The 72,089-nt window shown below is 37.5% G+C and overlaps 3 protein-coding genes and 1 non-coding gene across 4 annotated transcripts; all 4 read right to left on the bottom strand.

Annotated features, from left to right (window-relative positions):
- Positions 1-20,940: 20,940 nt before the first annotated feature.
- Positions 20,941-33,287, bottom strand: LOC145767252 (uncharacterized). Its single transcript, XM_082579041.1, has 7 exons — positions 33,010-33,287; positions 26,740-26,967; positions 25,470-25,607; positions 24,401-24,538; positions 23,689-23,792; positions 22,180-22,333; positions 20,941-21,582 (listed from the first exon to the last, which is right to left on the bottom strand). The coding sequence occupies exons 1-7, from the start codon at positions 33,244-33,246 to the stop codon at positions 21,412-21,414; spliced, it is 1,170 nt and encodes a 389-aa protein (XP_082435167.1). The 5' UTR covers positions 33,247-33,287; the 3' UTR covers positions 20,941-21,411.
- Positions 33,288-34,782: 1,495 nt separating this feature from the next.
- Positions 34,783-43,237, bottom strand: LOC145767069 (uncharacterized). Its single transcript, XM_082578814.1, has 6 exons — positions 43,030-43,237; positions 38,321-38,427; positions 38,144-38,192; positions 37,767-37,853; positions 35,652-35,806; positions 34,783-35,310 (listed from the first exon to the last, which is right to left on the bottom strand). Exons 2-6 carry the CDS (start codon positions 38,387-38,389, stop codon positions 35,131-35,133), a joined length of 540 nt encoding a protein of 179 aa, XP_082434940.1. The 5' UTR covers positions 38,390-38,427; positions 43,030-43,237; the 3' UTR covers positions 34,783-35,130.
- A 1,203-nt stretch (positions 43,238-44,440) lies between these two features.
- Positions 44,441-51,757, bottom strand: LOC145765889 (uncharacterized). Its single transcript, XM_082577555.1, has 5 exons — positions 51,656-51,757; positions 51,095-51,143; positions 49,361-49,465; positions 46,222-46,454; positions 44,441-44,969 (listed from the first exon to the last, which is right to left on the bottom strand). Exons 1-5 carry the CDS (start codon positions 51,725-51,727, stop codon positions 44,871-44,873), a joined length of 558 nt encoding a protein of 185 aa, XP_082433681.1. The 5' UTR covers positions 51,728-51,757; the 3' UTR covers positions 44,441-44,870.
- On the bottom strand, positions 48,527-48,633 carry LOC145767721 (U6 spliceosomal RNA). Its single transcript, XR_014288872.1, has one exon. It is a non-coding gene; the product is annotated as a U6 spliceosomal RNA (small nuclear RNA).
- Positions 51,758-72,089: the final 20,332 nt, after the last annotated feature.

Genomic DNA, 72,089 nt, shown 5'->3' with positions numbered 1-72,089 from the left:
GAACGAGCATTCAAAATGTGGCAATGAATGAAACTCATTTGCCGTTGTTAAACTTGCTACCTTGCAATTTTTCAATAACTGTGCGTGAATCAACCAAACTTTTTTTTAATGTTGAAAAAACATTTAAAAAATTTGTCAATTTAAAATGTTTGTCATATCCAGGCTTAGGCTGCACCTGGTGGTTGAAGATTTAGATTAAGTGGACGGGAAGGGAAGGAAGCCAATCTTCATGTCCACCTTCAAGCATGCCTTTAAGTGTCCTGCCAAAGACACAGCTGCATGCTCTTGAGCGGTGTCGAACCGGCGCCCTTTCGATTGCCGTTTCAGGGCTCTCACCACTCGGCTATGCAGCCGACAAAATTTAACATGATTGCTACAGTCTCCAGTCAACAAATCAGTTATGTTTTTTTGCATTGATTCAACGTTTGTAGAGGTTAAATCAATATTAAGAGGACTGGTTTGTTGGTTAGATGTTGGGACGTCCAGACAGCAAATCAACAATTTTTTTTTACATTGATGCAACGTCTGTAGACGGGGAATTAATGTAGAGTTTAGGTTTTGTCATGAAACACCTGATTTGTTCAATATTGCTTTTGTACGAAATCGTCGTAAAGTCAATTCTTTGTAACTTGTCCAATTTTAGTATTCCTGACAGAGTGTTGTCCTATGGATCACTGACAAAGCTTAACAGACCGAAATAACAGTCCAATAACTATCGTAGTAAACTGCCGATATAAGCACATATTAATATTGCCAATATTGTTAATTTTGAAACACTTGTAAACGGCCATTACTCATTCTAGTTTGAAAGCAACTGACAACCAATTACTGCCATGTAAATGACAATTTTTAGTTTGAGGGTTTGCTAATTGAAAGACAATTCGTGACCCAAAAGGCTTCACGCCCTTTAAATCAACCCAAGTGTCTCAAAAAGACAAAAACATCAATTAAAAAATCGTGAGAAAAAACTTCCAATAGAAGACGCAAAGCACGAATAATTTTTTTACGGTTTGCGAAGTGGTTTAGAAATAAAGAAAGCTGTTTTTCAATTATCATTTGAAAAAAACAAGAAGCAACACATACAGCAAAAGAGTCTAAGTATTGCCATATACAGTAAGTCTAACTCTATTCGATGCTTTCGCAAAGCATATCACTAGAATTGTAAAATTAGATTATTATTTTTGGCACTAATTTGACACTATGGAAAGTGTCTTGCGAGAAGACACTTTCCTGAAAGAAAGAAACAATCGTGATAATATCTATCAACCTAATCCGGCTTCCGTGCATTCTATTGCACATATTGGCCAACTGTAGGCCCATTGCACATAGCCTATGCAGCAATACGGTTAACAGGAATTTCCGTGATATGGTAATTTGTCTAAAGGGAATGCAATCAACCTATTGGATTGAGATGAGCGCTGCATTACCAGGATGTAGTTACAAAAACGTGTTAAATTTTATTCTTAGTCGGCAGATTACCTTTTCATTAATACCACATTGTTTAACGTTAGTGTAATAAAAAACATCCAGTAAAAACTGTGCTCTACAGTGTCCTTAAAAAACAGAATTATTATCGTCTATTTTTAACGCATGTTATGTCAAATATATAACAACCTATCATACAACTATCAGCTCATAAACAGTAAAAATTCCAAACACGGATTTGTTATTATTTCCATGTCTTCAAGTGTTCAGCAAAATAGTAATCAGGGTTTTTCCACTGCTGGTCGAAATTCTTCTACAGTATATATGTTTTAATGCTTTCACACAAACAATAATATAGATTCTAATCTTAGAAAAAAAATCATTAGCTGATTTCTTCAAACAGTAATGTCATGATATTTGACGATTTTTACAAAATTTCAACAATATAAAATTGTTTAGGTTTGCGACAATGAGCTAGTTTTATTAAAGCATTGTCGGCTATTGGTGATCCCAGCGAGATAAAGCCTATGTCCAAAAAAGCAGGAAAATATTTTCGGAAACAAGTCCTCGATAGCCTATTCAGAGGAATACGGGGCCGAAACGGCCTCGACCTATTATCAAACTCCGTAAGAACCGGTGGTGGCTCGCTTTGGCCCTGTTGGATATAAATTGTGACAGAATTTTAATGTAGGGCCAAACAATAATCAAGGTTTATGGTTACGCAAGCAAGTAAAAAGCGGAACTGAAATGATTTTTTTTCAATGTAGTGTTTGTTTTTTTCGAACACCATCTTGAATTTACAAGTAATGATTTTCTTCTGGTGCAATTTCAAGTCACGGGTTTCTTCCAACTTGTTTTTTTTGATAAAAGAGTAATTATTAGGTGTCATCAATTTTTAGAAACGAATCTTCTCGAAAGTTTCATGCATCAGATACATCAGTTATTGAAAGGACTAAATTGAAATGTTTCCATGACTGCCAGTTCTCACGTGACCAGTTCGCTGAATGGTTTGGTCAGCTCCAATCATTTCTTGAAAATATTTTCGACTTTTTACAAAGAAAATCTAATGTACGAAGCGTTTTAGCGTACCTTAAAAGTGATGCTAATTATACACATTAGTTACTGGAAATGTAATAAATCTCGTACATGGAAATAACTAATCGCAAAGATGAAATTTGAACTTAAAACACAGTAGGCCTACAGCTTTTACAGTTAGGCCTACTTATAGACTGTGTACCTTGCACAAGGTATCCGATAGAATAAGTTTGTTGTTGTTTGGTAAACGAAACGACTTTAAGCTTAAACAGATTTGATGTACTGTAATGTGATTTCATAGTTGCATATTCTCGTGGGGTAAACCTTAATAAGAGTAGGATACGTCTAATCGTAGGGTAAACGTTCAAAGTGGTTAGTCTGTGGATGCAACCCTGAACCCGCCTCCACGGCTGCGAAAGAATGTGATAAGCCTCAAGAATGTCGGGCTCTTCAGGAATGTTCATGGTCATTGATAAACAGGAGTGACGCAACTTTAAAACAGGAACGGTGACGCAATACCAAAACAACACAACACAACAGGTAGCCTAACTAGTGACCAACAACAAGAAAAAAACGTCATATTTGGATAGTCTACGTCACCGAAAGTTGATGTAACGAAGAGAAATGAAACACATTTACTCAGACAACAAATCAGTCCTCTTTTACATTGATTCAACGTTTACAAACGTTGCACGAATGTGGATTGTACCTAGGCATGTACACACAGTTAAACATTACTGAGATAAAAGGATGGATGATCACAAGTTAAAAATAAACTTTACTTGTAATTTTTTTTAAAAGGTAGGGAAATTTGCCTCATTTTTCGGCGGGTAACAAGTTGGGCAATACCAACGTAAGAAATCACAGTTTTCTTTTGACATGAAGCAAATTTTGAAAAATGGACAAGATTCTTACATTTGAACCATGCGTACAAACAAGCTGTTTTATTTTTGTGGTCAGATAAAAACTTTGGCTGCTGTGTGCAGGAACTTACCTTAAGAATTTTTATGCTTATCCACAAAAGAAATCCACTTGCCTGATTGTTGAAAAATCTCTAATATCGTTGATTAAATGTCGGTGCATCAAGATTGAAAAGTCAATTTTTCAAATTCCTTGCTTTTAGGGTGAGACCGTAAAACAAAATCGAAGAGGGAAACTCGGATGGATTAGAGATAGACATATCTTCAGGATCGGAGGAAAAGCCGGACTGAAAGAGTACTAAGTTTACTCCAACACTGGTGACTGGTGGAACATTTAAGGTTTGATGCCCCAACAGCGGAGCCTTTAAGCGGCCGATTAAGCTAATCGTTTGATGTTAATCGAGTATCAGCTTGGGAGAAGCTCATGGGTGGATCAGTAATCTGAGCATCTAGTCTTTGAATTAAGGTTGGTGCACAAAAAAAATGCCGTTGGCAAATTTAATTTTCAATTATGTTTGTAGAAATTGAATGTTACATTAAACTACAAGTGAAACAATTGCTTTGCAAGTAAAAAATGTATTTTTGATAAATTTTACTCTACCTTGATAAAGCAAAAACAACTGTGGTCAAAAGATACATCAAGCAACATAATCTTCACCTATTTTGTTTTTTGCTATCTAAGCAGCAAACCTGGTTATTACGTTACGGAGCAAAGGATTTTATATATAGTAGCCTACTTTTCCACCTTGATTGAACTTTTTTGATGTATAAACACGTCGAAACTATGCAATTATTGCAATGGCTGTTGGAATCAAAATATTTTGAAGATTCCACAAAAAGAAACTACTTTGGGTTTGTTTCAACAGAATTTTTTTAACCACAATAGTTTTTCATATTAGAATTAAGTTTAATGCATGAACAGTCTCATTATGTATTTAGAATTAAGTTTGTTAGTAAAAAAAATGTTATGTTTCGAACCGTCTTTCACAGCGGAAATTGTCATTTCAATTCGCTTTGCTCCAACAAAATATTTATTTTATTTGGACAGTATCACAGTTAGCAAATCAGTCCTTTTTCAACGTCTTCGAACGGTGACGCGATGTAAACTGATTTGCTGGCTGGTGCAGAGGCGGTGTCACTGCCAGAATGTTACGTTATTAGTAAATGTTTTCAAACAACATCATGAAAAAACGACGCAAGTGGTTGTTGTCTAACCTTTTCATGCAAATGTCAGTCGATAAATCCCTAAAGCCCTTCTACATCCCACATACATCTACTACACTAATTGCTGTGGTAATAACACATCAGGGGATAATTTCATCAAAAGTGACTTTCTATATTTTCAATCGTTTTAAAATCCAAAGACTATTTCATTACCCTGTTAGTATCCAGTTCTTAAATTCTTCAGTTTTGTGTTCGTTTTACGTCTAATGATGGTTTTGAAGTAATTATATGACAAAAAGTTACTTGTTTGAAGTCGTGTTAAGTAACATGAGTGGAATTTACAAAGTAAGCCCAAAGGACAAAATTTGTAGTAAAGAGATAAGTGTGTCACACTTTCAACAACTTACTAGTATCAAAGCAACGACAAAAATATGAAAATAAGTTGAGTAATATTTTTAACTCAGATGTAATTTTCATGCTTTGCTGCTTGTACTAAAGATTTCATAAAACGAGCCATGTCCAAAACACGACACCACAGCCAGTGTAGAAGCATCTTATTATATCAAGTGGTTTCTTAATCTATATTTAAATGAACTGTTCAACATATTTTCTCCCTTATTACACTTTCATAAAATATAAATCAGCTGGACTGTGGCGACTGTGGTTATGTCGTATGTTCAATGCGCGTTGTCAGAAAATATGTTGCAAACTCTTTTTCACCAGAAATTGCCATGTTTTTGTGTGTGTAAAGTGTTCATTCCTGTTTGCGGTTTCAAATTGGCAATTTCTTTTCACTTTGCTGTAAAGTGCTCAAGGCTTTTCTTCTACCTTACAGTGCAAAATGGATTAAATTTGCTAGTTTTTGTGAGAAATGTCTTGGAAGAAAGGGTACACATCCTTTCACAAAGTGTAGGCTTTGACAGTTTTTATCGTGAGCGATAATAATTGCTATTTATAAAAACAAACTGCTGTGTTTAATTTGTGGCAAAAATATGCTTTCCAAGTTTCATGACAAAGATTTATTTTAGCTATACGTTTGGAAATTAGCATTGTCATTTTAATTAACCGAGTTGTTTTTAATTTGCTTCACAGGTTCTACGCAATGGTCATTTCAATCTGACTTCTCAACTCTCAGAAGAATTGAAGCCACTTCCTTTAGTTCAATTCGCTTGCTGTCAATCAAGTTTATAATATTTTGCCACGTTGTTTCGATGTCCTTACTTAGCACCAATCTGTTTTGAATTGGACATTGCATAATTTGTCAACAGTATGCTGTTCGAAGATTTTTTCTCTTTGGAACTGATACAAGTCTGAAAAAACCTCATGTCGAATTCAAATTTCCCTCCTGCACTGCTGCTGAGGTTTGAAAGATGCAAAACAACAGGATGCATCACAACTCACACTTGTTCTGCAAATCACAACGCAAGCACAGACCTCCGACGTTTACTCTTTACATGGTTTTACAACTTCCATCATGAAAGATTCTACAAAAGATCAATCAGTTAGATATAGCTATAAAAAAAAAGTAACAAAATCTTACTAAGATTGCTTCCGTTTCATCTACCAAATCCGTCTTTGTTACATTAATTCAGGGTCTGCAGACGTTGAATCAATATGAAAAGGATGAATTATGTGGACTAGATCTGAGCTATGAAGCTGAAGACCGGAAGAAAAATGATTTCTCATGGATTTGTATGAACTCTATCATCGTCCATTTCAAAATCGACAACAAGCTGTTAGTTTAACGTCTAAACATGTCGAAATAGGGTAAACTTTACGACACATTTTTGTTGTTACGCCTCCCACCATGAAAACACTTAGAAAATCTGTGTTTGGGTTGACTTGGCTTACAATGATTTCAAACGGTGAAAACCAAATGAATGAGTTAACTCATTAATCACAACTTTAAAGTAAATGATTTCGGATTTGTTGCAACCTGCGTTCAGCTTGGTGCAGGTTGAACATGTAAGCTTGTGAGCTTGCGGACGTTAATCTCAAAAAAATGTAAATCTCAACAAATATGGCTTTTGACTGATCTTCGTTTTTGTAAAGTTGTTTGCGTGGGTGTAAACTTGCTATAAAACCTCAATGCAATAAGATGCAAAGCGCTGAAGTTTGAACAGGCTTTATTATTTTTGCCTTGTAGCTTTGTTCCTTTCTCAAAGATACAGGCAATGATAAGCATTTGACTGCGTTACCAGTCTGGTCATTTGTATCCATTACTTCAGTTCCAAACGCTGGTATTGGCACTACAATCTTATCTTTTTAAGATTATTTACTAGTAATTGCATATAAATCGGTTCCGCTTCAATAACAGATTTTTTAGCTTATTCAAATAGACTTAGTCTGGTATTTTTTTCTTTACTCTACAAATGACCGTAGATCTATCAATGGACGCCATTTTCTTGATTGCATTCACACTCCCTTCCTAAAATTACGTTTTTTAGTAACTACGTGGTGCAATATATGATGGTTTTGAAACTTCTCTCCAGAGTTACATTCAAATAGTCTTCAAGAGCCTGGATTTTTTTGTGACAGTCAGATTTAAAAATGCACAAATTACTACATTGCACATTTGGAGTAACATTAAAAAAAACTTGGTCTCCTCAGCACTCTAGCCGGTAACTGCCATCTGAATAACCTTTGTGGAAAAATATTATTAACTAGTTGGTTTTTTCTTGCAAAGTAATAATATTCAGTCAAGATGCCTTGAAGGCCAATCGTTCTTTGAACTATCTTTTTCGATTTATTTAAAAAAGTGTTATCTTCATCATGATGGTTGCATCTTCTATGACCACGAAGAGGATAAGATCTGCTTGCTTTCCAACGATGATACAATTTATTGCTTTTCAAACGTGTCGCATGGTCTTCATGAATTGAATGACGAAACAATGACGAAACAATAACGAAACGAAACAAAACAATGACCCAAAACGTTCTGACTTTGTCATCTAGTTTAAACCACTGTCAACAAACTAACTTCACCTCGAAGGAGCAACGGGTCAAAACCTTTAGCTTAGTGTAGAAATCGTCAACAAACCCTTAACGTTGGGGCAAGTCAAGCAAACCACAATTCATGTGAAGCAAAAACGCAAACAAACTCGCACTTTTTTGAATATCCTTTGAGTGCAAAATGGACCTAAATTTAGCCTGCGTTGCTAAAATCAGATGAAGTTCAATTGAAGAAGAAACATCAGCATATTCTAACGAGAACATGCAACGTGCGCAAACCTACAGCGCTTTCCTTCTTGGGTATTTTTGATTCAAAAGGTCACTTTCCACCCTTCTGATGCGATTGTTTTAACTTGAGCAAACAAAAACAATTAGATTTTTGAATTTAAATTTAGTTCAGAAAAGCTTAATAGACTATTTGATTATTCAGTTTCGATTAGTTTAATTTCCCGAAGGGAATTCTTTTGGGGAAATACAATAGCAAAAGCAAATCAAGGAAATTTCCCGTATGCAATTTGGTTTTAAAAATATCAGTGTTTTTTTTTAATGAGTCAAAGCTCTTTTGTAAAAGATCACAATACTTGACGTCCAAACAAGTTCTTCTGGTAGCTATATCAATGTCGTAGCCAGCCCAAAATTTTGAGAGAGCCCAAATGTTTGGACTAATACTTTTTTGGGGCACCGTTTATTCAAGCACATTATGGCGAAAAATGCTGAATTGACAAACTAATATAGTGTGCATTTTAAAAGATTATAAACAGACATAACTCAGCAGCAACACTATATTTAACATTATAAAAACAAAAAACAAAAAGCGAACGTTTTCGGCTAGTCATATAGCCCTTTTCAAGCCTATAAAAAAATACATTTTTAAAAGAAATGCTAAAGAATCTTATAGTAACACAGCAAAAATATGGTCAAATCTAAACATTTGAGAAACTGCCTCGCTCACACAAAATGATAACTGAAAATTACACAGCTGCTGAGTTATGTCTGTTTATGGTTTAAAAGAGTTACCTCTCTGCCCAAATTGTATTTTAAAAGATCAGTCATCAACTTTTATCCTCATAAAACCCTCTTATCCGAACCTTTTATTTTATTTTATTTTTTATCTAAATCAATTTTGAGAATATCAATATTGTGTCATTAGGCTTGTAGTCTACAAGTTACTTGGATTTCCCGGCAATTTTTGAGCAAAATGCTTTTTAAAATCTTTGTCTCTAGTATCAATGCAAAGTCGAAAGTAGGCTATTGTGCACTAGTAGGCTATTGCTAAAACATAATAGCTTTCAGCACAAATATCTGAAAGTAGTATTGGACATAAGTGTTATAGTAGCAAAAGCTAGAGACAATTTCGTGAGCAAAAACATTCAAAAAATTTGCATTACGACATTTTGAGACGAATTCAGTATTCACCAAAGATGCTAATGCATACTGGTTTTTGTTTTTATGATATCTGTCTGCCGGCGGTTGCCACAACTTACAAAAATATCAATCACACATTGTTTTAACGTTGCCAGCCGTTAAAAAAGTTACAATTAACATAATTCTTGATCGTTTTGCGCCAGTCAGACATTTCTTTTTGGTAGGGCAACAGAAAGGTCTTGAGGACAATAATATTTTCAAAACTTGGACCACTTCATCGGCGCGTTATGCAAAGACAATGCAGTCGTTCACACAATGCTATGTTTTTGCCAAATTTTGAGAAATCTTTTTGTCTTTACTCAGTGACCATCAACTGTAACGTCAAAATAATAGACCGTCGGCTGTAAGGGTGATTGACAGAAAAAGAATCGTATGGTAATACCATGGGCTCCGTTAGAGGGGGGCCGCGGGGGTGATTACCCCCCACCAATTGGAGTGGGGGGTAACTAATACAAAATTACCCCCCCACTAATGAAGAGATAAAAATTTCATTATTAATAGTTTTTCACTTTTGTGTTTTATTTTCATTTTTTATTTTGTTGCACAACTTTTGAGTATTTTGCTTGGAAACTCCAACTCGCAAGACAACGCCAAACTATGTATCCTGTCAAGAATATACGCATTGCAACGCGCTATGTGTGACGTCATAATTTTTCACTGCAACAAAGTGTTTAATTTCGCTTTTTTACCACTCACAAACGAAATCTACTACAGTTGCACTGTTTCAATGTCTTTCGGCGTTGAATCGTTGTAACTCGGCGGCCTTTTTCGCGGAGATAGCTTCTCTTCGCTTTTGCTTGAACCATCCGGGGCTTGATAGTTTTGCCATGCCATGCGATTTTGCTGATGGCGAGACGATGGGTGGCTTTTAAAATTGATTGCAAGGAATAGGTGAGTCAAGCAAAATTCTTACTTATTTTTAAATAATATTATTATTTGTAAAATCCATTTTTTGTTTACTGTTATTTCTTACACGGCGCAGATGGTAGGCCTCCCTGTAGTATCGATCAAGATGTCTCTCTATTTTCAGTTGTTATAAACGTTAATGCATTTTAGCTTTAATTTTATTTTTTTCTGAGTTGAATGTAGGCCTAGATTTGACCTTAACGCTTTTCACCTTTTAAACCTAACCTTTTATCGTCTGAAGTGCAAAATTTGGAGGACTTGACCCAAGGAAGAATACTGAGAAGGATTTTTGCGTACATCCCCTCTTCCAGTCAAAATTGTCTCAAAACTTCAAAAATGTGGTAAATGTTAAAGAGATTTTGCTCGCGATTTCAGATTCGTTGAGATAATTTTTCGATTTTAAATCGTGCTGAAAAGCAAAAATTTTGCGCCTTCGGCGCGAAAAGTGTCGTCTAAGACGCTGTATAAGAAACTGAAGCTTTCAGCAATGCAAAGGGGGTGTGGAGGCCACTTCCCATAAGTATATGTGATGCGATAATCCAATAAGCCCCCTGTCGATGTCAAAACATCATTCCCACCCTTGCTTAAATTACCCCCCCCCCCACTCTCAGGAAGTGTCCGGAGCCCCTGGGTAATACTAATATTGTTTCACTGTGCTTCAAAATTTTACTTGACAAAAAGAATTTCACTTCACTTCTTTGCGTATTGTTTCAAGTTCACCTCCAGTTTGCACGATAATGACTTAAGAAGCTGCTCCGAACTACAGCAGCTCCAGCTACCAACAAGTAGGTCTAAACTATGTATCAAGTTTACTTTAGAATCTAAGAAATGTTGTTCATGATAGGAGGAAATTCATAGCTTGGTGTTTTTAACCGTCACACTAAGTTGGAAAACGTGCAAAAACTACAATGCAAATCTCTTTCACAGATTCGGCGTTAATCTTCAAAGCTTTTGACATGTATTTCCGGAAATCATTTTTAACTTGGACTTGGCAGAAAAAAAACATGTTAAACTTTAGTTAAGTACATCTGCAATGCAATGTTCAATGTTGATGAATGAATTTAGAACAGTGTGAAAAACTGCCCCACCATACATTGGTGACGCTGCTTACCGAAATAAACCGACTTCAGTTTAATTACAGAATATTAGCTCAACTCTATTGTGCATTACTACAGAATCGATTACAACTCTTTTGTAAAGATATGACTAATCCTGAAGCTTTGTCTTGTAACAAAACCACACCGTTCTATTTTTTTCCTGCAAACCCGTGTAGGAAGTGCTGGGTTGATTGTTCGAAGTAAATTGAATCCGTGAGAACCAAAGTTTCATCGCTTTCTCCGCTTCATTGACCATTGAGTGTTATTGATTACGTCATGTGACGAACTACTTGAACATACGTCATAACTTCATTTGCAGCTGGATAGGTCAGTAGGGTATATCAGTGACATATTGCAGGTGATAACTTATAATACCTACCAACAAACATCCTGTCAAAATTCATCAGTCATTTCACTTATGATGCGCTATGAAATACCACATTACAATCATTACAGATACCTGAAAACAAGATAGGATATTCAAAAAACGGATGTAAGTCGTCACTTTTAATATTCGGAGTAGAATAAACCGCTTTGCTCTTTGTTAGAGTCATAAGTTATGACGTGTTTGGGTTACCTTTGCCTGCTGGTGCAATTAATTGTGTTCATCCTGTCCGCTCAACGTAAGTCATACGACGCAAAAAAAGAGGCTTAGTTAATGTGCAAAATTTGAGTTTTGTCATTCAACGGAAACGCAGCAAATTTCACTCCAAGTGAATGCTTCAGTTCAGATAGAGTGGTCAATTACTTCTTTTAATGTCAGGCACAAAAACGACTTGACTCTGAACTCTGTTTTCGAAAACCACCTAACAAAAGAATAATCAAAGTTCTTATTTGTCCATTTGCCGGTTTCAATTAATTTCTTCTTTGATGACGTCAGATGTATAAGCAGGTTCATTAACATATTGTGTGGTGATGTACGTCACAGCCGAAAAGTTTTGCGAGTTCATACCGGATAAAAAGAATTCAACTTGTCATTAGTTTATGTATTTGATTTGCATAGAAACATGTAGGTTAGTTTATCCGTATTCCAAATGCATCTTTTCAACAACAGAAGATGAATCTATCTACACTTTACAACTCCACATGCTAATTGTTTCAAACAGTCTTTACCGATTGAAACAAAAAACAGATAGCCTATACGCATATTGGATGTAGGCCTACTATGTAGTTGCAGGAATGTAATTGTTGATTGGTATATCAAAAAATACTACTTGATTTTTGTCTACCTGTCGCTTGTAGAATAATGTACTTTTATTCAAATACGAAACCAATAATTGCAAAGAAATTCCTCGAACGTTCTCCGAATTCAGGACCCATAGGAAACCTAAGTATGTAATAAAAGGACAGAGTAGAGTTCCATTTATTCACAAAACTATAAATGTTACATTTAAAATTTAACAGCACAAATCATTATTATCAGCTAAGGAATGCTCGAGAAAAAAATCGTCTAATCTGGTACCACACAGGCTTGGAAAACCATTGAAACTTTCGAAGGGTTAATCACAGACACTGAAAAATGTTGGAACAAGTCAATTGGCACGTGGGAACGTCAGGCTGTCTTCCGTGCAAGACAAATGACAAACATGCAAAGGCGTAAAGAAGATAGCAGAACATTCCCTTTGGCGAAATTCGGTTTACGCGCAAGGTTAGCAAAGCTTTAAATTGAACTAGAATTGCGCAATTCAAGATCTTGCACACGGCTTGTGTGTCATGCATATGACGACCTCCAAGCTTCAGGTTTTCCAATGTCGTACGTAAAATTATCGATGACATACGTTTTGCTCTGTTGATGCCAAACTGCATGTCAAGCCTGTCGCTACAAGACAAGTTGAAGAGTGATTGAGAGGTCCATAGAGAGTATAAACTGCATTTAGATATTTTATTACGGTAAAAGGACTAAAGTTTAACTTTAACACATAAAGTAGCCTATAATGTAGCCCAGTTGTCTGTGTTGTCCAGAAATTTGTTGTTCAGAATGTAGCCTACCATTGAATACTGCAATTCTTTCTTTTGGCAGGCTTATAAAATAATCTTAAACATTCACAATTGCAAACAAACATGGATAAACCCTTGGCTCTTTGCTTTGGTAAAGTTTTGTTTTAACTTTGTTGGGAAAATAAAACATTTGGCGTCAACCTAATTTTGTTCGGTCACAAGCTATTAGAGAATTTGTTCACAAATAAAAGTCAAGATTCCATTTCGAGTAGGTTCAAGCAGGTTTGAACAAATAGTTTAAAAATACTTTATAGCACTTGTGAATTTAGTCGTTTCGTCGGTCGGTGTGTTGTGCGAAGTACAGCGTGTGAACCGAATGATTCCACAAGTGTCAAACAAGTCAGGCTTGCATGAATGTTTTTCTAAACATTAACACACCATGTTTCTTGTCTTTTGATGAGCTCCAACTCTGAGCGTTGCGCGAGAAAGAAAAAAAAAACAAAAAAAACAAACAAAAAACAATACTTTTTAGGTCTGTAAAAGTTTGAGTTAATTTTCTGTAATTTAATTTTCTCGAAAATTATTCCCAACACATGGCAAATTAGTTTTTTTAATTGTGCTAGCGAAACTTATTAAATTACATCAATTTTTTTATATTGATTTAATAATTTTGTTGATCGATTAGTTTTTGTTGCCCAATTTCCCCATGACGGACCATGAACTGCAAGGATTGCGTAAGAAAAGTTTCCTTCTATTCCCACATAAAGGCTGCCAGTTCAAAAAGGTTCACATATCTCGTCCTTCAAAAACAATATATTTGTTGAATGGATTATGCTGTGACTTTGCTTTTCAATAGTTATCCATTTTGGTCTAGTTTTTACATAATTTTACGTTATTTTTTTTATCAGATTAAGTGAATTAATGTATAGGCCTACCTACAAAAAATACGATGTTTCGTGCAGCTCTTACTCATTTTGCTGCAATAATTTGTAAACGGTGCAAAGTTTAAAAATACAGCAAGGTAGGCTATAGTACAGCCATCTGTAAAGTGTGCACCCGTAAATGTGATACACCTGGCAAAATAGAATTATTTTGGCATACCAAGAAGCTTCTTTGTCATTCCTGGCTGCCTGGATAGGTTTTCAGCGACTGAAAATGGTTCGAGTTCTGCAACAATAAGGCTAGTGAAATTTGACACAACTGTTTACCTAGTGGCTAGTAATTTGGTATTGAAAACAAAACACAGAAACTCTACTCTGGGCATCTCAACGTGGCAGTACAGCACTTATTTCAAGAAGTATCTTTTGCGATGTCGTATAACTATAAGAACATGTAGGTGATTGAACGTTTTAAAGTTTCAAATTTTAGCTTATTGTCAAACGGTTTTCAATAACTTTTTGAACAATGAAACTAAGGAAACTATGAAACCCAAATTATTGATTAACCATAAAAACATTCAATCATTATTCAATCATTTTTAGCTTAGCCACTCCAAAAAATGATAGTCGAAGCAGAAAAACTGGTCATGATGATATGCTCTCACAGAAAAGAGGAAAAGATCGGAGTTCACGAGCGATTTGAAATTTCAGAACTACGTCTCGGAGAAACAAATTGAAACATTAAGCTGATATATTTCTAAAAGGCTTTTACGCTTTCAATACATTGTTTCAATGTCTGTCGGCAGTTAAAAGTGAAAGGAGTGTTTACCTTGCTCATATAAACTTTCTTTGTTGTGACGTCGGACAAGAAGAATAATCCAAAAATTTGCAATGACACATGCGACTTAAGCTACGGATCAAATGCTGGGAAATTTTGGAAAAAGTATCTTTGAAATGTGCAAGGCTTATTTGTGCTACTTTTTCTCGGATAGAGCTTCAACCACGACCGATAAATGACCTTTCCTGCTTATGAGCTGGAAAATTGGATAAATCCACGTGGAAAAACGTGGCCAACTTAGTTATTAGTTTTTCTTCCGACCAGATTCCAAAGTATGGTTAGTTATCTAAATTTATAAAAAAAATCCAAAAGTTAAAACTGCTTCTCTAGACTACTTTTATGAAATTCTTAGAATTTAACTCATAGACTTTTAGTAGTTTCGATGTTCATGTACTCACAGTCCAGATAGATGCAGATTTTTCTTATATTTCTCATGGCTTTAATGTTTCTTTACGGTATAACATGGTTCAAAGTCCACTGCTATAGTTCATTGCAACCGTTAAAAGTTAATCGTTTTTTATGTTTATCTTGAACTTGCCATTTGATAATAATTAACCTATGTCTAATTATAATTGAACAATCCGCCAGTGAATACGGTTTAGAATTGTTCTTTCCTCTTTTTAATTTGTCTGCTAAAATACAACAGTCTGATGTCTTTGTTAGCGCCAATTGATTTGCACACAAAGCATTCCAATCATTCACTGCAGACGTGTAGATAATGTTTTGTTACTTCGCAATGTAGATATTAATGACCTCTTTCTAGAACAGTGTTCCGTAAGCTAGTGCAATTTGTTATTTCCACAGCGAACTCGCAGCATCAGGCTAAAACAGGTCGTTAATATCTACATTGTGAAGTAGCCTAAGCAACGATCATGCTGCTAAAAGCGAAACTCAATCTATTGCAATATTTTGTTATCCAGTTATCAATTGCAAACGGCGATGGTGTATTTTCTGATGCATGCACCATACTAAAAATTCAAAGGAAATATTTTTCTTTTTATTCTCCTTGCAAAGTTTGAAATATAATCGTGATGTTTCGCTATCAAATTTTTACTGTGTTTTTATTGTGAGATTGCAAGGATTCCATGTGTCTACGGAGGAAGCTTCAAGCCAACCAAGAGGACTTAGCTTACATCAATTCGACGTTTACAAAGTGACGTTGAAATAATGTAAGGAAAAGCTGATTTACTGGCTGGGTTAGCTTTTTTAATTCATTTTTATACGAACTAACGTTACAAACACAAGGATTGAATGACACCCTTCGATGAGTGTCTGCCCTGGCGCAATTGTTCGCGCAATCACACGTGTGCTCAGTTCGTTCGATTGAAACGGATAATCTCGATTCCGTCTCCACTTCTTGTTGAATTGAACATCATGTAACAGCTAATAGAATATAAACCGGACATGAAATGGATTACACTATCATGGAGAGAATGGTTCAGCTCTGCGTCTTTTGTTCGGTAGGCTATTGACTTGAAAACCAAATTGAAATACGCAGAAAACATCTATTGTCGTTGAAGCACTCAAAATCTTTCGGGAGATGATTCTATTCCTTTCCAAGCTGTCTGTCAAAAACAAACAAAACTACTTTGCTTTACATTCAAGTTGCTCCGCTTTTTGACTCTAGCTAGTTGCTGCAAAAATCAAAAAGCTTTCAAATATTTTATGTGCCGTAAACATCAATGCGTTTTGGACGCCCGCTGGACCAGGTTGCTTGTAGCTGTAATTGTCGTTTTAGTTTATTTGAACAGAAAACAAAGATGTTCTTCTACATAAGAATATAGAATTCTTGGGTTTAAAAGTCCAGGCATTGGCTGCAAAAATATGCTTCATTTACGGTCGAGTGAACAGGGTTCCGCTTGATCGCGATGTCATGACGTCAGTGGTCACCTTTAGACGTCAGTAGTCAGCATTTGTCGAAATTGGTCAACAAAAGGTGACCACAGTGTACCATAATAAAAGTGTCAGATTTTGGTTTTATGTTTGAGCAAAGCAATTAATTATTGTGAGACACAATGTTTTTCTGCAGCCTACAATACAAAAATTGAAATTTAAAAGCATAAAAATCACTAAAACTTAGTAAATTTCACAAAGAAAGCTGATTAATTTTTTTTTTTGTTCACAACTAGCCGTTTTTATAATGAATGAGGCGCTTGATTTGTGCAAACGGAAGGTAAAAATCATTGTCATTAAACCAATTAGAGTTTTTCCACCAGGTCCACTCGACATTGACAGTGAGCTACTAACCAGGCATTGTAACAAAAAAGTGTTTGGAAATTAAAAATTTAGACTTAATTTTGCGTAGATTTTTTGTTTTAAGATATTAGTGCGAGATTAGTGAAGTAATGCCTCTGTTTACTAGATTATCGTTATCAAGGGATGATCTTATTTCAACCAATGACTAAATTGAGCGCCGAAAAGCGTGGTTAAGTAATCAGCCTTGGTATAAAACCAAATTTTACTTTTTCAAGCGTAGGCGTTTTTTATAATGGGCTTGTTGAGATTTCCAGTCGGAAAATCATAATCTGTTTTGACTGGTTAGATCCATTGAAGTTTAGTGAATGTAACTATTGTTTGGCACCACGTCTTATGAAGCAATGTTGTCATTTCCTTCTGGGTTGACAACAGTGATTTTCTCATTTTTTAGTGAAAGCTATCTTTTTTATAGTAAAAAATTACGCAACGGATGTGGTCTATGTGCAAAAGCAAATAACTTATTTTGACGACAGATCAACATAAAACGATCTTGATTCGACGTAAAGTAAAATAAATATCACTTTACACTTTCTTCTTCAGACATAACAAAGTGAACTGTGAGGTTCTTTTCACCAAATTATCGGTTTTTAACCAGTGATAACCAGGGTTCTATTACTTCAATCCGTCAGATTACAACCAATAAGCAACCAAAGAAGTTTCAAATAACAAGGTGTTGCCTTCCTGCTCCATTATCTTTGTCCAATGAACTTCATTAGACAACAAAATGATAACATAGCAATTTAAATTACCTCTTGAACATCTCAGAGTGGCAGACAACCGATACAATGTAATAGATTGAGTTTCGTCTTTAATGACATGATCGTAATTTATTCCACAAGTGTAGATAAAGCTATCAGTTTCAGTATAATGCTGCGGTTCGGTGTGGTGACAGCGGTTTATTATATTTAATAACAATATTTCTAAAAATTGTTTAACACAAAAATTTGTGACTAAAATAACTGCAAATTCTATTTATGTTATGATACGAGGAATAGTTTCTGATGACATCAGCAAGTTGCTTTTCTCTCATTCTATGTATAGCAACGCAGCCAACCTTTCAAACGTTTATTTTGATACCAAATCAAAACTGTTTGTTTATTTGGAGAAAAAATACACAAACGTTCATTGTAAAAGTCAGAGTTTGGTTAGCAATAATAAATATTGCACTGATTTCAACTCTTTCTCGTTATAAGTTGTCAATATTTATTGTGAAAATAGCAGGAGCTCGAAATTGCAAAATTGTAGTATATTAAGAAAATGTTATGAAAAAACACAATGATTGTAACACAATCGAAACAAGATTTTACCTTTTGAAATAACACAAGCGCTGAAATGTAAAATAAAGTCGATGTCAAATACGTTCTTTTGACGTAGTTTACACCAGGGCTCCCCAAACTATGGGTGGTGACCTCAAACCGGGTCGCGGATCGTAATATTAAGATCGCCTAACAAATTGAGAGTGGTCCTACAGCGGGTAGTTTACAACTTGCATGGTAAACCGCACACTAAGAAGTAGCATAGAAAATTATTTTCTTAAATGGGGGTTGCACGATAAAAAGGTTTGAGAAGCTCTGATTTAAACTGCACAAGGTTTTAACTTCGAGATGAAGTCAAGCAATTCGTTCTTTTGCGTCAATTTGTCATCTCAGTATCAGGTGGTAAAATCAAACTTATCTTAAATTTCAGTATGGCAAGTCAATTTCTTGCATGAATGTCACTCAGAAACACCTTGCAAACGTTAGATGAATACCGTGGTAAATACAAAACCTTTTCACAACAAAACCTGGAAATTTTAAAGAGTTTTAAAATTTTGATAGTGAACAAGACTGTTTGCTTTGACAAATACGTCAGTTTGATGACGAGGTTGGTTCAATGCTTTTGCAGCGTAACATGCTAAAAATAACTTTTTGTTGTCTGAAAACAACTCAATGCTGTGAGAAGTGACGTAACTACTACCCAGTCAGAAAACCAATCTTTATTGTACTACATTAACGTATGCAGGCGCTGCATCAATTTGAAAATGACTGAAATGTATAATGGATATTGACTTTCCGAAACGCAATTCAACTGTCTGCAGACGTTGAATCAGTATGAAAAACGGTTGATTTTAAATAGGATAAAGGATGTCAAAAGCAGTTGTTTGCAGGTTTCTTGTTGACCATGAAAATCATGCGTTACCAAGTCAGTGGCCGCGTGGTTATCGCCTTCGGCTCTGGTGATGGTAGATCTAAAATTCACTCCAGGTCAGGTCATGCTGAAGACTTTGAAAACGGTGCCAACTGTGTTCTTTCTTGCATAATGCAGTGAAGTTAATGCAATCACAGAAATCACATGAACCTGGCTAATTTCATTTACTTGTAATTATTTCATTGTGAGTGCAATGTTACTATAGATTCAGGTGTCAACATCAAATTTCAACTTAGAGAATCTTGTGTAGATACAATGACCTTTGGGTGAATGGGTTCTGTGTCTATTCAATTCGGCAATTTTTTTCCACTTCCTTACAAATGGCAACAAATGACATTAACTGAACAGCTGATATTCAAAGCCCATTAGCCAACGCCTTTGTCTGATCTTTAATTAACCGCCAGTCACGAAACGCAATGACAAATGGCATCAAGAAATCTTTTTATCACTCATTAGGACTCTACTTTGATGAAACACAATAAACACGGTCCCCTGAGGATGAAAGTCATCAAAATATTCCTCAACTTGGCCACACGTTTCAACAAGAAGCAGCACTTCATGGCGTTATTGCTGCAAAGCTTGAAAGTACTTTTCATTGCAGGGATGGAAGTGACATGAAAAGAGGATCGTAAAATTTCTAAAAATTCACGTTTTCATTCTTTACATTTTACCTAAACACCAGAAATCACATTTTGTGGTTGATCCAAGGTTTAAACTTGAAGGCGAAGCTTTTTTGAATTTGATTAGATTTGCTTACAAGCAACAATCGTTTCTACAAAATCTTGTTTGACAATGTAACAAAAATGGAAGCCGATTTCGTTAGCTTGATGTTTTTATCAGTCCATAGCCCACTGCAAAGTCGTGTCTTTTGGGATTTAATAAAGCAAGCCTTCTGTATTTCAAGCAATAGTAGAAAGTTTGTCCCAGGTAGCAAACGGGTCCAGTGTCCACATTTTGTTATACCATATTTCCTTTCCTACTTATTTGCATAAGAAAAAGTAACGACCATTGTAAACTTGTTGCCCGAAGAGTTTGCTTCTTGTTAGTCACGTTCATGATTTTAAGCATAACTCTCTAGGCAGCAAGTCCAGTCTCAATTCACAAAGTTTAAATGGAGTAGGCCAGTTCTGTGCTACAGATTGATCAATTGAATCATTATTTTTTGGTTGAGAAAGCCTTTTTGGAATATTAATCTTGGCAGTTTTGCTTGTTCATTAACTTAGCCAGTAGCGCAGGCTTTATAAACGCAAAAACAAAAAAACTAAATGTTTCCATAAGATTCTCAGGACGTATGATGGATGAACCTATATAGATATCACCATACTTAGAGGTGAAAAGGTAATCGGAGGTTGTTTTTAGGCTACAGGGTAACTATTCAAATTGATGCCCAAGTACAGGATTCTCGTAAGTGCCGCGCTATATATTCCTCGTTTGAAGGAATTTATGCCACTGCCCACTGGTAGGTGGACAACACCAACACAAGCAAAGCTAACAAATCCAATGGTCCAAATTTTGGACCATAAACGGTATTGCAACAAGTGCGCCACCTCACGGTAGTTCAAAATTTTGATTTGATTAAATCTGCAGCATATTTGTAGTCACCGTGTGATATTGGATAGAGTCCGTTTAATGATTTCACAAAAAACGGATAATTATCTGAAAAAAAAATATAGTGAAAAAATGTGAAGCAAAGGATTTGTTGACAATTAATTGTCGAGATGCAATTTACACTGAATACGATTTTTTACAGAAAACTTCACGAGATAATGTTAAAGCATTAACAGTATTATATTTATTAAAGTAATTTGCGTTCTTCTGGTGACTATTTACTAGGTTACCTCCTGATGTTAAAGATGATAACTAGCTTATTGTATTTCCGACGTTTCGTCAGTCAGCACGACTGACTTTATCAAGGTAGCTAAAACAGGTTAACACAACCTGTTCAGCAACGATGGCATAACACAAAAACATACTGATAAAATGAATAAAGTAAAGCAGCAAGAATCAGAGTTAAAACACGCAACAAGATACCTAGAGGTTAGACTGAATACAGTGAATGCCTAAAACCAGTAGGCTACTTTCCAACAGCGTAAATTTATTATCTTTAGGGCCACCGTCAAGAAACGTTGAAAAGACACCAGACAAGACAGAAAAAAGGGAATTAGCAATTACAATGATAGAAAAAAAGCACTGAGCAAAGGAAAAGATGAAGCTAAAGTTAAAGTAATTTATTGAACTCAGAGAAGAACGCAAATTACTTTAATTATCAAATGCCTGGTGAACAGTCTCTCTCTGTTTTTACAGTAGTATTATATTTCATGATTTTTGTAATAAACAATACCTTTAAACTTGATAACAATTATAGCCTACTGTATAATAGGTAAAACGCATTATTGATAAAAATTGTGTTTCTTTGGGCATCTGCCACCGCATGCCACCCCGTAAAATTTTCCAAACGGGGATTCAGGTGGTGGGGTTTTCATTGGAAGAGGTTCAACTAAAAAGGCCTCTTCAACCTTGGTATAGATCCTTTTTCGATTTGCACGACAACAAGCGATCACCTGTGATGTAAATGTAACGTTGTTATTGCTGAGTCATGCATAGGACTCCGCGTAACATGGTGATGTAATAAACTCTTGTTAAGATATGTTTAACTGCACAAAGGGAGAATGCTGATTACTATTAAACAAACATGACATGAGTTGTGGTTGTGCATACAAGATGGAGTCATTTAAAGAAAAAAGAAAAGTCCCGAGCTCGCCACATTCGTAGGAGAATCGTCCTGCTTAGCCAAAATGGAAAGTTAGTTCTTTTTCGTGACTTTTTATACAGGTTTTATTCAAAGATAATTACAATTTCTATTAAAGGTTGCCATAATAAACATGCGCAAACTGAGCCCATACGTCAGAAACTTATACCTCAGCTTGGTGTTCACCCTCAAGCATTACATGAATCCCCTTTGTTGCAACTGGGTAGCTTACAATTTATCGTAGAATATTTAACAAAAGCAGGGACCCTTTTCTTATTAAATGAAATTTCAAGCAGAAACGTAAGCCTGAATTAAACCACAACGCATTGTCACTGAGTGTAGCCTACTATAGAATTAAAGCACACAGGCCTAAACAGTTTTCTTTAAGGAAGTCCTAAAGTTATCTTACTTGAGTAACTTCCTTCGCGATTGCAACGCATGCCGAGGTCATAGCTTGAAGAGGTTGAGGCATATCGTCACAGGTGCAAGGAAATTCTTTTGAATTTGGTCTTTGCACCATATTTTGCAACTGAGATTCAGAACAGTGTCGCTTAATTTCTGACCTAAAGCACGGTGATATTTATATATTGCAACAGACACGGAGTGCATAAAATTTATATTCACAACAAGCATGGGAGTAGCTTTCAACCTAGGGTCAGTATAACCTCAAAGATGAAGATGTATTCCACTTGAATGTGTTTATTTCCGAAAAGTCGTAAAACTTAACCACTACAATTGACATATGTGAGAGTTGCAAAATTTTGACTGAGAGTCACTTTCAAGAGTTTAGAGAGTCTGCAGATTGGTTAATCTTTCGAGAAGGGGATGGCCTACTGGTAAACAAAATTTCAAAAGCTGTTTGCTTCAAGGATGGAAAGAACCTATTGTTATGAATTTTAGAATGCTAAATCCAAAAATGTTAGTTAACACGGGCGAATAGTGCGGTTTAAAAGATATAGCCTACACGTTTCATTTTTGCGTGTTGTGGGCTATTGAAGATATGTATCACAACAGCTAAAAGCATAAATAAGAGACACAACTCTTGTCCTCATTTACAACTTTGCATCCAAAATAGCCTACTGGTAAATGGTAAGTCATAGATGTTATACTTGGTACCGCATCTATACAGCTCATTCTGGCAAGGTGACTCTTGTTAAAAACTAGAGCTAATCAACACAGTTCATGTTCGTGTTTTTCGTAGCTGAGTATTATCCAAAGTTGACTTTATTTGTTGTTGTTGACCAATGGGGACCAACAATGCTGGAAAACGCTGCTTTGATGGAATGTTTACTTTATTTAGAAAACAATAGTTAGACTATAAGTTTATTTCAAGTCAAAAGAAGATTTTATATTATAAGAAGCCAAGCTGTGGGCCCGAATAGCTCAGTTGGTTAAGCTCCTGACATTGTAAACAAAGAAATCGCAATTTCAAGAAGCGCTGGTTCGACTCTCCTGAGTGCGTTTGAGTAACGCACTTTAAGGGCAGCTCATTATTCAGCGGAACCTAGTTGATGGAATAAATCGCAGATCCTTTACAGTTTTTACAAATATGCGAAACTCCCAGGATTAAGCTCTCAAAGAAACTTTTTCAGTCCGAAGATAGAGATTCCCACTATCACTCAAAAGCTAAAGCATGAAGAGATCATATTGTGATGAAGCTTAAATGGCTTCATATGTAGGCTAACCTACCTAGCAATGAATTAGCAATATTCAATAAATACTGTTAGCCTGATACTACAAAGGAGTGCTCCAAGCAAAGCAAAAAAGCCAAGCAGAGCTAATCTGTAATTAGTAGGCTAACTTATTACATTAAAATTAGAAATGAAATATCAATTATAGCCTACAGAATACCCTTTTGGGTAACTGATGTTTTTAGATGATTTATTTTTGCACTTTCAAGAAAACAAAAACTTCTTACACTGGTTTGATATCTTGTGGAGCTGGTTTAGATGATTTCGGTCTGTCTTTCTTTATTCTTCTTTCATATCTTTTGTCGTTGAAATGAAGGCATTTAGCAATATTCTGCAGCGACAACAGAAAGTACGATGAATTCGCTATGTCTTTCAAAACTTTTTATAAACAGGATGCGACTAAGTTACTAAGTGAAAACAAGTATATCAGCTCAATCAATTAAAAATAAACACTTTCAATTATGTCGTTAAGTGTTTTGCAGAGAACACATATATGCTCTGGATGGTAGCCTAACCAACTTCTGTCGAGCTGCGATAAGTTGAAAAGCTGTTATTCAGTTTGTGGTGAAACCCGATGTGTATGAGCATTTTCCCAAACATTTCAGATGCACTGATAAAACTGTTGTCTATGTTTCGAGGCTATGTAAAAGCGATAAGCAATGAAAACATAATGTTGCTTAGAAGTGAGCATGCATACAAACTTATGCGTACCTTGCAGATTGACTTCATTAGATGAAAACAATTTATATAGCGCAATGATGTAGCCTACGGTACAGCATTTACTGACGTTGCAATTCAATATTATGTTACATTTCAACGTTATATGTTTTAAGATATTCAGCTTGAGAGTTCTAGGATCACTCTCGTGGGTATGCCACTGCTTGATCTACTTAAATTGTTGAAACATCTCAGTTAGATACTTCACAAATTCGTATCTACCGTGTAGCTGCAGGAAGTCCAAACTGGTGGTTGTAAATTGTCAGTCATCCAATCCAAAAGCTTTGGAGGAATTGTTTTTCCAAAATATTGTCTGTAGAGGCTGGAATGATGGGTCGCTTCTTCCACCATGGCCTTTTGCTACAAGGCATAAAAAATCTCATAGTATTATGAAGTTTTTTCTTGCAAAGCTTAACTATTTGACTTCTTTGTGAATTCTATAGGATTTAGGCTTTAAATAAATCAGACATGAAATATGCAGATCTGTAACTCGCCATTTGTGTCTCAATCCAATACCATAGGATTCATTGCCTTTTCGAAAACAAAGAACTTGTCTGCGCAAATGGTCTAATCTAAAACGGCACAAAATGGCTTTTTGGTTTAGAACGAAAGTATTTCTATTTCCAGGATTCCCTACACGAAAGGGCTGCTCATGCTAAAGGAACAAATGGCAAAAAGAAATAATGACACCAGAGAAAAACATTATTTTTCGAGACATACTCGATAACCTTGACAGTGTAGCTTGCAAAAAATGAAATGGGCCTGGGATGGTTCGGAAATTATACAGGTGGCCCCATGCTCAGTTACTAAGTTTCTGGGAAAAAGACGATAACATTTTGGTTTCATTAAGCCTCAGGTATAAACGAGAGTAGGGTGGCCAGTTCCTTCAACAACTACGCTCACCAATTTTTCTACCCCTTGGGATCGAAATGAGCGATGTTCACCAACAACCAGCTTAAGTTTTCAAACCAGATTTGCAATATTGGAAAGTCAACGCCTTATCCGCTGCGCTATTCCACTGCCATGTTCGGGAGAGTATTCCCAAACAGCAAAATCTGTCATTTTTGCATTAATTTAACGTCTGCAGACGTTGAATTAGTGCAAAAATGACGGGTTTGGCTGTCTGGGTTAGAGCATAAAAAAGCAAAAATATCTTACTCTAAGACTCTACATGAAATCAATCAGTTTTCTTCAGAAATCTGTAGAAAATTGTCTTGTCTTAAACATTGTTGTCAGTAAAGTATTATAAGCACTATTTTAAATTTATTATTAACCAATTGGTTTGGCCTACGTGATTTAATAGATTTCCGTCTTCTATTTGTTTGTGATGAGCTTTCATCGACGCTGAAATAGCCTCAGGAAACAACTCCAGCACTCGGGTTCGCTCGAGAAGGACGGTCAGCAATTGTTTTCGGGTTCGGGAAAGTTTCTTAACAAAAAACAAGGTTGCAATCAAAGCATCAGCCATCTGGATCAACATGGAATTCTGAGTTTAATTTAGTCAAACTTTATCAAAGTCTTTTCAAATTGTCAACACTTCTATGGTTCTAGAACAGAACTTCATCACAAAAATTTTCATCAAATCTTCTTATAACTTTACTGATCATCCAAAAGGATGTGTAGTGTGATAAAATGATTTAAAAAAGTAGGCAGTAGCCTGATACAATAAAACGGCAAAAGCAAGTTTATTAATTAACTTAAATTTGTTTAATAAACTTGAGTTTGCCGATTTATTGTGGTATTGTCCAGAGCTGTGGAATCGGAATCGTGGAGTCGAAGGGATTTTGGCCCGTCCGGAGTCGGCCAGTTATAACTAGAGAAATCAAAGTTGTATATTTATTGCCGATTCCACAACTCGGTCAAGGCTGTGGGGTCGGAGGGAGTTGGACGTGTCAGGAATCGGAGTAGGCTATAGGACAGCTTTTATCCAAGGAGTCGGAGTCGTATATCTTTCGCTTAACTCCACAGCCTTGGAAGGCTACTGTCTATTTTTAAAAAAAAACTATTCATAGTGTTCGCTTTCTTAAAACTATGTGGATAAATCGAAATAATAATGATCAAGCATTGGACGTATCGGTCAAAATTCAGAATTAAAATTGAAATATCCGAATGGTGGATAACTTGTAGGCCAAGAAATTTTGAATTAACTGATAACCCAACAAAACAATAATTAGCCGAATAATAAAAGGATAATGTTAGCAGTTATCTGCTACTCTTTTATTATCTTTTCACTTTTTAGGCTTATCCTGTGCTAATTCATGAAACTATAAATGTAGAATACATGGGGATAGTTAAGAGCCTACAAGTGAGGCATTACAATTAACAAACAATTGCAGCTTAAAATATATGGTTGCCTACATTAATGTAAAATGTTTACCTCATAGGTGAAGTAATACCATAATCACCGAAAATATCCGGACATGTAATTTACTTATTTAAAAATAGAGGAAGTGTAGGCCTACCTACAAACTTTACTCAGCTGAATAAAATGTTTTTAAATGTTTGGCAAATCCCAGTTGGAACGATGAAGCAAAATTGAAAACAGAAATCTATTTAGAAACCTGCAACTGTTCTTTTATAGCTGAAAACTGAACACGAAGTTTTCTTAGAGCAGTTTTCATTTGTGCCCTATTCATCTTCACGTGGTCACCGCTCCTTTCACACAGGTGCAGCAAGGCTTCTCTGTCTCTGTTTTTAATAAATCTTGGTCTTTTAATAATTGCTTCAATTTTCCTTGTTTTCAACTCAACGTGCAAATCATCCAAGCCTCTCGCACAGTTTTCTCTTATCTAAAGTGATAAAAATCAGCATTAGATAGAACAGCTTTTTCTTAGGTATCGTGCTCTATTTGCAAGACAATGTATTTGCACTGTTTAATCTCAACAAGCACTTCATTTTAATTTTGTGGCACACATGCGCGCCAATGTGCGTCAAAGGGCTAAATAATAAAGTTATTGCTTTATCGCAAAAAAAGCAAATCAAAACTTCTTCCTTGATGTGAGGTGGTAGCAGTCACTTTATTGCAGTGGTTCCCAACCTTTTTTATCCGGTGGACCCTTTTAGTCAATATTCAAACCTAAATTCCCCCCCTATAAATTTTGATTGTTAAAAACTCGTTTACATTAATATTTTAATCTAAGTCTTGTAAAGGAAACTAAACTTTCACTAATAATAAGCTTTTTAGCCTGTAATATTCCTTTTCATACTAAAATAATTTAATTAATGAAGAACGTTGCTGAAAAGTATTTTATTCCAAGAAAAAGACAAAAAATGAGATACAAAAACCAGCTGAAAGTCGTCCTCAACCATGCAAACATTGATCTGGATTCATGGGAACAACGTGTTAGTGACAGATTACTCTGGATAAAAAGAACTAGGAAAGACGCGAAAGAAAAAAACAGGATACAAAATGTCCTTGAAAAACGAAACACTAGAAAAAAAAGCTAAAATTACCACACCCCCCACCCTCCATGCAATGTGATTTTTGCCCACGTCTTTTCCATCATAGATTGCGCCTCCAAAGCAACATATGACATCACCATCCAAAACCAAATTTGATTTGAAAACGAAGCCAATGCTCGGACACAAGCTGGAGCCAACGACATTCAAAATAAAAAAGTCAATGCATTTAACAGTCTGTGTGAAGCTTGTGATTTTTTGTTTCGACAACTCATGAATGGGGTGGAAGAGTATTGGAAAGAGAATAACAAACATCATTCTACACGTCTAATCTATTTCTCTGTTTTGTTCTCATCTGCAACAGTTAAAAAACCTGATTTGCATAGATTAGTGGAAGCAAACGGAGGATACCTTGAATAGCTTTCTCTGCCACTTTGGGATAGGAATTACACATTAATGGCCTAAATCCAGTGATTGATTTTTTTAAGTCTCTTGCACAAAAATCCGTAGGCCTATTTTGAGTTCTAAAAATTCATTCTGCAATTTATCGACAAGCTTTTCCATCAACGATGTGAATGACTTTCGTGTTAAATCAAGCTCATCGTCACAAATTTCAGGAAAATATCGAATGAATTCCAGTTCTCATGTTGTGAGATGTTGCAAAATCAATTCTTTTTCCAACTATAGAAGAACTTGTTTATTGACCAGCACCAGCACCGAAGATAATTCTTTAAATATGTGACATTTTTAATTGTTCATTCGAACTTTTCTCTTTCAACTATCAAGCTTGCTGGTGAAAGCTTCCAACGCATCTTTAAATGCTGAGCGGCACTGGACTCTGCTCCTGAAAAGGCCACCCAAGCCAGGCTGGTCGATAGGTAGAGGCCAGACAAAACGTAGTCCCCCCGCGATCATGACAGCAGAGCCTTTTAAAACAATCTCCTAATGACAGTGACATAAATCAATCACTCTCTTCCAACCTGCTTTGAGCCAGCATGGGAGCAGTAGGGGAAGGTGGGGTAAAGTGGAATACCTAAGGGTTAATTCAGTACAGTTCACTGATTTTGCCAAAAAATTTAACTTTTTTTATTTGAGCGTTAACTCTAACATATTTCGACAATTTTTAAAGTGCACTATTGATGACTGCCAGCTTTTTTATATACATTTTTTTAATTTGAAAATTACCTCCAAAAGTCCACTTTACCCCGCATATGAGGGGTAAACTGGACCGTTCTAAGTTTTGAGCAAATTCCGTAACTTTTTTCCACGCAATCAAATTATTTACAACTAGCATCATTAGCGAAGAAATTATGAAACTTCAAAACTGCAGGTCATAAGTCCATTACGAATCAAACTTTGAAGAAACATTTTAAAAACACAGTTCACATAAAGTTGCCATCCTCTTCATTGCAACCAGCGCAGGCTTCATGCGCCCACCGCAAACATATGGAGCACTGGATCCACCCATCATTCTCTGATGATTTTGAATACATTTCGTTGCAGTAAAAACATTCAGCATCAGTGTTACTTCCACTTTCATTGGTAGTGTCTTGCTTCTGATGCGTTGGTGATCCGGAAAGCTGGTCTGGAAGCTGCTCTGCCACCACTGGTCCACTTTACCCCAGCTCTACATTACTACTAATTTAACTGTTGACCAAATATAGGCTAGTCAGCAACATGAGTGAATCTACGTAATGCGTACGTGATATAGTGAGGCTCATTTTTATCATTCAAAACAACTTCTACGTTATGTACATAAGATACAGTTTAAGTTACCATACATCCCTTTCAATAGATCAGATGGTGCAAAAAGTAATTTCCGTGCTTTTTTGTGTCTTCTAAACCCATGAAACCTTGAAGAATCGCGTGTGCAGGTACTTTTCGTCATGCTTTACTAAACTTAATGGTATCCGCACAGTAGTGAAACTTTAATAGAAAAAAAGGCGGGGTTCCACTTTACCCCGTTGGTCCGCTTTACCCCACCTTCCCCTACAGTTTGTAAATTCACATGGTATGAATATGTCAATGGCTCATGGATACAACCCATGTTGATGCGCAATCTAGGCTACTTCAAATGGAGATGGCGATTGAATATATACCCATACCGTATATTGGTGTTTTTTCCTTGCATTTTTAAACTCACTTTATTTAATGGACCAAACATAATCGGGAGTTAAGGGCTCCTCCTTAACGCTGTAAAGCTCTGGTCTAAGCCAACTTACTAGGCTTCTTCTTTCGTCAGAGAGGTTGTTTTTTGGACTACATTAAACAACCTTAAAACAATCTCTCATACGAAAGAAGACTGACTATAGGCTTAAACAGCTTTACAATCCTAAAACCAAATTCCCCCCTGAAAACTGCAAAATTCCCCCCTAGTGGGGAATCCCCCCCCCCCCCCCCCGGTTGGGAACCACTGCTTTATTGCATCCCTCGCTGCAGACAATGAACTGTGAGAGCGCCATAGGATTAGCATTTTCATCTGACGGTCGATAGATCGGGCGAGAATGGATGGTGTGCTGTGCGGTCTGGGAATCTGATGCATATACAATTATACATAGGATAGCCATTCTGCAAGGCCCCGTTGAAGCATATTACTGTTAAAGCGTCCCACTACAGTAAATTGGGGTCTGCTACTATTCGGTGAGTCCGATTCGGTGAGTTCCTAACCTCTAACCCTAACCCCAAACCCCTAACCCTAACACGGCAATGATAATTAGGCTACGGTACCCAATAATTTAAAAAAAAAATGAAAAAATCCCCCGTTAAGGGATCGGACTCACCGAATCGGACTCACCGAAACGGGCCATTCCGGTAAATTGCAGGTAAATAGACACAATAGTAAAGAATTTGATAAAAAATTCTCTCAAGATCAAATTTTTATCGGAGAAATATTTTCATGTTCTCGTTTAGGGTAAGGGCTACTACAAATGATCTATTTTAATGTTTAATACTCCAAGAGTCTAAAGCAACCAGGAGTCCATCAACTTCCAGTAGTGTTCGAAAAACGTTTCTATACATCAGTGAATGCATTAAATTGATAAAAAGGGGTTCAGATGTTAGCACTAAAATTTATACATTTAAAAGTAACTAGGAAAAAGTTTCTCTTGGGTTCATTGTTTTTTCACTTGGATTTATTGTTTTTTACTTGTATGTAGGCTACTGTTAGAACATCAGGGTGTTTCATATGGCCTATGTTTAAAGAAAATGTACGACGAGTCCTAATTACATCATGTTATCGTGTTGCATATCGCGATTTCGGATATCAAATTCTCTTCGAAATCTTCACTATGTATATAATTCTATCAAATCTTTTTCACTTGCAGCACGATAGCTTGATGTAATTTACACTTGCAGATTTTCCTTGAATATAGAATTACCAGGCAGTGGATCCTATGGATCCTTACTTGGGCTTCTCTTTAGTACCAGCTTGGTAAGCGTGTAGTTGTTCTCTAATAAGTTACTATATATTGCCTACCTCATTATTTTTGTATTTGATAAATTTTTAAACCGGTTCGAGACTATGAAAATTTGGAAGCGATTTGTCTAAACCAGGAGTGGGAAAACTACGGCCCGCGAGCCCATTTTATGCGGCCCGCCGGCACTTGCAGAAACTCCTACTCATCACTTATTGTTTTAATTAAACAGGTTACATGACAAAATATTATTCCCTTTACGAGTGTGTTTTTCTCTTCATTTTCAGTGCGTAAACACACACACGTCAGTCGCACATGCCAGTCGTACACGTCAGTCGTCGCAGCATTCAATGTGATTTTAGTACCAACATAGTTGATGAAGAGTGGAGGTTGGACTTTAGGTTTGCCATTGATATCATGGAAAAGTTGAACAAATTTAATGTAAAACTTCAGGGCAATTGTTTATTTGCACACGACATGTACGTCCACGTTAAATCATTCCAAATGAAGCTGTCATTGTTCCTCAGACAAGCTGGTAACAACAGGTTTTATCACTTTCCCTTGCTGAAAGAAGCAAACATTTCTGGTGAACTTGCAGCAAAGTATAAAGTTCAGTTGGATACCTTGGCTATCAAATTCGGCAGAAGGTTCCAAGACTTAAAGAACCTGGAACTGCAGTTTAATATGCTCAGCTCTCCATTCACTACAGAAGTTTATTCGGCTCCTGAGGATTTACAGCTGGAACTGCTGGACTTGCAAGCAAATAATGATTTGAAAGAGAAGTTTAAGTCAGATTCATTGCTTGACTTTTACAAGTCATTGTCTGACGATTTGTTTCCAAACTTAAAAAAAACTTTGCTGCTTCTTCTTCTTCTATCGAGTTTTCTAAAGTTCGTTGATATACCACAGATTGACACATTCTTCCGCAACGGAGTTATACACTGACAGGTCCCACCTACTGCACCGGGTGGTAAGCCGAATGCAAACAAGAAGATGGTCCGCTGTTTTGGGCTCGGTGCCACAGGTACATGCAACTGGGCCCGTGTTGTAGCCCCACTCCACCATTCCAGACTTAGTGCGTCCAACACCGGTTCGGAGTCGATTTAATGTTTTCCACTTTACCCAAGGAGCGTTTACTCCTGGGGGGAGGGACTCTGATGGTGGGACCTTCATTTCAGTGCATGATGAAGGTACCACCACCAGAGTCCCTCCCCCCAGGAGCAAACGCTCCTACTTTCTTACTACAGTAAGTATTTATTTCGAACCAAAACGCAATCAAGACAAAATATTTATTGTTGAATTCAATTTCTATGTAAGTGTTTTTGACTCCTGAATCATTAGTTAAAATAATTGATTTTCAGAAGAAGCATCTAGCACCGTTTTATCATTGCCGGATTAGATATGCTGTAAATCGACAACCAAATCGCATGAAATTTTAAAACCTGAAAGAAGAATTGCAACTTTCCATTACAGTGGTTCTCAACCGAGGGTCCGCGAACGCCCGAGGGGTTCGTGAAGCGTTTTCAGGGGTTCACAAAAGTTTAAAAAAAATAAGAATCACAACTTTCTATCACCATTTTCGACATTGTCAAAAAATATGACGTTTTATTATATACGGTACAGCTCAGTGCGCGTCTAAACTTTCAGCAGCGCATAGTTTTAAAAATTGGATTACACCTTTAAACCTGAATCTACAAACTATAGCCTACTTACACCCAGGGCTGTTGAGAGTGTAATTTGGAGCAGGTACCAATGAGATCCCCGGACCCCAAGTTAAGACGCATTCAAGAAAAACGCAATCCTATCCAAAGAATATGCGGTGGCTTTTACAAGTAATCAGGCCCATTGGAAAGGCTACGGGCCTATGATAAAGTCATCCTGGAGCCCGAGTCCAAAAGTATCCCCTGGACACCCCTGTCAAGGCTACTGCCTACAGCTAACACCTTTAGTGTAAGCTACTGCAGATAAAGGGTCCAAGGATAGCCTAAGCAGAATTTTTTGATGTAATATCCACCTTACCTTTAACACTGCCTTAATTTCTTCATTAAGCTTACAGGAGTGTTCGCGCAAATGAAGTACTACCACACGCAATTGCCTCATAAACGTGTGCACTTTACTTTTACTTGCTCCACCAGCAGGATTTCCATAACACTCGTCTTTTTTGGCGGATATCCATGCTGCTGTATCCAAATTATATCCACAGGCAAGTGCACTTGACCAGTTGGTCGACACCGGACACTTTTTTCCCGACGTCATTGTGAACAACCTCGGACTTGGCTCAACTGCATGTTTGGAAGTTGAACTTTTGGTAGTTTCTTTTTAGGTTTAATTTGTCACAAGGAAAAATAATAGTGATTATGACGAAACAAGCGATTTTGTTCTTGCGTTTATTTTGATTTCAGAGAAGTTTGGACTCGCAGTCTTAATACAAGTAGATCAGCGCCCTTCAACCTTTTTGTCATAGCGTTACCCGGTTAGTACCCCTGATTTACTTGTCACGGAACCCACACTGACAAAACTTAGAAATCACGAATGGCTTGTAAGAAAATCAAATATTTCGTCATTACAGGTTAAAAAGTGAACACTTAATTTTAATTTCAACTTTAGCCCTGGTTTTAGAATACTACAGGACATTATAAGAGTATAAGACTAAGACCCTTGGAAAAAAAATTGAAATTTTGGTCCAACCGTGGCAATCTTGCAACATGTTTGAAGTGTTTTAGTACAGTAGCAAATAGTATTTGAACTTTAAATGCCGTAAACAGAAAGTGACGTCCATACACGTAATTTTCGGGGTAGGGGGAGGGTTTGGATGAAAATTTCCATTTTTTCCCAGAGGTCTTAAAAAGTCTTGTTGTGTTCTGAAACCAGGGTTAAAGTTGGATTTGAAAAAAAGCCGATTACCCCCCATAGCTTAAGCTACGCAGTTTAGAATTGCTTTCCATTCAGCGACACCTAGTGAATGGAATAATTTCCTTGCAACAACCATTCAACAACTTACTGTTGGAACTTCTCTTTGTCAATCTCCATAACCGGCTGTGCATCAGTGTTCAAAACCTTCACAAGTATGCGAAACTACCAAAAACTACCTAATCATAACATTCTACTGTCTTAGGTGATCTCTAAAAGAACAAAAAGGTCTAACAGTTTTTACGTCGACTTTTCCTTCATAAAAGAAGAGAGGTACTCACTGCAGTTTTAAACTCCCACAATTAGTCTTTTCTTATGGCATTGCGATTCTAAATAAGCTCATCACCTCTTTAGATTGATTTTTTTCGCTAAATTTGAGATGTTCTGTAAAAATTTTACCTTTCTCTCAAAAGCCATTATTTTTGTTTTAGATTTCAACACTGTCCCAATATCTACACTACGGTTATAGAAATGTTACAAGAATAAGAACTTTGGTTATTGAAAACTAAATACACACTCTCCCCCTAGAGGTATCTCGACTTACCAGTCTGGCATCCACGACCAGCCTGGCCCTGTGAGCTAAGCTCGTGGACCACAAAAATCACGCCGCTCCTCGTCTCCGCGGGATGCAACCGGAAGCGTTGACATGGGGTACTTTTGGACCCGAGCATGGCATGACTTTGGGCGCCCGAAACCTTTTCAGCCGGAGCGTGAAAGAATCACCTCGTGTTCTTTGGATATAGTGCGTTTTCTTCAAAGTTTCTTGGCTTGTGGCCCAAGGGTCTAATTTGTATCGGGCCAAGTTATCTTCTCAAGCCCTAGGTGTGGCAGGCTGGTTTCTTAAAGTCTTAACTATAGTTTATTGAGCTCATTTTGTACCGGTAGGTTCTTGTTGCGAATAAACAGTTCAACAATAATTAAAAGGGTCTAACTTTCTGGTCACACGTAGCAGTGCAGGTCAAAATTAAACAAGTCATTCAAGTAGTTTACCATTAAAATATTTTATTTCTTACAAAAAATAAAACGATCCAAATTGAAACAGTATTTACTTTACTCATACTAAATGAATTGTTGCAAAAATTAATAGCTCTCTTATTCAATGAAGTAATTGTCTCAACGTCGCAGGTTTTGTTCGGCACAAAATTTTTATAGATTGTTTCTTTAATGTCAAATCAAAGTATCATGGCTTAATGTGTCAGTAGAAACAGAATGTTTCAATGCTTTTTACAGCTAATTATTGGTTTGTGGTGTAGGCATGTTGCTATTTAATGGTGGTTGGTTTTGCTGTGGAGCAGGAAAGCTACTTTGCGGCAAGTCATGTTGTGTTGTTGCATCGTACTTTGGTGGATATCCTGGTTGGAGCTGCTGGTAAGATGGCGGTGCGTCGTTGCCGGCCGTAAAGTTTGCATTCTGAAATGTAACATTGCAAGGGGTTTGCTGCAAATTGCTCTAGGCCACATATTGCGCCGAATTAAAACCATTTATTTTACACAAATTGTTTATAAAATAGCCTACAGTTAACTTCACAAAAAACAGATAGGTCCCGGCGGAAATAGGTTGATTGGACTACAATCGGTATATGTAGATTAATATTGAGTTAAGTAGGTTAGTTCACTTGCCTACCAGTAGGCCTATACAGGCTATATAGTCTATATATTGGTATTGACTTATCAATTTTTTAAGCCATTATGTTTGATTGGTTTTGAACTTATGACTTCAAAGAATATCTGTAAGCTATAGGCTACCTTTACCTCTACTCCAATTTGGGAGTTAGCTGGATACGTAGTTGTTACTGTGGCAACATGCATTGTGGATCTTTGGACCCGACTTCTTGCGTTTCGTCTCCGGCAGCATGCTATAAGTCCGGACACAAGGATGCAAAAAAACACAATCCCAACCCAAAGATCTTGGAAATAAAAAATTATTGTGAGTTCTTGTTAACTAAACAGTAGCATCCAAAAGGGTTCAAAAAGTGTTTTTGGACCTGGGCCGGGACTGGTTTTATGGTTTTGGAATCTCTCCAAGCGGTCAGGTAACTAAAAGAAAGCACTGAAACTTTCTTAAAGTCCTATGGAGACGTCTCATTCGTACCTGGCCCAAATTATTGTGTTAACAGCCTGGTTTCAACATCTTTTTATAGGTAGGTTAATACAAAATGTTTGAGAAAGCTGTATTCCAGAACATTATTTGTATATCTGGAGTCTACATTGTGAAGTGGTTTCATTGTCTCATAGATAGGAAGAACTCAAAACTTCCACATTGGGTGTTTTTGTAAAAATCAGTTTAGGCCATCAAACTATAATTGTTGTAGACTTAGGATACAGGTACCGGTAGGCTACTTGAGTTTTCGAAGTCAATGCTCATACAGTTAAGCTTCCAGATCGAAGAATATTGGTTTAGTGATGGCGGAACTTGATTAGCGATTTGTATGTTTTAAAGAAATCTTAACATCCTCCATGCCGATTACAATACATCTACAGGATATGGCCCCTTTACCCAGTAACAGGGATTCGTGAGGTAGGAGAAGGCGGGAAAAACGGACCCTCTTATAGGGAGAAATCGTTCTTTTGGTGGGCTGGCTTGCAATCAAAAGGCCTGCTGATAGGTAACGCTTGTATTAAAAAGTAGCCTATACACCTGAAAGTAGCACTTTTTTTGAAAAAACAATAATTCTTTACCGATTTTTGCACGAGGCAAAACGCATCCAATCCGTTTTGCTCCATATGTCCGAAAAAGTAATCTAATGGTTGTGGTAAATTCAACAGAAACATTGCGTCTGTTCAATGTGAATGGTTATAGGCTATGCATAAATTGACCTAATATATTTCATATGCTACCCGACGACTTTTTAAACTCGATAGTATTGAAGTATTGAAGCAGATATTAAAATAACATTAAACTTACAAATCATTCTGGTCTTACTTTTGCTCGCTTTCCTGTAAAGGCTAACACATACGGAAATATAGCACAAATAATTACTGCAAACTATCGTTCCAACTCGCCCTCCACACGCAAGTCGTATACAAAGTCTCCAAGCCCAGAGCAGTCAAAAGATTTTTCCAGAAAAAACAGTTTTTACGTTTGCTGCACTGAATCCAATCTTCCTCAGTGTGATCTTGGTAAAGATCTCCACAAAGCAAGCAATGCCCCTTAGTAGGAGAACTAACAATAAACAGCCGCTGTAGACTGCTTGGAAGATTTTCACTTCTTAAGTAAAGGAATGGTGGTGCTAGCATTTTTGTTTTCAAGAAAAATAAGGGGCCCGTTTTTCCCCGCCTTTCATTACTTTTGTACCCGGACCCGAAATTAATTTAGGGGCTTGTATCCTTTCCAAGGGGGCCGGAAACTTGAAAAAACCGCACCTTGTATTCCTTGGGTGTAATGCGTTTTTATTACAGTAGAAGTGTCTTAATTTGGGGATCTCGTTGAAACAGGGCCCAAATTATCCTCTCAACTATCACCCTGACTTCACTTCTTACTTACTGTAAAAATCATTTATTATAAAGAAAGTATTAATTGATAAATCTTTAATTAGCGTAGAGCTGGTGAAGCCGCAAAAGATTTTGTTTAATCTGATTTTTTTTTTTCAGTTTTTTTCTTTTTCGAGAGGTAGGCGCTTGACATCACCCCACCCCTCTTAGATCGATAACTACAGGAAAACAGCGTTGAGGTTGTAGATGTCCATACCGATACAAATAAGCGTTTGAGGAGGTAGCCTCTTTAATAGTAGCCAACTTTTGACAAAATTATAATGAACTGTGAAGTTTTTAATTGAAAGAATCTTATTAAATTAATATTAAGGAATACTTTTTAAAAAACTATAGTATTGTATTTGTCTTGAAAAACATGACTAATATTGAACTTACACCATAAGCCCCAAACAGCAGTGTAGTGGCAGCAATAGTATGTATAAGAATTGTGTCCACAGCAGTAACCTATGGAAGCTCCACTATCTGAAAATGACAATTTTTAAATGTGGGTAGGGTATTCAGTTTGTTAGGTTACTGTAAACGTAAAGTAAATATTTTAAGCTGTCACTGGAAAAATCCTAGTGCTTCAGTACTTTTGTTTGTCATAAAATCAATAATATGGCATTGATAAAAGGTTAATAGCTGCGCAATAAATGGATTCAACTGTATTAATTAGGTTGTAGTGGCTGATGTTACTCTGTTCCACATAAACTTTTCACTTCCATAGCTCACATTGTACACCACTAAACTCAACATAATGTTCAAACACTCACCATAGCAATACCAAGCTATTGAGCTGAGTGTTCCACAGTATTCATATGCCTGCAAAACCAAAAAGCGTTCAGCAAAGACATAAAGAAAAAAACGTGTAGTTTGATGAAAAAGAAGTTAATAAAAAGCGAAATACTATTTCACCATATGGCCTGCTACAAAGACTATAAAGAACTTACCCATGCCGATTGGCAAAAAGTTTGCAAAAGAAAAATGCTGAATAACACTTGAGAAGAGAACGTAGCCATTGTTATGCGAGTTATACAAACTTTCAACACAGGTATATCTGAAATAATGGGATGCCAGTGAATCTTTGAAGTGCAATATGATAAGGAATTGCACAAATGTTGTGTTAAAATCTCACTTTGGAAGGAAGCGGTTTAACGCTTTGTAAATGTAAGCAAAAACATATTGGTAGGGCTACTCGTAGGGTACTGCCGTGTCTTGCTTTGAGGACATAAGCATGCAGATCTTTTACACATGCAAAATTTAATGTTTTAACCTTTGCAGAATAGCCATCAAGAGTCGTCGTCTCAAAGAGAAAATTTGTAACTTATTTTTATGTCACTTTGAAGTTATTAGACGTTGTTTCTTTCAAGTTTAACTCTTTTCTACCTCAAAACATAACGTCCTCTCAACATCTCAAACAACAATCCATTAAGGCAGTTCTTGAGTAGGCAGGCTGATAATCTGCCACGAACAAGAGCCGATATGGAGATGCAGCATATGCTTGTGACCTGAAAACTCTTTAGGCCTAACCTTCCTAACTTCACGTAGGCCTAAAGGTGACCATTGGGGTAGCCTTTATAGTAATACTGTAGTCTAGTGGTAGGGATATACGCAAATCAACAATCAGCGACTGCTGGTTGGTTGCAGTGCATCCGCACCAAACCAATCATTTAAATTATATCAATTTGAAATTGGTGCCTCATTTAATTTGTCCACTCATAAATGATGATCTAATACATCTTATCTAGCCTACTTCTACTGTACACTGAACATCAATTAAACTTAAAATGATCTAACTCTGACCAAATTAGCAACTAGAAAAATCCATAACTTCCGATTATAATTAGATTAATCATAGCAACCTGAAGATAGCCATAGTTTTATCTAAGCAGAAATGGCACAACTACTTGTTCAAAGTCCTGAAAGAAAATGGAGACTTCTGAAAATAGACGCATAGGCCTGCGCTCACACCAAGGCTCTTACACTGGACCTCACTTAGGCTACATCCATGTTTTGTGTAATGCTTTCTAAACTTGAAAACATATTGAGGTTATTATTTCAAACATAAATCTAATCTTCAACACGCCACCCTTTAATTAAATTCTAGAAAAAGAAAGACATGATACCCTGTTTCTTTGTTTCAGTTGGCTATTTATTAATCGCAATTGCAATCTCGTGACGCTTACGTCTGTATATGTCAACATGCTGTATGTACACAATTCGTCACTCTGTAGCTGGTGTACCACCTCCGATGAATTTACGTCACCAGGAAAAAATTGCTGAGGTCGTGAAAAATAATTTGCTAGAATTGGATATGTTTTTTGTAGTCATGGTCGGCTTTTGGTAGCAAAACATTATTTGCCAACTAACATTATTTCTTTATCTGAACAAATAATAACTCACTAAGGTAAAACATGTTATAATTTAGTGATAAAAACGCATAAAACATTTTTTTCACCAAATATGTATTGTGCAAAAATTGGTTGTTGACACAACGTTGAACCAATGCTGGGCTAATGTCGCATTTGTCGTCGTTGGCATTTGGTTGGAAGCCAACCTTTAGCCGCCGAATGTTTATTTTTATATTCCCCATAAAATATTGTTTCATAATGGAAAGCACATATTACAATTCTTTGAAATGAAGATTTTTTAAAGCTTTATTTCAACAAACGTCAATTTAATGAATAGGTCGTTGACACGACGTTGAACAAATGGAGGACCAACATTTGTTTTTTTAGCTAACCGTTTGAGAAAAAAATCTTAATTCTGGTGTTTCTGGCGAACGAATTTAGAATTGATGCAAGTGTCTATTATAATCCCGTGAAATAAAAATTTTCGAAAATTTTAATTCTAAATTCTGAAACATATTAATTCACGTTTGTCGCCGTGGACATTTGGTATAGTGTGTCAACCGTTTGCCAACATATCTTAATTCTTCTATTCACAACGAAATAGTTCTTAGTAATGGTTAGCATGTGTTAAAGTTCGATGAAATTAAGGTAAACAAGGGGTTTATTGTAACAAAAACCCAATATGAAAAATAGTTTGTTGACGCAACGTTTAACCATAACCAATGGAGGACCCACATCGCATTCGTCGCCGTGGGCATTCGGTTGTGAACCAACCTTTCGCCAACCAATCTTAATTTATGCAATTGAATAAAAGAAATTTCAACCAGAGCAAACCTGAAGTATATTATAAGTCACTTATAAAAATACATTAAGTGGCTTATTTCATTGTGAGGTAGCATCATATTCATATGGCATGCTTCATTTGTCGCGGCTAGTTGTAGTGCTCCGTAGCCCATAAACAATTGATTATTATAAGAACCGTTATCCTTCAACTGGGAAAGCCATTTTGGAAACGTAATTCTGAAATTTTTGGATACACGTGGAAGCTTCAACCGAAGCTGACAAAGTGAAGCTTCGGCTCGTTGGTTCAGTGTTGTTTCCAAAAATTATTCATCCACTAGATGCCACTAAATAAAGAGTTTTCTTTAGAAGATAGGTTGTTGTTTTAGTATTGAGCAAATACCTGTTCGTTGGCATTTTTTTTTAGCAATACAAACCAGTTTTTTTATTTTTGAAATGTTAAGTTAGTTTTGCTGCGTAATTTAGTCTCTACCATTTCGTATTTGAACAATAGACGTGCAGCCGAAAACGTTTGCAATGTTTGTTTTCTTTTACGTCATGCTGAAGCGTCGTTTTGTTGCTTGGTTTCGTTTACAAATGAAGAGTTGTTCTTGAAGCACATCGATCACTTGCACTCAATTCCACAAAGTTAAACAAACGTAATCTGATCTTTTCTTCACTGGCAATGCAACTGTTTATCCACTGAGCTATATACAGTACAGTACATTAAAAAATGTTGTGTATGTTGAACATCATTTTTATGGTCATCATTTTTATGGCACTCAGACTTTCGCAAAGTTGCGGAAGATACAGAATAGATTAAGTGAATGAAAATCGTCTTGACAAATTGTTTTTATAAAACACTTGCCAAGACAAAACTACATAGGCTACTGTATTTAAGAATGATTTCGAAATTCTTAAAATCCTCTTACCTTTCAGCCATGAAACCGATTTGCATGTTGAGTTAAGTAATCACTCTATAGCACTTGCTCGCTCAAGTTTTCACGTTTTTGCTGAAGTTTGTTTCAACTCAGGAAAAGAAAAAAATGTTTGCAGACCTGTTTCGTATTATGCTGATTTCTGATTGTAACGTACGGCATATCATCGAACTTCACAAGCCAAAAAACGTTGCTACTGGCAGCATACAGTATTTTAGCTTCGGATATAAACCTAATTCTGTAGCTTTAACGAATCGCGATCTCAAATGATTTGCTAAATAAGTATTGTGCAAATATTATAAATAAGGCTGTGCTATCCGCTTATCGTATCCCGGCCGAAGGGCCCACCGACAAATCTATAATAATATCAGTCGCCCCGTTAGTTCAGTGGTTACGCGCCGGGCTCAAGATCAAGCGGCGCTGGTTCGACTCTCGAGGTGTGCGCTTGAGCAACGCATTTCAGGACTGCTCTCCATTCAGCGGCACCTATAGTGAATGGAATAATTCCCCGGCAACAACACTTCAACAATCGGAAAACTTTACTCTACCGATCTCGGTAACCGGTCCTGTGTCAACAGCCTCTACAAGTATACGAAACTACCTTGAATAACCTATCAAGGCTTTGTCAGTCCGAGGATAAAGATTCAAAAACCAACCAACCATCATTAGAGTCGCTCCGAAAAACATTGGTGAGTGTGTGTCGCTGGTTTTATTGTTTGCAGTTTTGATGAAGCATAAAATGATTCAGTTAGTAGGCTATGTAGCACTATAATTGGTTGCAATTCATACGTGACGTCTGTCAGAGCAACCTGAGCGTATGGTCGTAGATTAGCAAATGGATGGCCAACACTAGACCCACGATTAACTAATCGTTTTTTCTACAGTGAGAATAGTTGTAAAATGCGTCTTTGATCCTACGACGAACCAACGAAAACGTTTGGTTGTCATCTTGATTGTAGGTTGGCCCACAGTGCAGTGGAATTGGGCCCACGGTTAAATAAACCTTTTTTGCCATAGTGAAGATAGTTGTAAATGTTGCCGTTGATCTCACGTCGAATCCACGAAATCCTTTAATCGACATCTTTGTCGCAGGTTGGCAAATTGTTGGGGAAAGGTTGGCCAACAGTGTGCAAACGTGGAATCGACGATTAGCCAACCAACTGTTTTGTCGACAATCAGCCAATGTTAGTCCCACGGAATAGTTCCAGTGCTACAACATTGGGCCAATGAAAAGTTGCTGTGCGCATACTGTACATAGAGATGCTTAATTTCTACTTTAAGCAACAAATCAGTTGGTGATAAGTTATGCATATTCCATCAAGTTTCAGTCCCATGCCACTCCGCAAAGAAAGTTTGAAATGGCACGAAAAAAAAAACACACACGCAAAGTACTCTCGTGGCCTAGTAGCCTACTTTAGAAGATACAAATCCAACAAAAAGTCGCAGTACAGTAGTAGGTTTAAGGGCATCCCTTGATGGCAAAGAAGTGCAGTAATGTTTCCATCATCTACTAAAGAAAATAAATTTTTCTACGAAAACTAATTTGTATTTTTATCTAACCATAGTAAGTGAACTAGTAAATTAACTCACCCCAATGGGATTAGAGATATTGTTGTCTTGCCGTCAACTTGCCTGTTGACTGGGTATATACTGATACATAGTGGCTACTAATACTATGCAAAAAGTTGATATCTCATGTCGCTTTGCTATTGATTTGGTGCACACAAGTTATGGCGTCTGGCCTGCACCGACGTTTTTCGCACAATTATTTCAACCTTATTACTACAATCACCTCAATCATTATCTACAGTAAATAATGTTGTTTTGCACATTTTGAATATCTGTCTGCGCCCAGCACCAACAGCCTCAGCCGACACCTATTTCTGCATGCACCCAAGTCCCTGCCTTCAAACGTTTGGTAAAAGAGATGCCCAGCACACACGGCTCATCAAGAAAAGGGAACCAACCACTTGTTCAACACGAAACTACTCAAAGCTACTACAAGAGTCTCTTGAAGTTGAGGTGAAACGCATGTTTTGGCTAAACAGCTTAGCTGTAATTTCCAAACTTACCAAACGGTTTTCTGTTAATATGATACATGCAATATTGAGGCTCGTATTGATGCAACCTAAGGCGAGATTCACACTGAACATACAAAACTGTATTCAGCATATAAAAAAGTCGCACGAAAAATGGCGCATGGAAGAGAACTATTATGAATAATACAACTCTGGTAAAGAGGTGAGTTTCTTTAACCATATAGACAGATAAAACCAAGCAACCATACGGCATTTAACATAATACATCAAAGTATTAATGTATTGTGTTTTTAATGTATTATGTTAAATGCCATGTAGTTGCTTGGTTTTATGTGTCTATTATGAATAATTATTAAACTTTCTCAATTAACACATCTGACTTGATTGTTTTTATTTACTTATTTTTTCATTTGGTTGCATCGTACAACACATGGATCCAAGTAAAATGTATGATCTGCAATTCTCCTAACATCGAGAATTAAAAATTGAGATAAAGAGACATCAGAATCACGTTATCATTCGAAATATCCTCTACTTGTAAAATTCTCTTAATTGTAACCTGTTTTTGATGTGTAGACTTTTCACACTTGAGAAAGGTTTTGTAATAAACTTTGTAGCTTTTGTTGTAATGATTTTGAAGTTATACTTTTTATTCCATATTTCTACTTTATTACGTTGAAACTAAAATATTTCACTGATGCATTCTATTAAAATAACAATATAAGCTAGATAGGATACATGCTTTCCAAATTAACTTTTCTTATCGATTGTAAGCTAAATTTGACATTTACTCACGACCTAGCTACAACAAAAATACTACAAAGTTAGTTTTCAAGTTGTAAGCCCGAGAAGGTGTCAAGTTTTGCAATCGTGGTTGCTGTCATATTCTGTGGTTTCATTGTAAAATACAGTATATCATGAGTGATTTATTTACTGCACTTTGCATTCGAAAATCGGTTTCTCAAATATCTGCTGAGTAAGGCAATACAGCTGTAGATGTAGGCCTAAGCATTGGCAAGGTTCAGTCAGCTTGTCAAATAGCTAGTGCATTTTTCTTCCAATTTTTGCTTTTTTTACAATTTTATCAATTTCATAATATACTCAACCGGAATAAAATTCTGATTAGGTTGCTCCTAGGGATATTAGACTGGTCAGTTAGTGTCTAGGTATCTCTGGTTGCTCCCAAAAGCAATAACATTTAAACACTTTCGTGTGGCAAGTTGTGATCTTATTGCAATATGCTGAATTGATATTGTTTGACGACGCTGAAACAATGCAGAAACAAGAATTTCAAAGTGGTCATTGTTTTCTGGCTCCAACATAATTAAATAAAACAATAAAGAAGTGTAATTTTTTTTCCTTGCAAGGTATGAAAATAAAATATATTTGCGGCTAGTTTTGTGATATTTCATCATAAGCTGGTGGAAGCTCTTTGTGTTGCAGTTCCTGGTACGAAGGAGGCAAATCATTATCGTGCATGAAACCAGGATTCTGAAAAGAGACAAAAATCGCGTTTGCTTGCAGAGTGGATCTCACAAAATTAAACGTAAAAATAAGAAAATAGGTTAGGCATAATTGGCTTCTATTTTGAAAGCTTGCTGACGTTTAACTCGCATCAGTAGGCTACATTATCAAACAATTTTTAATCAATTGATTGAGTTTCGCTTTTAGCAGCATGATTGTTGCTTACTTCACAATGGAAATATTAACGACTTGTTTTAAGCTAAAACAGGTCGTTAGGTCGTTAATGTCTACATTGTGAAATTTTAATTCAACCGAAACAATGTTTTAACAAGGATTTTAATTCGATACAAAGCAAACTGAAGCCAAAGAATTTTTTTCGAGGTGAAGCGAAATAGAATCTATTTGAAATACTTCTTTGCTGAACATTAGTAAGCCTCAATAGTTAGCAAATTGAAAATTGCTTTTTATTTTGAATGAACCACAAAAAGTGAAATTAGTTTGTTTTAAAGCAAACCAAGACGTAGGCTTAGATTTACCAACAGCGGTCTTTTAAGTGGCTGGCTAAGCTGGCCTGCTAGCCTGATCGAAAATCAGCTTGCGTAAAGTTTATCTTTGGATAAGTAATCGGGGATTCTAATCGGTGGATTTCGATTGGTGCATATCGAAACAAATAGTCAACAGATTAAGCTTTTTAATCGGTTGATTTTTTTAATTAGTGACTGATCCACAGTTGGCGTATGCAACCCTAAGAAGTTAGCTTCAAGACGAAACAATTTGTTTTTCAGTTTTAAAATATTATTCTTTCTAACAAACTTTTAAGAAGTAAACAAAAATATACAGATAAGAACCAAGTTTAAAATTATGTTAACGTTCCGTTTGGTTTGAACAACGTTGTCAACAAAAGCCCGTGTTTTAAAGTTTGTTACTTGTATTTACTCGCAGTTATTCATGAAATGCTGCTGCTCTTGTTTGTACTGCATTCAGCTTGTCACACTGGTTTGTGCTAGAATATATTTAATTATTTTGTTCCACCAGTACCAAATGTTTAATGGCCATGTCTATGGTACAGCAGAGATAAAATTTTTCCATGATCACAATGACTAAAATGTTCACAGCAAACTGTCATAAAAAAGTTTGCCGCAGCAAACCTTTTACGCAAACGGTCTGTGATGTTATTTTATCCATTAGGCTAAATTATATAACCTACCATGTAGAGTGTAGCTTCGTAAAATAATTTTAATGCATTGTTAGATGCTGCTTTATGAACTTTACAACTTACCGATAAATTTACATTGAAATCGTTCACCGCAACAACTGCATCAACTGAGCGATTCGTAGTAGTGGAAACAGGAGTTGGAGTAGGAGCAGGAGCAGGAGCAGGAGTAGGTCTACACCTACGTCTGCTTCTGGCTCTTTCTCGCCGAGTCTGCTGCCTTAAGGGATTGCAAAAGTAGCAGCAGCATATTAAAGATGTCACCAGTATGAGAAGTAAACCAATGATGCTCCAAAAATCTTCAAAAATAAAATTATAAAATCAGTACTTACGAACTCGCAGTATTTAGTCAAACAACATGATACTTTCTACTGATAAAAACTAAGCTGAACTATCACAAGATGTATAAGGTGATAATCTGCTTTTATTCCGACGTTTGTCAAGTAGTCACTACCTGGTCTAACCCCTAAAGAAATCAGTCGTGTCGGAATGACGAAACATCGGAGTAAAAGAAGATTATCACTTTATACATCTTCTGATAGTTCAGCTTAGGTTGCAATAGTAGAACGTGTAATGTTTTTTAACAAAGCGCCTTGTGAACAACCTCATTCAATATTGCCTATTATTTTTTGCAATACTTAACTTAAATTTAACCTTAATTATTAAAACATCTTATTTTTGCAAATTGAAAATGGATTGCAAATTAATGCTCGTACAGTGTCAGTGTAGGCCTATGTAAATTCTTTGCACCATTAGCCTACTGCATAAGCTAAATCAAGATTTACACATTCATTATTTAGTTTTTCTTTCCTGCTTTAGTAAATTTACCCCCTTAATAAATGAAATTTAGCTTAAACCAGGGGTCACCAACTGGCGTTCCACCGATCGAGCAATCAGATTGTAGTTCTTGGTGGGGATTGCTTAAAGTTATTCTACTGCGATGTCCAGCCACACTGTCCCAGTGGTTGATTAAAACGTCTGTTGTCGAATTTCGAAATTGTCTGTGAGCATAGGGTTGCTTATTTTAAGTTTGCAAATGTCATGTAAACACTAGTGTGCGTTTCACCGTTATTGTGTTTCACGAGCAGTGTTCCCTTTATGCAAGTTTTTGTTGGCAAAATAGGTCGGTGTGCCAACTCAATATATAATAAATTGGCAAAATATTATATATAAATTTAAAGACTTTGTCTGATTGTACTATAAAAATATTTAGCTTGGTACTACAAAATATTTTTTTTTTTTTTAAAGAAATATTTGATAAAACTACCATTCAACGTTTTGTAGGCAGAGAAAACTTTTTCTCGAAAGGTAGAAAATTTCATGATCAGATCACCGCTTCAATGCGTGATGGAAATCTACAGATAAATCTGCATCAGGCATTGCAGAGTGCAAAAACAGTGTTGCAGAACACGTTTTCGAATATTAAATTCTCATCAACGCAACTACGTTTATGAACGCAATAACAACGGTTAAATTTAAACTCAATACAATACATTACAAACATTATAAGGACATATTCTCAGTGTTTAATTGAATATTAATAAATCCAAAGATATCAGAAAATCACTTCCCGCATGCAATTCCAGACCGACATTACTCGCTTAAGTTTTTTTTTGTTAAAACAAACTTAATGTTCAAAGCAAAACAGCCATCACAATGAAAATCTACCGAAGGTTACAATCATAGATGGTCCTGTAACCGGTGGTGAAATCTTCTAAAATGACTGAGACTTTTGCTAAATTCTTATTTCTGTTCGAATTAACGTGTACTTTAGAAGGTCGTCGCTAATTAATTGGATACGCTACTGTATTACATTGTATTATAATCACTGAAATCATACTGAATTGATATTAATAACAATACCGTCTATTAATTTTCATTGCTTATCTAAGTACTGTTAATTAGTATACTTCGGTAGATGTTCATTGTGATGGCTGTTTTTGCTTTGAACATTAAGTTTGTTTTAACAAAAAAAAACTTAAACGAGTAATGTCGGTCTGGAATTGCATGCGGGAAGTGATTTTCTGATATCTTTGGATTTATTAATATTCAATTGAACACTGAGAATATGTCCTTATAATGTTTGTAATGTTTGTATTGAGTTTAAATTTAACCGTTGTTATTGCGTTCATAAACGTAGTTGCATTGATGAGAATTTAATATTCGAAAACGCGTTCTGCAACACTGTTTTTGCACTCTGCAATGCCTGATGCAGATTTATCTGTAGATTTCCATCACGCATTGAAGCGGTGATCTGATAATGAAACTTTCTACGGTTTGAGAAAAAGTTTTCTCTGCCTATAAAACGTTGAATGGTAGTTTTATCAAATATTTCTGAAAGTTCCTTGGTTTCGTATTATCTGAATTATAAAGAAATATGGAACGCTTCACGATTTTGGGTGTCATCCTTGTGCAGGGGCCATGCTAATCTTCTCTGTATCGCTCCAATTTTAGTGCATGTACTGCCGAAGCAAGTACTGCAAAATGCTGCAAAATCCACAAATTCTTGCCACGCTGATAAGCACCGCAAGTGACAGTTGTCTATAATAAAAAAAAGACGGCTTTATAGACTCTCACAAAAAGGATGAAAAACCAACTCATTGCTTTTTTAGAGGGAAGACTGTTCATGAATTACGATAGAATTACGATTTCTCGGTGATTTCCACAAGCGTTTGTTTCATGGTGCCTGGTTTCTTTTTCCCTGTTATTGGAGCCTATTTTTCGCTGATATGTTTGCAGGTCACTATTGTTGCCTGTATTGCGATGTGTCAAACATTTCCTTGTTTACTGAAATTGTTAATTGCAAGATATTTTTTGTGAAGCGAAGTGACAACACCACTCTTGTTTGGCGATGAATATTCTGATGAAACCGCTCGCCTCGCTATAAGTGCGCAAAACAAGTGGCCTCGTTTATTAGGCATTGTTAAAAACATCAAAAGTGTTGTAAAAGGAGCTTGGCCTGGCAGTAGCGTTGTTCGATTAATTTTGTTGCTGCAGTATTCTAACAAAATATTAACAACATGTAACTCTGGATACTGGGTACGAAATGCGTTCTTTTCTAACATAAGAGTCAACCTACCTAAAATTATATTAGTGCGGCCCGCCACAGCTCTCCTTAGTGCCAAAGTGGCTCGCATGCAAAAAAGGTTGGTGACCTCTGGCTTAAACTAACACTAGAATAGACGAACTGTGGTCTACAACTTACACCATGTTTCCCAAATTTTAGCGTTACTGTTATCAGTTGCAGTGTAGCAGCATTCGTAAGAATCAGAATTCTTTCCGCAGCAAAACCCTGCAGAGCCTTCATGATCTGAAACGTTAAATTTAATAAAATCCTTAATTTGACTATGCTGCAATGTCAAAAACAAGCTGTTTATTTGCCATCCACAAGTGCAATCCACTTTGTGGTCGAAGTCCTAATTGGGTAAATGTAGCACACATCATCATCATCATCATACACATACGCTGCTGAAATGAAATTGGTAGTCTACTTGCGTGGAGATAAAAGAAAAAGACGAAAACTTACATTAGGCATAAATTTGAATCAAAATTGAGTGCAACACTACCAGTTTTTTAATAACTGAAAACATGAAGTTTGCTTTTTTTATGATTCAGTAAATTTACCCCCTCGGTAGGTGAAATTTACCCCCGGTTAAGAACTCCTGGCTTATATGTATTTCGCTACCATCCAGATTGTGCCACAATCTATAACTTTCTGTTGTACAACCATGGCCATCTAAAGATACGGCCTGATTTGTCACATTTTGCAGAAATTTTCAGATTTTTCTAACTTTGGGCGAATGTTTAAATAAATTTTTCTAAAAATTAGATTTTTACGCTTTCTTTATTTGTTTTCCCAGATGACACAATAGGTTTTAACATCCTCACATGTTGAAAAACAAAGAAAATTTGATTTCAAAGATTTTAGTCAGACTATTAATTTTCAATAACAGTCTGATTTTGCGGTTTTTAACTTACTTTTACTCGTTTGCTATTGCTTCCCCAAGGCAACAAAAAGTTTTATGTCATTAGGAAACTGCAAAAAGTAAAAGCATCTCAGAAAATGTCAGTCAAACACTAGCAGTAGCTGTAATCAAAATCTGCAAAATGTGACAAATCAGGCCGCATCTCCAGGTGGCCATGGTACAACGAATTGTTTTTTTGCTTTGTTTTATTTGTTATTTGGCGCAATCGAAACAAATACAGTATAGTGCCTTAGTAGACTTGCTTGTGAAAAATACTGTTTTCTTCAATAACTTGTTCATAAAGACTCAAATAACACATTTGGTATTTTAGATTTTACTTTGCAACCCTTTTCACTTAAAATAAATTGTTCTGTGGCCTATCGTTAGCTATCATTTAGCCTAACAAGTAAGATTTAGTTAGAAATTTAAAAATCAGTTTATTAGAACAAGGTTTCATTGCAGCATAAAACAAATTCAAAAATTTGATTTATGATATCCAATTTTCTACTCTGAACTTCAATTGTCCAAAGGAATGCAAACTCTCAAGTAATCACGTGAGCATCAGTTTCACTTTTCAACTAATGTCAGCAGCAATTTTTGATTGGAGATGACAGCGTTTATTTTTGGAGTTTATTTTTTTCTTTAGAAGATTTTTTTTGGGCACCTGACATTTTATTGGAACCCTGCCCAAATTATTGTTTTAACCACTTTGCAAGTCACTGCTATGAGTACAATAAGATTATGACTTCAAGCGTTTAGACCAGAGCAAATTGACAATTCAAAAATGCTTTTTTGATAGTAATGGCACCGGATGCATGAAGATAGTTTGTTGCAAAGAATACGAGATTTTTTTACCACATTGTAAGAATGGATCGCCATGATATGTTAATTATTTACTGTATGCACATTTATGCACTCCCAAAATTTCGTCACCAAATTCAATATGGCTTTGTGTTTACATTTTTCTTACTCACCATAACAAGACCAGGGTTCTTCGTTCAAATATCCACAAAATTGATAAGCCTGGAGATAAAATTTTCATGAATAAGGTAAGAAAATAGCCAACACATGAACTGTTCAGACACAAATAGATTTTGACTGATCTGTTGGTACTGATTTGCATATTTAGACCTGTCTAGTCAAAGCATGCTTTATTTACTGTTATTGAGTGATTTAAGGTTGTATCATCAAGGAATGTTTGTTCTTTCAAAGATTCTTTAGCGCGATTACATATCTTAAGCGAATATTATTGCTCTACAGTAGTGTAGTGGGACAACTGCATGAGTAAATGAGCACGACCTTCTATGTATTCTGCTGCCCTACATTTGACTTAGCCTAGTAACATATTGATGTCTTTTGACGTGATGACTTTTTGTCTTTGAGTGATGCAAACAACCAAAAGAGTTTGTTTTTGAAACCACTTTCCCGTTCGTGCTATTTATTTGTCATTTTCAGTAAATTAAATATTTTGAATTTATAATACCAAAATGTGAAAACTTGTAAAAAAGAAAGAATAAATGATACACAAGCCTTACCGATACAGAATGACAAGAAAATTGCACAATGAATAATATGCATAAAAGTGCTTTGAGCGAAGAGTCCGTCATTGTTGTAAAAGTTACAAAACCTTTTGGCCCATTCCTGAACAATAGAACACATCAATTCATTATAAAATCACAAGTTAAAACGGCTTAAGTCGTATTTTTATCTGTTACAAGTCGTAATAAAGCTCTCCAAATACGAAACTTTTACTTTTCGTTTTTGATAATACGTTTAAATGCAAATTGATGACTTTTAAACATCAATCCTGGGAAAAAGCTTTTGAATAGTTTTCAACATTGTTTCATGTTGAACTGTTTTATATCTTTCTACGGCATAGGTTTCCTATATTATGCATGCAAGGCTATCGTAAATACAAGAAGTAGCCTACAGTAAACTGACATTCTAAACCACTTTCTTATGAATTGCCAACATTATCGTGGTGTCAGCACCTCATTGTTTGATATTGTATTGAAAAATGTCTGCCCCGAGTAGTTCAGTTGGTTAGTCAGGGGTCCGCAAATACTGGGTCGCGACCCAAATTTGGGTCGCGAGACCATTCACAGTGGGTCGCAAACCGGTTTAAAATTACCATAAATATAACTTGTATGGCAAAAATAAATACAATCATATAGTCTTTGATGTGCTGAGTTTCGTACAATTTGGTAGGCTACAAGAAAATTTATACTTTCGATTGTAGTACAGTAGTTAAGCCCACGGTTATATATATAGCCTGGAAGACAGCTTGAGCCAGGGCATGAAAACTCTCTCAGCTTAGGCTATCTCCAGAACTGGCGACTGAAACGTAGCGAAAACAAAACTTTGGCGGCAGCTTTCCACCTATAGCCTACAGTCGGGAAGTTGATCGTGAGCTACATGTTCAGAACAATGGAAAACCTCTGACCTTCTGCCCCGAACCAGAATATCTTGGGGTGACACTAGACAAATCGTACACATACCGCCACCATTTGGTGTCACTGCGCAAGAAAATGACATCCCACGCTGCACTACTCAAGCGCCTGGCAGGCCAAAGCTGGGGGGCGAGGGCTGACACTTTGCGTATAGCAGCCTTAGCCCTTGTCTACTCTTCAGCAGAGTACTGTACACCTGTTTGGTGCTGCAGTGCACGCTGCCATAACATCGGCACTGCCATAAACAGCGCCCTGCGCACAGTTACCAGATGCATGCGTCCCACACCATTGGATAATTTTGCCATTCTCGCTGGCATCCAACTTTCTGAGCTTCGTCACGAAGAAGCCACTCTGTTTCTTAACCGACGGGCACTAAAGCCTAACCATCTTCTCCACCACAAGATCTCTGCTTCCCCAAACCAGCACCCCAGTCGACTGAAGTCAAGACAACCATTCGTGCCAGCCGCTCAACTTCTGATCAACGCAGCAGATGAACTTCATCTCTGCGGCTACTTGGGCGGACTATAAATGGAATTCTGAAAGGAAGTCAAGTACCACCGGACTTCATTCGTTCATCCCCAACGCCGACACATGCCCCATCGGCCTGACACTACAAAGACAAGCATGGGTGCGCCTCAACCGTCTTCGTACGGGCGTCGGGCTTTTCCGGTCAACCATGCGCCATTGGGGATTGGCCTCTTCCTCCTCCTGTGAATGTGATGCCGAGGAAGAGACTGCAGACCACATCATCAATAACTGTACCATCTTCAAGCCACCTAACGGAGTGGAAGGTCTGCGTGTCATAGATGATGAAACTAAATACTGGCTGCTCTCTAATAGCCTTCCAGTGTAGTCCGGGAACATCTTGAATCTGGGCTGGTAAAAGGATAGAGTAGACCCTCGGCCCCAGAGGCTTGCACGACGACGAAGCGCACGGTTAATAGGTCCACCCGCTTATTAAGCCCAATTTGGTCCATTCCGGAATTACTGAAGATATAGGAGTGGTAGAAAATTGTCTACCGCAGCCAAAATTGTCCGGTCCCGATGTGGCCTTAATAAGTGGGGACGACCGTATTGGAATTGATATTAATTTGCAAAGTGTTTTGCGCAAAATTATATGTTTCCGAAACGCTTGGGTCGCGAAGACTTCGAAGGATTGCTTTTTGGGTCGCACCAAAAAGTATTTGCGGACCCCTGGGTTAGAGCGTGACGGTGAAAAAGCTTCAAGATCAAGCGGCGCTGGTTCGACTCTCGAGGTGTGCGCTTGAGCAACGCATTCTAAGGACTGCTCTCCATTCAACGGCACTAAATGGATGAAATAACTCCCCGGCAACAAAATTTCAACAATCAGAAACTTCACTCTGTCAATCTCGGTAATTGGCCCTGCGTCAAAAGCCTCTGCAAGTATGCGAAACTACCAGAAATAACACACCAAGGCTTTGTCAGTCCAAGGATAACGATTCAAAACCAAACCAAATGGTTTGCTAAACTAAAACACCAAAGGCTTTTCTGTATAAATTAAATTCAACGTTTGTAGTCCCGCTGAGCTTAGGCTTCTTATTTGGCACAATTGAAGAAACAGAAAAAGGCACAACAAAATATTCTATTCTTTCACCTCTTGACATCTTCTCAAAACTAATGGTCTATCTTTGGATAGTCAGACAAAAACAGGGAGCTTAGAGAAATGCATGTTTTACCACGCTACTAAACTACGACAAGCTAAATTACATTATCCAACAAGTCACCCAAAAGCTTTTTCAGAAAGTTTTGTCAGTATCTTATTCATATACAGTAGCTAGGCTACAACACAATAACAAAGTTAGATTTACTATGGCACAAGCTTTGCTAAAATGTCATTGAACTTTGCTGGTCGAGGGAAACATTGATAAATCAAGTTTGGTTAATTATTAATTGAAAAATTCATGACAAGTTAAAGTTTAATGCTGTACATAAATATGCAAAGTCAATTTTGTTTTAGCACTTAAAAAGACGATACAAACAAATGTTGACCCACAAAGAACAATTATGATGAAATTGAAATATCTTTTGTCGCATCTGGAAAACATGTATACTGTATAGGCAACATAAAATAGACTTGAAGTTCTAAGTTTAAGAACTACTTAAGGCACAACTTCGAAATTTTGATTGAATAACAAAGTTTTGTAGTGTAATGATCAAACTATATTTCCACGTGAAAATTTTATTCATAAACAGATTGATCGTCCACTATATGAAGATACACTGTTAAGTAAAAGGTATATAAATTTCCATCCCTAAGGGTGGTCTCTGTTTTCCACCCTATGCTTCTGTAGGGTGGATTTTTCCACCAAAAATGGTGGATATTTCCACCCTTGAGCAATGGTGGAAATTTCCACCCCCAGCAAAATCCATCCTAAACTGTGGAAATTTCCACCCTAGTCTCTGTTTTCCACCCTAGGCTTATACACTCATAGGGTGGATTTTTCCACCACAAAAAGTGTAAAATTCCACCCTTCATCTGAGGTGTAAATTTCCACCTCAGTAGCATTTACTCTCAGGCTGTCTAAATTTCCACCCATTAGAATGGTCCTAATTTTTACCTTATTCCTTTTGCTTGAGTTGGAAATGTCCACTCTACAATTCAGACTGTTTTTTTTATCGCATTAATTCGTGTTCCTGTTTTTTTTGTTGCACTTTCTGCCTCCCTATCCGTCAGGTTGCGTAAAAAGTGTTCCTTGCACAAGTGTTTTTCAACCTTTCTTGAGCCACGGAACACTTTATGCATTAAAATAATGTTGCGGAACACCAAATCGGATTTTATAATATGGGCTAATCCATAATGCAATAAAATAAACAATACAACAACAGTTTATTCACTTTCAGCTTTTCTCAATGCGATATCTTGGCCTGTTTGGATGAGCACAATTGCACAAAGTTGATATACGGGCAGGAATTGCAGAAAGGCAAACGCAAAGCAGTTGTGATTTTAATTTTCGACCTGTGTTCCATAGAACGCTAGTTCATTTTAACAATTTCTTGCGGAACACCTGACGATCTATCTTTTACGGAACGATATAGTGTACCGAGGAACACAATCATGTTAAAAATCACTGCCTTACACCAGCACTACCAAATTGTTATTCAAAACTGATTTATTAAAGCTTGCACAGGTGTGCTAATATCAACGGAAACCGGGAAATGTCACACGGGTAATTTAATAGTTGTAGCGTTTCGGCGACTTCTTGGGGAAAGTTAATATCAAATATCCAATACGTGTGCAAAAGCAGAAGCAGTGCAGTTTCAGGCTCCTCGATGTGGCATAGCAGTTGCCTTTGCACGTGTAGAGAAAATCCCTCGGATGTGCTCCAGATAAAGAGTTGTGACTTTTGTCAAGCTGAAACTGTCATCCTGTAAAACAATATGTAACATTAGCATTGATCCAACCATATAAGAATTATAGGCCTATGGTAAAACTGATTATACTTGGAAAAGGTATAGATTTATACGATGCTAACGAATTGTGTTGTTGTGACACACTACCATCTCTATGGCACACAAATAAGCTATACAGAGTTATTGGCAATGTAACAATTTCGTACCAATATAAAAATGGCAGGCAAATGAAATATTCAGCAGCAAAATATGACCCTCGAAAAATTGTTTATGAGCTGATTAATAAAATATTTATCCGATAGAATTCAAATTTCAAATCAATTTTGATCATCTCATCTGCATTTCATTTCACTTTTAATTTCATCTTCGATCAGGCAAAACAAAACGCTTTTTTTAAGAGCTGTAACTTTAGTTCTCATTTCGTATGTGTGCAAGATATAGCAGTTTCTCAATTGCTTAGATTAGACCAGTGGTCTCCAACCTGTGGGTCGCGACCCCGAGTGGGGTCGCCTTAACTTTTCCTGGGGTCGCCACAACTCACCATATTCAATTTATTATCGTTTCAATTTATTACCGAAAAAAAGACTGATACTTTTTCAAAAATTTTTTTTGTTCTACTTCTAGTTCGCAACCTTTGCCTGTGTTTTGGACTCCTTGGAGTACAGCTACCTCGCATCACAATTAAACCATTGTGGTGCATTAATCAAAAACGCAATAGTTGCGACAAGTAGGACACAGATCAAAAGCATTGACGATGCTAGTTTAGACTAACTTTTTATTATTCAAGGTGACTCCAGAACGTGCAAATAGTTATTTATGCAGGACTGGTGTAGTGTGCAGACATTTCACCGGCTGTTTACGGTTTCCTTTGCAGCTAGTAGTGGTAATTTGTAGTTACAGTACCAAGTATAGCTAAATAATATACAAAAATGGCAGCAAAATAAGACCACAAAAAGATCAGTATTACGAGGCTTTTTTAAAACTTGGTTTTACTGAATTTAATGGCAAACCAAAGTGTGTGATCTGTCTTAAAATTCTAGCAAAAGAATCGATGAAATTAAACGTCATTTTAAAAAAAATCATCCAGGCTGCGTGGATAAACCATCTGATTTTTTTTAAACGTAAATTGCAATCTCTTGCGTCACAAGCAAGTGTGATGAAAGCATTTACAGCGGTAAATAAAGCTGCTGTTTATTCTTCGTTTGTCGCCTCTTATCAGATTGCAAAGCAAAAGAAAGCCCATACAATTGGAGAAAAAATGCTGCTGCCAGTATTGAAGGAAGTTGTGAAAATCATGACTGGAAAAAAAGAGACCAAAAAAACAGTTACTTTGGAATACTTTTGTGTAGCCACATTTCTCTGTAATTGTGCGTACTTACTCTTATTATTTAGTTTCAGCATTACTTGAAATATTTTTCTCCGTATCGGAAAACAAAATGGGGTCGCATGTAAATGCTGATTTCATTTTCATTTAAATTGGGGTCGCTTCTTAAAAAGGTTGGAGACCACTGGATTAGACCATAGTTTTGTTGTTATCCTGTATATTTTTGTCTAATCTTTAGTATTTCTTATTCAAGGTATAAGGTGTTTTAAAGGCTTGATGAAGACTACTAGATGCAAATTGCATAACCGAGAACGATTGTTATGTCGTTTTTGTTTTCACAATGTTAAATGTTGTCTCGTTGCTTAGTTATGTCTATTTATGGTTAAAAAAAACTCCTTTAACATGAACACTTTGACTTTTTTGCAGAATTTGTGCATAAAAAAACAAAACAAAAATTCGTCATGACACGGTTTTGTTTTCAAACGCACTTACGTTTCTAGAAAATAGGGCAAACCGAACACTTCGAATTGCAACATTGGCGGATTTCGAAACGAAACTAAGACAAAGAAGTAAAAAAACATAAAAATAAATTGCTTTTTTTAAATTAATCTTAAAGCTACTTGAAATTATTGGTTCGTTTCAGTTTCAATTCTTTTATTTAGTTTTGCTTCTCACCACGATTCTTGAAATTTCATTTGCTCAAATAAAATTCTTTTAAAACATCCAAAGCTTTAATGTGTCAAAACGAGAGCTGTGGAGTTGGGCGAAAAATATACGACTTCGACTCCTCGATTTATAACTGGCTGACTCCGGGTTCAGTGTTGTAAGGTTTTTTAGGGCCTCCAGATTGTTTTTTGGAGTATTCAAAAAGAATAATAATCAGTGGTTCTATGAAACGTTGTGCGTTAAAGTTGTGTTGTTGTAAGTAATAGAAGCTTGGTCTTATATATCTAATTGCATGCAGTTTAAAATTGCAAACATTGTTTATCGTTTTGTATGCAGCCGGAGTTGCAGTCTTGCCTTTTTTTTAAAAACTCCTATTCCAGAGCCCCGATAAAAACCATGCGCATTTTTGCAAGCAAAAAAAAAAGGAAAAAAAAATTCTCTCTCTTTTATTTGTGACGTCAGTGGACTTAGAGCCCGTGATCTCACCTCTTTTTTAACGCTCTGTCTTGGAGAGTGCACTATTGCGAAGAAAATAGAGTTGGCATTCCGCTGATATACGGTTTAACAATTTTGACCACTACGTGCGGAATTAGCGGAATCATCATCTGTAAATGATGATGATTCCGCTGATGTACGGTTTAACAATTTTGACCACTAGGTGTGAGTAATGAGTTGTGAGGTATTTTCCGACAAATTTTGTTTCATTAAGCAAGCGCTTAATGTGAATGCGGGATATAAAATGAGATATAACTTTTACTAATATTGCAAGACAGTCATACACATTCTACGATGATCATCATTTTTCCATTTTGTTTTTATTTTGATACATTCTAATAGGTGAAGTATTGCCTCCTACCTTACATAGTGCTTACGTGCATTATGATACGGATACTGCGAGGTAACAGCATCAAACCGTTTAAGTAAAAAATGTAATTGTAATCAATTATAGCTAGCGGTAGACTGATGACTTACAGCGCCAATTATCCAATTATCACAAAATGCTGTATTCCCTCTTTGAATACAAGTGGTAAGCACAGCAGAGCTCTCCAGCGATCTGCAAATACAAAATAACTATGAGCTGTGCATAATTAATAGATAAGGTAAATGTGGTGCCAAACTCAGTTACTAAGTTTCGGGAGTGAGAAGATAAGGTTGTCATCACACTAGGCCTTCGGCACAAACAAAAGGAGAGTGGCCAGTTACTTTCTCTTGGCTTTGATATGTACTTAGAACAGTAGACACAACAAAACCATCGTGCAAGACATGACAAGTTGCCAGAAAATATTAAATATTCTCACGCTAAATAATTCACAATAGAATATTATCAGACAATTCTATGCAATGTAAGTTGCTTCACCTATTTAATCAAATTAAATAATGAGTTACCGGTATGGGTTCGTGGTTTAACTGCTTCTTCTAGTCAAATGACAAAACTAGAGTACTGTTTTTTTTTCGGTCATTTATCGGTCATTGACCTATTTTTTAGCAAAATGTCCGAAAAAAATATAGTCAATTCGGTCAATTGCGGCCGGATGTTGCAAGGTTGAGTTTCGCTGATGAACGTAGGAAGTGCAAATTTTGGTTTGGAGCAGCTACTTGAAAGGAAATATTTTCATCAGAAAAAATGACCGAAATAAATAAAAAATGACCGAATTATTTCAAGTCATTTCGGACAAATTACCAAAAAGTCTCAGCGAAAAAAAAATACCCAGAATTTTCTAGACATTGGGCTATCTGAAAGCACGCTCCATCAAGTATGAGCTGGGAAAGGCAATAATAAAAACTTTGACCCGATTCCACACGTGAGAGTATGTCTCTTTGATTTGGTTTTGCAGCCAGAACGATTGATACGAGATGTTGAACTTCGGTTTGAGTGCAAAATCGTTTTACAATGTTATTAGTTCCTCCTTAAAAATTCCATGTTCGGAAATATCACAGAATAGGTCGATTATTCAATCATAGATTTCTAACTGGAATACATCCTGGAATCGAACTCCCATGTCTTTGCGTACTTCTTGAAGATGATTAGATATGCCTTTGCCACTGGTATCAAGTTGATGCAAGCTTGAGAAGTGGAAAAATTCTCGTCTAGCTAAATTTCGCTGATACAACACGAGCTTATTTCGTTACGCTGAAGGGATAAATTCAATTCATTAAATTAGGAAAATAGCCTATGTTTGACAAGTAGGCGATATCACTTTTCACAACCAGGACGTCATTTGCAAGGGCAGGATCACAACTCTGCAGAAATTCCTTGATAGTTTCAAACAGGGAATAAAATCGTGAATCAATTTCTCTGGGAAAGCCAACGTACTTCGGTGTGGAGTAGTATGCGCTCAAAAGCTTCATCATTCTCATTGCACAATCATTTGAATAAGCGTGTATTCAGAGCGTGCGCTTTAATTTTATTCACTGCTTTGATGACAGTCTTCAAAGATAGATTAGGACGAACGCTAGATCAAAATACTCTCGGATTGAAAGATCGGATTTGCGTAATCGCAGTGCTTCAAAGTAAGTCACGTGTTACGACCTCAACAAACTTGTAAGGCACTGTGAAGCGACTTTGCCAACATAATTGCCACAAAATGTGCCACAGAGCTCTTATAGTCACCGTCTTCTTTTGTATTTCCTTGAAGCGAAACATGACAAAAAATGCTTTGCTATCATCTTCTTGTAACTGCCCCGATTTACTCTCAGCGCTCCCCAATCGCCCACTTTATAGCCAGCGCCCCCTTCATGATTGCAAACGCCCACAGGGGGGCGCTGGCGCCCACTTTGGAAACCACTGGTTTAAATGGATAACTGGTCAAATGTTTTAGACCTAACCTTGACAGCATTTGGTTTTATAAGTTGTGACAAAAACAAACAGTGTAAACAAAAAATACACAGATTACAGAATATATATAATAATCTGCTACGACCTACATGTTTTTTGTTGTTACAATTTAGACTGGTGTTACAGCATATATACACAACATAAAGAATACTACTGTAGATAGACAAAAAGTCAATAACTTTGGTTTAATTAGTTTGACAATTATAGTACGGTACTAGAAAAAAGTCACAATGTTACTTACCAAACTATTTCGTGTCCAAGGTGCAGATCGTCCAAAGTAACGCAATTACGTAGTTGATTTCAATATTCTAATTCAAGGGGAAATTCATGTATATGAACAACTTAGTTCACTAGTTGTTGATAATCCACGATGAAGTCACAGCGACAAACAAAACAATACCACTATCCCCTACAGTAGGTTTCATACAAAGTTTTGCTGTGAATTAAACAAATAACATAACTTCATTTTAAATCGTGCTTTTCTCTGCATTATGACTACCTCTAGCTCTGCCATTGGAACTAAATTAACAAAACAAGTAGCCTCCTGCACATAAAAACTTGGTCAGCGAAAAGAATTTACAACATACAAACAACGCTTTCGTTTAACACTTTAACATTTCTGAGGCATCTGTCAATCCTCGCCACACTCGACCGCACAGAGATACCAGTAAATTAGGTCAGCGTCTCTTCGTCGACGAAGCGAAAACAATTCTTTCGCCATCCAATTCACGCTTCATTTATCTGACCAGCGATGCTGTCGCACACAAAATACAGCACAAACAAAAATGTTAAAATATTCTACCCTCCACCCAAAATATGCTACTACGTTTAACACTTTGATCCTGCCTGCGGCCTGATCTGGCTCCCATAATAGCATAGCCAAAGGCCACAGAGAACCACTTTGGATGTCGTCAGTTTAAACTTATTTTTGTGAAAAGACTCATAATGGCGCTTGACGTTATACTCTTTAGCAGCTGAAACTGTTTTTTTTTTTTGGCAAACTAGACAGAGTGGTTTTCCTGAATTTTCTGCAAATAAATAATCTTCTTCCTCTTTATTTTAAAATGATCTTTCTTCCACCTTTCTTTTTTTTTACAAGTAGTCTACTCATTATCTTGACCCTTAGGTTTTGCGAAACTGGTAAGTTTTAGGCTAGGACAACAAGGCGAGTAACTAAAAACATTATTATGCATCACAAAGGATCGTTCACAAAGTTTTTTGTCAATTACAATAACAAAGAAACAAAAATTGAAGTGATATTGCTACATTGAAGCAAAGCTGACTATCAGTTCTCTGGGCAAAAAAAAGGAGCTCGCGGCCAAATTTGGCTCGCGGGCCTGCACTTGGACCACACTGTCATAATTGAGATTGATTAGTTGTCTACTCTATGGTACAACAAAATAACTTCTCTTTCAAGTAACCAACAAAACGTAATTTTCAGCTTTTATAACAAGAGACTAACAAGAGACTACAATACACAGATTACACCTCACACAGATGATAGACCGATGGGTAATTGGGTTTCAATAGCGTCATTCAAACCCAATTGATTTGTTTTGCTTCTGTCTATGGTACAGCAAAATTACTTCTTTACAACATGACTAATAAACGGTGACAGCTTTATTCTATCAATCCTGTGCGGTATCTAAAGGTTTGAAAAATTTGAAGAAGGGTAATAATCGGGTAGCCTACAAATTAATTGTTTTTTATTGTAGCTCCATGTCAACTATTACCATTGGAGCACAGTAAGATTAGGGGAGGAAGACAAGTACCTTCACGTGGTCCCCCCCGTCAGTAACATACGAAATTATACAAAATACGTATGCGAAACGAAACTTGTCAAACAAGAGCTAATGAGACTGTTCAGTGCAGGGTGGGTAGGGAAATGCCCTTTTCAGGGCACGGCAGTGCTCGAACTGTCGAAAAGTACCGACGACCCACCGTACTGCAGCTGAACACCGAGGGCATCACGGCCAGCAAGCTCAACATCATCGAGCACCTGGCCACCAAGCATCAAGCCCTCATCATCCTCCTCCAGGAGACTCACTGTACATCTGTGGACAAGTTGGTAATAACCAACTTCACACTCGCAGGCGCAACCTGCAGCAGGAAACACGGCCTCGCCACGTTTGTCCATGACCGGCTGAGCTGGTCCTTGGTTGACCAATCCCAAGCTCAATCGGAGATCGAGTGGCTTTGTGTAGATGTAGCAGGCTACAACATCGTCAATGTCTACAAGCCTCCACCTTCGCGGATAACATCAACAGCCATCCCAGTGTTCCCCCACCCCAGCCTCTACGCTGGCGATTTTAACTGCCACCACACTGACTGGGGCTACAACTCCATCAACAACGACGGAGAAAGTCTGGCCGCTTGGGCAACCAACAACAACCTCGCCCTCTTATACGATCCTAAGGGCGTACCGAGCTTCCACTCCGGCCGTTGGAACACTGGCACGAACCCAGACCTGGCTTTCGCAAGTGATGACCCCGATGATCGCCAGCCGGACAGACGTGTGCTAGAGAAGTTCCCAAGGTCTCAACACCGACCCTCGCTAATCACGGCCCCCTTGCTTGCCACACCTATTCCGAGCAAGCCTGTCAAGCGATGGAACTTCAGAAAGGCCGATTGGGAATACTACAGCTTACTCACAAACGAAGCTACGCAGTACCTCCCATCCCCACACACCATCAAAGTGGATGAAGCCTACCAGGACTTCTGTGATGCAATCATATCTGCGGCAAAAGACTCCATCCCGCGAGGTCGACGGAAAAACTACATACCTTGCTGGGATGTGGAGTGCGACAGGCTCTACCGCGACTTCCTCCGTTCCCCCCAGGGCACCGCCACCACCAACTCAGCAACAGCCCTGCTGGCAAGATTGGATTCAAAGAGGAAGAAGCGCTGGACAGAAGCCATAGACTCAATCGACTTCACGCACTCCAGCCGCACAGCATGGAGTACACTCAACAACCTCACTGGCAGATCACGTGCCTCTCGTCGCCAATGCCCCATTTCAGCAAATGCCATCGCCTCACAACTTGTGAAAAATGGAGTGCACAGAACGAGAGACCGTGAATCAGACAAGTCCGTTCTCAAGGAAATGACGGACCTCTGGAAGGTCCCAACACCTGTCGAGGGCAACATCTCTGGTGAGTTTACCCCAGAAGAATTTGCCTCCGCCCTCCAGCACCTAAAGCCAGGCAAATCCCCGGGCCTTGACCACCTATGCCCGGAACTAATACTCCAAGCTGCCCCCTCTATGAGGTCCTGGTTAAAAGACTTCCTTTCCTGCTGCTTGCGTCACCTGCGCATCCCAAGAATCTGGAGAAGAGCCCTAGTGGTTGCAGTCCCAAAGCCGAAGAAGCCCCCAGGGGATCCGAAGAGCTACCGTCCCATCTCTCTGCTCTGTATCCCCTTCAAGATACTCGAAAGACTTATCTACGCCCGTGTCGAACCGATAATAGATCCTCAGCTCCCTCGGGAACAAGCCGGCTTTCGCCACGGTAGATCAACTGTAGACCAGGTCACCCTGATGACCCAAGACATCGAGGACAGCTTCTCGGCAAAAAAGAAGGCTGGCGCCGTGTTTGTCGATCTCACGGCTGCCTACGACACTGTATGGCACAGCGGCCTTACCTGCAAACTACTTCGTCTCCTTCCTGACAGGCACATGGTCCATATGATTATGGAACTTGTGCAAAACCGCAGCTTTACTCTTTCCACCGGTAGCGGCCGACGAAGTAGACTACGTCGACTCAGGAACGGCGTCCCACAGGGCTCTGTCCTGGCTCCCCTCCTCTTTAACACTTACATCTATGACCTGCCTGACACCATCTCTAGGAAGTATGCTTACGCAGACGATCTGGCTCTCCTGCATCCAGCCGGAGACTGGCAGTCAATGGAGAGGAACCTAAGCCAGGACATGTCAACTATATCAACATATCTCCAGAAATGGAAGCTACAGCTCAGCAAGGCAAAGACAGTGTCGGCGGCCTTCCATCTAAACAACAAGGAAGCAAAACGTGAGATCAACATTACCACCGATGACGAACACCTCCCCTACTGCGCCGAACCCACCTACCTCGGCGTAACCCTGGACAGGTCACTCACGTACCGACGACACCTGGAGTCACTGCGCAAAAAACTATCGGCGCGCGTTGCACTTTTGAGGCGGCTGGCGGGTTCCGGCTGGGGAGCTGATGCGAAAACCCTTCGCACAGCTACCTTGGCCCTCGTCCATTCTACCGCTGAGTACTGCGCACCAGTGTGGTGCCGCAGCTCTCACACCCGCCACATTGACACCGCCATCAATGACGCACTACGCACTGTGACTGGATGCCTGCGTCCCACTCCAACGGACTGCCTTCCCATCCTTGCAGGCATCCAACCTGCTGAGCTTCGCCGTAAAGGAGCCATGATTTCCCTTGCTCGTCGCGCACTGGACCCCGACCACCTCCTCCACAGTGCACTCCAGCGCCTACCTGGAGGACAGCAGCGACTGAAATCAAGACGCCCATTTGTGCCCGCCGCACAACAGCTTCTGAACAACGTTGAAGATCTTGGAATAAGTGCGGCACACTGGACGAACTACACATGGAACATGGAGTGGCAAAACAACACCTCCCGACTCCATGATTTCCTACCCGACGTCGATCCCCACCCTCCGGGAATGTCCCTCGCAAGACTTGCGTGGGTCCGGCTTAACCGCCTACGAACCGGCGTCGGTCGCTTTCGTTCAGACATGTGCAGATGGGGCCTGGCTCCCTCACCGGGATGCGAGTGTGGCGCCACAGACCAGACAGTAGATCATGTCGTCCATGACTGCCCAATCCATCAACCACCACATGGAACGCTTGGACTGAAGACCCTGGATGACGAGACTGTAGAGTGGCTGATGACATCATGCCCAAACATATAGTCCCGTAGAACAGCTCATACGACGAAGAAGAACTATTACCATAAACTTTGAAACTACGGTGAAATCACTTCTTTTGTTGAAACCATATGACAATTTCTTTGTTCTTGTTAAAAACTATTCCTAGAAAGAAAACTTTGTCATTTTTACGTTTTTTAACGTCTGAAGACGATCAACGTAAAGGATGGATTTTGTGTCTGAGATAATGGCTGCTTTGCTTGTACTCATTGTTTTACCACTTTCAGGTAATAGTTTCTGTCCAACTGTATTTTCTTTTTGTGTCTTTTATGTTGTCTTTGTTAGTTGTTACTTACGATGGAGCAAGTAAACTGTCTGGTAGAAATAGACAATAAAAGAAGTAATCCAACCTAGCGTTATTTATAATTGTATTTTAGTGAGTATCCCACATGGTTAGTCATAAACGTGCTACAGTGCAACTGGAACGGCTTTTGCTTCTTTGTTAGACGCTGTTGTGAAAATCAATAATTTAAACAACAACAAGTTTGCAAATGAGAAATTTCATATAATTTCAATAGTAGGCTGCTCTTCTCACATCGAAATATTTACATGCGATTGTAAGGCAAAACAACACAAACAAAAAAGGCAATACTTTAGGTACTATTGATAAGGGATGCTTGTTTCCATGAAAACTAGACATTATGAGTTTCGGAAAGCATTGGCTTGTGAAAAGCAAATGCAATTTTTGTTTCAATTTGATGTTGAAAACGATAGAAACCATTGATATCAGGCCGATATAATTAGTCATTTTTGCATTGCACAACAATGTAAACCGTCATTGTTTACTGAAAATTTTAGTCATTGTTTACATTGTAACATAATGTAACAATGCCAGATTTTCCAACCAGTAAAATATCTATGGGCTTCTAGCATCAAAGATTTCAGAAGTAAAGCACGATGTAAGATTCGCACGTAAAGCTATATAATATAATACACCAGCACACACACTACACAATGCGTTGGAGCCGGCTCATTGTTTTTCAGTGCTTAAAGTTGGATGAGCACGGTACTGTAATTAAAAGGCGGCAGGTAAAGCAAAAGGTATTTCCTTTTGGTTTTGTTTGCTTCGCACAGATGCGAACATAATAGCAGCTGTCGGATTAGCGGTTTCACAAAAGATACCGGTACATTAAAATTGCAGCTGACTTACTGTTTACGTTTTCTTGTTACTCGAAACTCGAATGCCCACCGAGCAGTGAGCACCAATAAGAAGACAAAAACGTTCATATACACATAATAGAAGCCAGACAAAACGTTCAAAAAATAAAAATAAAAGTAGCCGCGGTTTCTATTCAAGAAAATACGGTACATAATTTCAACGTGTGCTTTGAGCACAAATCATCATCACCATCATTATGTTTCTTCCTTGTATTGAGGGTTGGATACAATGCGCCATTGTTCTCGACCATGAGCTGTTCGTACTGCATTATTTTTATAAGTTAATTTTGTCCATTTAGTGATGTTTGATGTCCAAATCATTCTTGGTCTGCCTTTGTTTCTTTTACCGTTTATCTTCCCTTCTATTAATGATCTTTGTAACGAGTTTTGCCTTATTGTGTGTCCGAAATACTTCAATTTTATTCTTTTGACTATTTGTAAGAGAATTTGCTTGAATTGAATTTGGATAATACTTCATCGTTAGTGATCTTTTGATTCCATGAAATTTTTAACATTTGCCTGTATGACCAGCTGAGTACAAAGGCATATTGCATTTGAAGAAACGGTGAGAAACTTTGATGAGATTATTTCATTTTTTAGAATATCCTGTTCCTCTGATGTCGTCTACACATATGGCACAACGCTTTTTGAATGGCTGTGGCTGATAGTTGGTTGTGGTTGTATTGTAGGCTACTAGCAGTAGGCTACTTCTCCCCAGCAATCCCATTATTGACTTGCGTAGGTGATTATTGAGCAGAGGAGTGTTGTCGAGACGGTGAACCGCGGCTCCTGCGTAGCCTACGCCACATGGCATCGTCATAAGAAGCACCACTTCAAACGCACGGAAATCTCCAAGTAAAAGCACAATAAAAAATTAGAAGCCACATTTGAAACATATTAGAAATACTAGTTGTCAACAGTGTAATTTCGGTGAAAATCAACAAAGCAATTTTTGTCCTTGGTAATGCATAATGCACTTTGCATTTTTCGCAGTAAAACACAGGGGCTGCCTTACAATTGGGGTTCTTGCATCTTCCTCTTGTCATCACTACTGGAAAGTGATGGTACCCATCAGTTCGGATTTCAACAGGAGGTATTGCTTTGGTAGCAGCACCTAATTTCTTTTTTTATGAATTGTGAAGTCGTTGTCTGTGATAGCAGCTCTCTTTTACGAGGTGTCGTAGGTTTTCCTTCAAGAGGCAGAGCTTCAGCAATACAAAGCTTGAATTCTTGAAGCATCATTGTTTTCTCAGAACCACTGACAGCGAAAGAGTCCTTTCTATACAACAGCCAGCAGATTATTATGGTTAGATCTAAAAAATGATTTATTTTGATTCGATATAGAGCCATGAGAGAGTCCATGAGATCAACGCCTCCCATAAACTGATTGTACTCCTTCACAATTGCAGGGTAAGGTACCGTTTTAGAACATTTTTTCTTTTTGTCAAACCGTTTACAATCTCCCATTGGTTGAGCAGCAGCAAAGGTGGACAATAAAGCGACTGATCTGTTGCCCATCCATTTTACCGCACGCACTTCCGTGCCATCAACCACAACTTTCTTTTCATCATGAGCACCTCTTTTGTCACCGGAAAATGTGATCCCTTGTAGCCGATTAATTGCCACAGTCCCTAAACAGTGTATATTTGATTTTTCCAGATGGTTTAGAAGAGGAATAGATGTAAACCATCTGTCAAAGTAAAGCAAATGGTCAAGACCCCTTGAAACAGATCTGCATAAATTTATTACCACATTGGAGCTGGCTCCAAAGTCTGGCTGATCAGGCAATGATTCGATTTTTCCTGAATACACAAAGAAATCGTGTACAAATCCAATTTTTCGACTATACAGTAGCTACCAAAGCTGTTCTGCAGGATGTTGTTCCTCTTGGACGTCTGATTGCTTGTTAGGTGGTTAATATCTTTATCAATGCTTGAAAAAAGAAATGGGCCAACTGCGAAATATAGGCTGCTGTTGAAAATTGAATGAGTCTGTTCACCAGGCATTTAGTTAAATAACATGATGCGTTCTAGTGGTGCAAATTAAGCTAAACTATCACAAGATATATAAAGTGACAATCTGCTTTTCTTCCGACGTTTCGTCAATCAGACACGATTGACTTCTTCAAGGAGCGAGACCAGGTAGTGGCTACCTGTCTAACATGGCAAAACACAGAACCATGTTGCTGAAATCAACTATACATGCAAGAAATATATATAGGATCTGTATTAGCATATTGTGTGAAAATGTTATCTAAAATTTTAAGTCGAGTAAAAACACAAGATTGTCCTTAGACTAGATAGCCACAACCTCAAAATTTACCGTAAGCTATTTCTGCATTGCAACGTATATACTAAAAGTAAAATCATGTCAATCATACACAAGATGCAACCATTGCCTTTAAGGCTACATTTTTACACTTCTAAGGACATACAGTCACTAAACTAAGTAGGCCTAAGCATTGAGAAAGCTGTTACTGTTGACATAGAAGTGAAAAGGCTTATGAAGTTTCATTATTTTTTTTTTATCAACGCTTTGCTGATTTGTGTTTGAAACCGATTAGTTTTGCTCAGGAGACATGACAATGATGACAGATCTGTCATATACTCTCCAGAAAGCGGTTGTGAACGCTTAGGTAATGATAAAGGTGTAACAGAGGATAGGTCTACTAGACAAGAACTTGCACTTTTCGATGACAGCATTGTCAGCACCGATATTATCTGGAATAGCCTTCAACTCCGACTGAAGTTGCTGAAGGATTATTTTTTCTGGCGATAACGGACGAAGTATTATTAGCAACCCGCCAACCCCACCATCGATGTTAAGTTTAAAAGACTCCAAAAATGTCTATGACAGTGGTTCTCAAACGTTTTTTTGTTGCGACGCCTCTGGATAAGTTTTCTGGACTTGCGGCGTAGGCTACAAGCAAATAAAAGCTAACGAGAAAACTTATTTTTGAAGTTGTGTTTATTGATACAACAACATAAAGCAATGCATATTATTCAATGTGACTTGTTGGCTGGTTTGTTTTTACAAAGTTCATTGAATCTTGGGAAAATGTTTGAAATTGCCATTCGCATTTCTCTTTCGGTGTTTATTCGTGATCGATATTTGGTTTTCATCACCACCAAGACAGAAAATCCTGCTTCACATAAATACGACATGGCGAATGGGATAATAGTTCGTAGTGCTTTCTTCACCAAAGCTGGATAATCGTCATACATTGAAAATCAACGCCTCCCATAAACTGATTGTACTCCTTCACAATCACCGTTTGCAATCTCCTATTGATTGAGCAGAGGCAAAGGTGGACAATGAAATGACAGATCTGTTGCCCATCCCTTTTTCCACACGCACTTCCGTGCCATCAACCACAACTTTCTTTTCTTCATTAGCACCCCTTCCAGACTTCAAAAGATTTTGTCACCGGAAAATGTGATCCCTGGCCGCCGATTAACTGCCACAAGTCCCTAAACAGTGTATTTTTGATTTTTCCAGATGGGTCACAAGAGGAATAGATGTAAACCATCTGTCAAAGTAAAGCAAATGGTCAAGACCCCTTGAAACAGATCTGCATAAATTTATTACCACATTGGAGCTGGCTCCAAAGTCTGGCTGATCAGGCAATGATTCGATTTTTCCTGAATACACAAAGAAATCGTGTACAAAACCAATTTTTCGACTATACAGTAGCTACCAAAGCTGTTCTGCAGGATATTGTTCCTCTTGAACGTCTGATTGCTTGTTAGGTGGTTAATATCTTTATCAATGCTTGAAAAAAAAAATGGTCCAACTGCGAAGTATAGGCTGCTGTTGAAAATTGAATGAGTCTGTTCACCAGGCATTTAGTTAAATAACATGATGCGTTCTAGTAGTGCAAATTAAGCTAAACTACCACACGATGACGATGTATAAAGTGACAATCTGCTTTTCTTCCGACGTTTCGTCAATCAGACACGACTGACTTCTTTAGGGAGCGAGACCAGGTAGTGGCTACCTGTCTAACATGGCAAAACACAGGACCATGTTGCTGAAATCAACTAAACATGCAAGAAATATATATAGGATACTGTACAGTAGTTGCATATTGTGTGAAAATGTTATCTAAAATTTTAAGTCGAGTAAAAACATAAGATTGTCCTTAGACTAGATAGCCACAACCTCAAAATTTACCGTAAGCTATTTCTGCATTGCAATGTATATACCAAAATCATGTCAATCATACACAAGATGCAACCATTGCCTTTGAGGCTACATTTTTACACTTCTAAGGACATACAGTCACTAAACTAAGTAGGCCTAAGCATTGAGAAAGCTGTTACTGTTGACACAGAAGTGAAAAGGCTTATGAAATTTCATTATTTTTTTTATCAACGCTTTACTGATTTGTGTTTGAAACCGATTAGTTTTGACCAGGAGACATGACAGATCTGTCATATACTCTCCAGAAAGCGGTTGTGAACGCTTAGATAATGATAAAGGTGTAACAGAGGATACTAGACAAGAACTTGCACTTTTCGATGACAGCATTGTCAGCACCGATATTATCTAGAATAGCCTTCAACTCCGACTGAAGTTGCTGAAGGATTATTTTTTCTGGCGATAACGGACGAAGTATTATTAGCAACCGCCAACCCCTCCTTCGATAGAAAACACGTTTTCAAAAATATTTCAACAAAGTTTATACTGGTTTGGTCTGTGATGAAAGTAAAGATGAGGATCGAATCCAACGCTTAGATTCATGAATTATAAGCAATGGGTCCATAAAGAATTTCCAGAGACAACCATGGCCATGAGACAACAAAGTCCAACTCTTAACTTTATGAAAGATATGTGTAACAAGCTTATTGCATGTTGACAATAGCATTGACAGGGGGGTCCAGAAAATACTTTTGGACGCCCGAGATGATTTTAGGGGCCTGTAACCTACCTAAGGGCCTGAGAACTTGAAGAAACCACCGAGATTTGTTCGGATACAGTGCATTTTATTTCTTAGAAGTGTCCTGATTTGGGGATTAAGGATCTCATTGGTACCAGGCTTCAATTATCCTCTCAACGGCCCTGCAGTTGATGTCAGTTTTTGTTTTATTTCTACTTTTTGTTTTGCATGCGATGTGTTGTTCTGTCGCAGGCTATTACTTATATTTGTGAATGCAGTTATATTACAAATATTATCCAATACTACCTATATAATGCGATATTACCTATATTAGCTTCACAATTTGTT

The sequence above is a fragment of the Aplidium turbinatum genome, chromosome 3 (assembly GCF_918807975.1).
Source record: "Aplidium turbinatum chromosome 3, kaAplTurb1.1, whole genome shotgun sequence".
NCBI lineage: Eukaryota > Metazoa > Chordata > Ascidiacea > Aplousobranchia > Polyclinidae > Aplidium > Aplidium turbinatum.
This window is presented reverse-complemented; position numbering and strand designations above follow the sequence as displayed.

Bases quoted from the DNA above. Each gene is read 5' to 3' on its own strand.
- LOC145767252 (XM_082579041.1), bottom strand. From the start codon at position 33,246: ATGACGTCGGGAAAAAAGTGTCCGGTGTCGACCAACTGGTCAAGTGCA. The intron at 26,968-33,009 runs GTAAGGTGGATA...TTATCACTTTAG, and splicing joins AAATTAAGGCAGTGTTAAAG to ATAAGAGAAAACTGTGCGAG. The intron at 23,793-24,400 runs GTAGATACGAAT...TTGTCGCTGCAG, and splicing joins GGACTTCCTGCAGCTACACG to AATATTGCTAAATGCCTTCA.
- LOC145767069 (XM_082578814.1), bottom strand. From the start codon at position 38,389: ATGGCTACGTTCTCTTCTCAAGTGTTATTCAGCATTTTTCTTTTGCAA. The intron at 35,807-37,766 runs GTAAGTTCAATA...TTTATTTCCAAG, and splicing joins TGCTGTTTGGGGCTTATGGT to ATCTTTGGGTTGGGATTGTG. The intron at 35,311-35,651 runs GTAAAGGTAGCC...GTTACATTTCAG, and splicing joins ACTCCCAAATTGGAGTAGAG to AATGCAAACTTTACGGCCGG.
- LOC145765889 (XM_082577555.1), bottom strand. From the start codon at position 51,727: ATGACGGACTCTTCGCTCAAAGCACTTTTATGCATATTATTCATTGTG. The intron at 46,455-49,360 runs GTAAGTTGTAGA...TTATTTTTGAAG, and splicing joins TAAAATTTGGGAAACATGGT to ATTTTTGGAGCATCATTGGT. The intron at 44,970-46,221 runs GTAAGTTGTAAA...GTCTCTTTTCAG, and splicing joins ATTTCAATGTAAATTTATCG to AATCCTGGTTTCATGCACGA.